Source organism: Acomys russatus, unplaced genomic scaffold, assembly GCF_903995435.1.
Source record: "Acomys russatus unplaced genomic scaffold, mAcoRus1.1, whole genome shotgun sequence".
Taxonomy (NCBI): domain Eukaryota; kingdom Metazoa; phylum Chordata; class Mammalia; order Rodentia; family Muridae; genus Acomys; species Acomys russatus.
This window is the reverse complement of record NW_026131737.1, coordinates 10,471-82,559: the sequence shown is the minus strand read 5'-3', so window position 1 is coordinate 82,559 and position 72,089 is coordinate 10,471.

Here is a 72,089-nt window from a genome sequence, read left to right as displayed (position 1 = left end):
CTAACTAACACAACCTATAGATAATCGACTACTACTAACTACCTAACCCATATCAAGCTGTCCTTCAGTCCAGATTGTCAAGGCCAGACCTAAACCCACACTCTAGTACCCATCATGCTGGTCGAACCTCGACCCCATTCACTTCAGCAGACTGTCTCAGACTAGAAACTAACCCATAGTCAAGCTCAGGTCAGGCTGTCTGTCTCCCAGCTGAGCTGTCCAGAGTCAGTCAGCTGGTCTCTAGTCTCCTCAGTCCAGGCTGTCTCCTCTGTCTCCCCTGCCTGTCCTCCCGCATAGAACCTTATTCTTTTGAGAAAATTGGTGCTTGACAGTCAGTCTTCCATAGTATGAGGAATGGAGGGTTTGCAGCACAGGAACTAAGAAAGACAGTGTGTGGGATGGATGAAAAGAGATGGGAGGATATGTCATAGAGACGCTAGAGAAGATGTAATACATATACGTAATATACTGTTATACTGTATATAAATACTACTGTGGCTGGTGGACTGGGAAACTAGTGGTATAGCGTACTAACGGTTTGGGGCCTAAGGGCAGCCACAGAAACCACTTGGCATCGTTTGCATGTGGAGAAAAATGTTTTGGCCGGGCTGACAAATAAGAGCTTTAGATTGTTGGAAGTTTGTGTAAGGTTTGTGTGTGGGGCAGAACCAAGTGTTGTGTTTTCAGAGGTAGAAATAAGGTGTCAATTCACGATCACCCATGTGACAAGTCACAACAACAAACAAACCCAGTACAGGAGGCAGATTTGAGATGGGGGGGGGTCCACGGAGCTGGAAGTGTATCCCAATTAGTAGGTAAGGTTAGGGAGCTTACCTAACCCGACAACCCAGCAAGACATGTAACCGGAAGAGGGCGTGTACTTAGTACGAGCTTAGCTTTGCTAAGTTTTATTGGGTTGGAAGGAAATCCATATGTCAAATGTTCTTTTCTTCTCTGTGGGGTCGAATGAATATATGTGGTTGTCCATGTACTTGGTCAATCCCTTCCCTATCGGCATCCCTTCCCACCCTATGCGGTTCCCTTCCCCCTTCTGTTACAGTTGGGAGTCGTCAGTGGTATGAGCCATCAAAAGTCAAAAGCCTACAAATCAGGAGAAGTCCTGATTTAATTATATAATATATGTATATGGCCATCACGGTTGTCCCCTGCTTGTGGTCTCTATAAGTCTCTATATCTGAAATCTACCTGTGGAAGCTTCCTCCACCTTTACCATATCCAGCTGAACAGGAAGAGGGGGGGGTGTGTGATTTAGTCACTCACTTCGCTGCTAAGGGGAGTGAGGAGTCCTATAGGTGTATTGACAGATTTTTCACTCAGGAAGAAGGGCTGAATTCAATGAGGAACATGAAATTCAGATGCCGCCGGCGATGTGATGTCCTCAATAGTGCACTTCTACTTCTTGATTATCATTTCTTTATACTTTAAAATCTAGCACTTCTTTATCAGGCAAGTAAAGTACAGCCAGAGGCACTCTTTGCATATCTGTCAAGCTATCTGTCACTGGTCAGCCGACCTCCCTTTGCCTTTTTGCCCTACTATCCTGGAAGCTTTTCTGACCCTACTAATCCTCCTTTTCAGGTTGCCACTAGGACTGTCCTCAACTCGAACGCTCTCTGGGGGTGCTAACCCCCCCCCACCCCCCCCCCCTCACGCTGGTGCTGGGTGGATGCGGACTTGACTTCTCGACCCCTCCACGGCTTGGTCATGGTGATGATGCAGATGCTGACTTCTGCCCTTATGCCCTGTTAGCTTGGTGCTGCCCTGCCTCCCCCTCTGGGTGATGCAAGCCTCTGACTGTGCCCCACTCTGGGTAATGCAAAATGCTGACTACTGCCTCCGGGCTGACGTTGACTAATGCTGCCTTCCAGTGCCTCCCTCCAACTCTGGGTGATGCAGATGCTGACGTACTGAAGATACTTGCCCTCGCCCGGCCCTCACCTGGGATGCAGATGTCCATGCATGATGCTGTTTTTTTGGGCGTCACATTTAAAGTGTTAAATCCGAGTAGCCTTTGACGTATACGCCCTAAATGTTTAGGTGCTGTAAAACGAAAAACTCTGGCAATGTGCGCATCAGAATTTCACTGGGTGCATTCCCCAGGCAGGGATATTCCTGGGAAATTAATGGAATTCCTCTAGTTTTGAAATAAAACTATTTAATGCATGACGCGAGTTCGTGTTTCCTACAACCAAGAGGTATAAACTGACTTCCCCCACTAGCCAGTTTAGAATCACTTTGGGCGGCCTTTGGAAAGCAATTTAAGAGCAACTAGACTCAATAAAATTTAATATTGGTTCTATGGATGCACAATGTAAATTGGGGTGGTTAATTATTGCTAGTCAAGCACTGGCATCTCAATTAAAAAGTAAGCGTCATATGGATGAAGTAACAAGAAAACAGCCATCTTTCTATAAACAAATCCTCATTCTGTTTTATCTTGAAGCCAGCCTTTTGGTAAATTAAAGTCATAACTGCATGTTCTCAGATAAATGTGAGCTCTGACAAGATGGATGGAGAGTCTCCCAAAGTGATCTCCACTGGGCTATTCCAGCAAACAATTGATAACGCTGGAGATGAGCTATGTTGGTTGAGCGCCCTTAATACAGAATTATTGAATCTTGGAAATTCCTTTCTTATCGCATTGACACCAAAATAAAAGATGATCAACGCACCCTCAGGAGATGTGCTAAGAATCAGTGAATCTTTTAGAACCATGACGCCTGAAGATGGAAAGACCGGGGATAAGAGGTCGCAAGGGTAGGATCCAGGTCTTTCCTCCAGTCCTTTCCCCCATTCGCTCATCCCTTTCTCCACGCTCCAAGATGAGGTTGTCCTCTGCTCAATGATTAAAAACAAGATATTGCTTTCTAGATAGACAGTGTCTAAAATTCTTTGTTCGACTTGAGAAGTCAAAAATCTTAATCGGACTCAAGCTAAAACAAACCTAATGAGTTCCCCTTAACTGACAGAGCCGTGCTATGCTGTTGGGACCAGAAATAGAAAAAACGAATACTTGGAGCCCTTCCCTCACTTCGGGGCTCTGGTTTCTTTCCCTTTCCCAGTAGACGTTGTCCGGGGAAACTGAGTCCATACACTATCCTGGTCCATTCCTCTCAAAATGTATCGAGCTGCTGCTCTAGTAATCTGGTCCACGAGCCGCTTTGGGTTTCGCGTTTCATAGTCATGGAAATTGGGAATTTTTCCAAAAAGCCAAGGTAACTCTCTCCCCCCAAATCTAATGAGAGAGAAAGCAGAGGAAGAAAACGAGGCGACAGGACAGACGAACCAACAAACACAACACAAACACCAACACAAAACACGCACAACAAAACAAAAATGGTGTTGGAGAGAGAAAGAGAAAGAGAGAGAGAGAGAGAGAGAGAGAGAGAGAGAGAGAGAGAGAGAGAGAGAAATATCTTCATACAGAAAACAGGCTTGTTCCCCGACCCCCAAACATTTTGCATTTGCAGGAACTAACTCATCCTTAGAAACTGCCATTAATTCCTCCTGGGGATAGTGTTCCCAAGACCCAATCATCTCCCTTAAGGGTTCCACTGCCACATCATTACACTGTGAGTTAAGGGTGGAGACAAGCCACATTCAGCCCACATATCTTAGGGATACTCTTCTTTGAGGTATTTCAGTGACATTGAATCAGGTGTCTTGATGTCTAATTTATTCCCAGCCTATTGCCAAGACACTCTACTGGCCTGAACCTACACAAAAAGCTGGGAAAACACATTGTAGCTAAGGCACCAGATAGTGAAGAGGACTTCTAATTTTTTTTTTTTTTTTTTTTAGGCTTAATCAATATATACCAGAACTAACATGGAGGATCTTCCATCTATAGCTAGACACATTATCATTGTCCCCTTGGCCTCCTGCTTGACCGAAGCATCTAACAGCCAGTTCACACTTAACACTCCCAAGGCCTGGCTCTTTATGTGAGTCAGTTATACAAATGGAGTCGGGGATGTCACTCACTCTCCAAATTTGCCCCTCCCCCTTCACCATCTCATTAGTTCATTTACTTTATGGTGGCTATAGTAGTGCCCAGTTGTTTTTCTTCGTTTAATCAGTTCATTGTTATCATGTGACAGGGACCTCCTCTTGTGTCTTCTACCTCTACATACCTTGAGCCCCACAGAGACTTTGTTCTTTGTAAGTATTTATTGATTTATTTGTTACCTAGTGCATAATGAATAAACAGATACATTGGCACAGGGATGCTTATGAAAGCAGATGAAGCAGATTGAATTAAAACTCCCATTCTTTACTTTCCCCTCTCTGTATTCTTTGCTGTGTGACTTGAAGTCTTGTGACCTGCTTTGCAGAAGTGAAGAGGGTGTGGTTGGCTGAAGCAGGGCCCTCAGAAACTTCATGTTTTCCACTGCCTCCTTTTACCCCCATGTGGTGCGATCCTTCCTCCTGCGCAGACTCAGGAAAAGAACAGTATCTTTAAGAACAGAGTGACTGGCAGTCCACTAGTCTAGAAGGTGTGGGTCCTCTGGCCAGTGGGTGGGCTGGATACTGCACAGAGATGCTAATGAGAGGTATCAGTGACTGGTAGCCAGGTGAGCTGTTAGAGTGAGGGTCATCGTGCAGGTGGTTCTATGGCCCTGACTTTTGAAGACTCGAATTTTCCAGGTTCAGCAGGGAGGGCAAACAATTAGGATGACGTGAGGGCGAATAGAGAAAGACCTAGCTGCCGTTCTTTATCCCTCTCCTCCTATGTCTGGCCTTCACACAGTGAAAGTCTCAGCGTGAATGACTACAGTGGCTCCCAGCCTCCTATGCCTGTGACCGAGGGAGAACAAGTCACGCCTCACTGTTTGCTTTTGTTGTCTCCATTTCCGCCATTTATGAGAGGAAGAAAAGTTAATTCGACGGCATTTATTCATCTTCTATAATGAACTTGTGAAGAATGGCATGGATGGCTTCCCGCAGGCTCCCAGAACATCATTTTCTAAATGTGCTTTTTTTTTTTTTTAATCACCTAAAATGTTTATCTGCCCTGAGGTTTCAAGACAGAAGACTCAGTGTTCCAAGCACGATGCAGAACCCATAATAAATTTACTATTAATTGGAGCTGCAAGAAAGTCAATTACAGAAAAATACCCAATCTTTTTATCAACCTACTCATATTTCTTGTTATCCGGCGTGCAACGTTTGTTTTTCCAACACAAATAGTGCTAGCACTTATGCATTTAATTTACTTGTCTTGGAATCTCCTTTTGGTTTGCTTCTTTAATGCAGTTAAGAAACATTTCCGGCTTCTATTTAAATGGTGGCATTAAAAATTTTTTTAGAACATTATAATTTGACTATGTTGCTATGACGATAGTGAGGCTTTCGCAATGAATATCCGGCTTTCCGAGTTCAGAGTTAAGAGTGTAGGAAGTCACCCAGTGATAGAGAGATCTCGGCAGGGTCCAGCATGGGGGCGACTCCTCCTCTCTTAGAGAGTGATGCTTGTTCTGGGTGATGCAGTTATAATGCCCCCAAATCAGGGCTCAGCATGGAAAGGGAAAGGCCTCCAATGAGATGATGTGTCCCGGAGATGTCACCTAAACTATTGTAAGGCCTAGGCTTAGTTCTCATTGGCTCGTGCTAGATCACATGATCACCACTGAGCTAATCAGAACCGACCTTGCTTGGTTCTAGACCTTAGTTTTTTTGGTTTTAGGTTTTGTTTTGATGGGCCTCACTTGCATTATACAGAAGGAAAAGAAGTTCTCCAAAGAGAAGTTGCCATCATCACCAGAAGTGGATAGAGAAAACGGCTGTAAACCCCACCCCACCTCATTTTTTTTCTGACTATAGAAAACAAAAACAAACCCGACGAAACAATACGTGTATCACTACTTGGAGAATTATGGCCCTCTACAACAGACTACATTTTTGGTTATACAATAATTATCCGTGTAATGATATGAATGTTTGTGTTTACTCAAAGTTCCGGCGTTGGAACCCTGTCTCCAAGTTGATGGCGTTAGGAATTTAGACAGCTGGGAGATGATGAGGTCCCACAGATAGAACCTTCCTGAATGAAAGGTATCCTCCTATTAAAGTACCCGAGGGCTACCCTCATCTCTTTTACTGATTGCGTACTTTACCGATTGCATTCATGGACAGGGAGCTGTATATGGTCCACAAATGGAGAGTGAATCTGCCTTGAACATGGTAGCCCTCACAACTGTGAGAAACGGGTTTCCCTTGTACATAAGGCAGCCGGTCTCATGCTATTTTGTGAGAGCGCCTGCATGGATTTAAACATTTCATCATGGTCTGTTAGATTTAGATCTTTGCTTTGTTCCCATCATGGCAGAGTGTGCTTCCTGTCCCTTGACCTTAAGTTGGAGAATGTCATTTACTTTGGCCTCCTGGACATGGGAGGGTGGTAGGTTAGTGTATAAGCTTGAAATGTGCCGCTGTGTGTGGGTTGCCCTGTGACTTTTGCTTACTTCCATGAGAAGAATGTCCTGTGGGCATTTGCTGGCCACAAGTCTGTGACACACACCTGAATATGAATTGTCACCTGGGCCTGGATCATAAGTTCAGATCATCTGAGCCCAGGTGCGCAGATGAGAAGTGAAGTTTGTTGCTGAGGGTTAGTGAGTTTTTTTTTTTTTTTTTTTTTTTTAATGTGTGTGTGTGTGTGTGTGTGTGTGACCTCTCACTCCAATGTCCCTCTGGAAAAGTTGGCAATGGATATGTACCTGATAGTCTGTTAGCTCCATTTATAAGAAAGCTATCCATCTTTTCTCTGTAGTCTGTCTGGACACCATCTGTGAAGTGAATAAAAATGATTTCTAATTTGCTTGAGTAATTTCTCACCATAATCCCCCCCAAATTAGATTTTATTCCTATTGTCGCTCTTTTTTTATAAACTTTCTCCCAAACTCTAAGAGTTTGTAATTTGTGTCCCCAAGTGTATAGCACTGAACAGGATGCTATAAATACTCCACCACTCTGAGCATGCGCGATAAGAATTACAGCCCTGTTATTATGACTACACTTAGCATCTACAAATTTGCCCTCTAATGGAGATTTACTGGGGGTTTCAGCTTCTCTGTGACAGAACAATATTAATGTCTTCACAAGGACAAGCGAGTTAATCCAATCTTTCTATATGCTGAGAGATGCTAACGCTCTCAGTTTGGGCAGCTGGCTTTTTACATACAGTAGCCTCTGTTACATGCAAGGTCTGGGAGGAGGGGTGATATTTGTATGTGTGTGGGTTTTTCGTTGTTGTTGTTGTTGTTTTTGTTTTGGTATTACACAGGACTTGAGATTGAAGAGAAAAACTCCCACAGACATAGGCTTCTATTTATCCTGAGCTGCAGGCATTCAAAGAAGGCATAAAAAAGGGGCCAAGGTCTGGTCCCTACAGGAGCATCCGTGGTGTTTTCCATGGCGGCTTCTTTAAGAGGTGCATAGCTGCAGAGGGAACTCGGTGACTCAGTCCACAATGGTTTGATTCATATGATTCATACAAATCATGTAATCAGTCCAAGAGACATTTACTCGAAGTATGCTAAGCGGAGTGAGGCTTAGACAGTTGGGGTTCTGGCTTGGTAGGGTTAACGTCCTACTGAAGTGCTCCTAGGCTGCTCAAGTTATTCTGCAAAGGCGGAAATGTAGCCCAGGAAAGTTCCAGATGAATTAGAAGGGGACTTGGCCTCAGCAGGTGCCTAGAGAAACATCCACTAATAAGAGGCGATGCATGGGAGTTCTGGGCAACAGGTAATGGGGCAACTCTGTGCTTTAGAACAAAAACTTGTGCCTACAGGTCTTGGTTGCGGTGGAGTGAACCACACTCCAGAATCTGAGAGGACTGTGGCAGTGGTAGGAAAAGGTAATGGACGGGCATTCTTAGGTGTGCCTGGTGAGATTGGTAGAGCCCATATGTTCAAGACAACCAATGGTGTTTATGTTCCTTCTAACGGCAGTAAGAAGCCATTGCATAGGGCTGAGAAGGGCTGGGGTGCCTGAAGGACCTGCTACTTGAATGTTCTCATCTATTATGTGGAGAGATGGAGTGGGAGCATAAGGCACCCCATCCCTCAGACTGAAGGAATGCCAGTGTGGTATTTCCACTCTCTCTTCCTTTCTCTCTAGCTGGGGGTTAGTTATTTATCCCCCTGTTGAAAGGTACTTGCCTCTGTAAAGGTGTTGAAAAGCTGGATTCCCTAGGGATTGTTGGCACATGCCTGTAACCCTGGCACTGAGGCAGATCACAAATTCCGCCATGGGATGATGCAGTAGGAAAATCCCTCCAGTGCCTCGATTTCCCTCCTCCCTGCCTCCTGAGCTGACATGGATGGGGACATCTTTAATTCCAAGAGAGTAGAATCTCCCATTTGTGGCCTGTGCTGGTTCTCCCTTTTGGTAGTTTTTTTTTTCTGTTTGTGGATTTTTCTGAGGTCAACTCTAGCGGGGTTAGGACCCATGAGAGCAATGATGCCGTGGGTTGTGAAAGTGTTTCTATTCATATTGATCTGTGATCTGTAAACTGGATACCTCTGGATGGTATTAGTAAGAGTTTGAGAAAGGTACGAGAGAGACAAGCCCTCTTCCCAACCTAAGGGTAGGAATGGCATACCTAAGGAGAGAAGCCACGCAAATCACGACTGGCTGTGCTGCTGCTAAAGGCGCATTTGGATAATATGGCTCAGACACATGAACACCAGAGCAAAAGGCTTCCTGTTGCCACACATGAAAACTAGAGCTATCCATTTCTGATGATGTGATACACTGCTAAAAAGCACACACGTTTGTGTTGGCTAGAGTTTTTTACTGCGGAGCCAAGTGAAGGCTGAGATCACAGAGACCCTTCTCCTGACAGGAAGAGATGAGGAAGTGGGACTGTGGCTGAAGACCATGAGGGCAGAATGCAGAGTGTTTCTTGAAGAGAATGGGATTTGAATGACCCTTGGGTGACAGACTGCTTAGTCAAAGACTAGCGATTGCTTACTGTGCTGTAGGCTCTGCTACTGGGGATGGCTTTGACTTGACAGAGGAAGATGATGGAATTCAATGATAAGGTTCCGTGTTGAATAACAACACGGAAACATTCCTGATGCAGAAAGCAGCACTAATTACTTAATAGGCTTGTTGGTACTCCACTGATGTCACCACAGTCACCACTCATGCTAAGGACGTCTTGCTGGTCATATCCTTCTGGGAATGTGGCAGTTGAGCCAGAGACTAGGACAGAGAATGAGTGCTGGCCCCTCAACATCTGCAGGACCAGTACTCAGGCAGGGATAGACAGGAGCTAGTTCATACTCTGGCTTCTTTACTGATGACGTGAGCCAACTGGGAACTCAGTTTTTCCATGTGGAGCTCGAGTGCAGTTGTCCATGTGAAAGCAAGATACCTTGCTTGTCTATGGGTAGTTCCTCAGAGCGCTTCTCAAATGGAAGAGGTTCATACCTTATCTGCATCTCAAGATCTTCCCCTGGTAAGATGGCTCTCCACATTTTCACTATTTGGAGAACAACACAGAAGCCAATTACCTACAAACATAACTAAACATTAAACAAAATCATATTCCCAAGCACTTATTCATGAGAGTAATCTGCTATCAAATATTGTTGAGCATTGCATCCGGTCAGTGTGGGACATTGTGACAAACACTTACAACCTCACATGCCGCACGCTGGAAGTACCCGTGGGATATGATTTCACCAGGAATATGATTCACAACACCACATTGACTGCAATAGGCTTGTTTTTTTTTTTTTTTTTTTAGGACGGGTTTGTCTTTCTTCTATTATAGTCATCCTAATATGTTTATAACATGTTGCAATGTTGACTCAGCTGCTGCCAAATGCCAAATGCCTTCCACTCACCATCACGGGTGCTTACCTGAAGCCCAAAGGGCAACGCTTGTCCAGTCATAGCAAGTGTGTCATGCTGGTGTTGACAGCCCTTGCTGTTCTCAGGTCAGGACTTGGGCAATCACTTGGACAGTTTAGTAAGCGATCACTCTGCTTTTGAAGAAGAGGTCAAGGTTGCTACCTCACCTCAGTGCCCCTTTGGATGGTGGTCCAGTCTCTGTTTCTACATTGTCGTTTTTCACATGGGCGTCCACATGTGTGCAGCAATACTCCCCTCGTAGGTACATTCCTCTTTCTATGAATATGCTTAATATTTCAAAATAATACATTTCAGCAGGAAATCATTCTACCTATATATAATGCACCTTTAATCACGTGGACTTCTTCATATTTTATTTGGTTCTCCCTCTCTCCTTCCATTTTCATGACTTACATGTATATGAATATGTATCCAAAACTTTTTGGACTGTGTGTATGAGATGACTCATGAGCTGTTTGCTTTCTTAATGGTGGCCGCTCTCATTCAGATGAAGTAGATTTGAAGAGGACCCCATCCCAAAGCCATAAGTAATGCTGTGCTGCTTGTTTTCATGCCCTCTCCACATCTCTGGCTACAGGTAACATTTTCATGTAATTACAGTACACATTTCCTATTCTAGACACTTCTACCTTTACTTTTATGAGTATTTTTTCCTCTCTATATTTTCTCAATGCTTTTTAAGTGTCAGGGGTAGAATCCTGCATCTGGAAGGGACGTAAACTATGCTGAAACCCTACCAGGCACCCAGAGAAAACCTCCTTTTAACCTCATGTATTCTCGAGAGAATCTTTTTCCCTTTCATGAGAATGTGCCTGGATATTGTCTCAAGCAGGGGCAGGCCCCAGGGGAGCAGGCACACAGTCCTGGCCGGTCGTCATTTATCCACTCATGTATTTTCTCCTGGCGTAGCCACTAGGTATCTACCTATCTCACTAGACGGTGGCTATGCTGCCTTCTGTAGAGGCAGTGGAGGCTCAGGGTATGCAAGGATCAGGAACCAGAGAACCAACAAGAAACCGCTAGAACGGATGGTGAGAGATGGTTCACACCTGCCCAGATGAGCAGTGAGGAATGTGAGGTGTCGAGAATGGATGTTGTTTGAAGGCAAGAACCAGAAAGATGGACAGAAGTCCACAGCAGGTCATAAAGAGGTGACCGCGAGGCATGAACAGTAAAGCCTAAAGGCATCAGTAGCAAAGACAGACCCTGAGAAAGTCAACAAAGAAAGCACAGGTCCCTATTGAGCATGGCTCCTAGAAAGGTAGCCACACACCCCAAACGGGTTGCATCTGTCTGCTGCCAGAGCCTTTGGGAAGGACCACCAACTTGAGCCAGGCTGCCTGGGTTTGACTTTCAGGTGGGTGCTAAGTGACTTCAGGCAAGTTACTTAATGTCTAGATTTATAAGACAGTGATGACGTAAGAGAGCTTCGTTCATGGAGATACAGAGACATATACAAGAGTCTATGCTTGAAAAATGCTTAGACCAGTGCCTGACCCTAGATCACTGCTATGTAAGAGTTATTAGAGCAAGTTAATAGAGATGGCAGAAACATTTCTTGACAAGGCTTAATTCTTTCAGAATCCACAGGCATCAATATTTTTAGAGGCTTACAAAGACAAACACACTAGCTGCTCTTTTCTTTTAATTGTCATCATGTGGCTTCATTGGTGGCTTCTTTCACCACCTAGGCAACCGCAGTTTCCACCCACCTTCTTCCAACAGCTGGTGCCTTCCCTTCATGCTTTGCTGCTGGACAAGCCAGACTACAGCGCCTTTGGGTGCTGGCTCAAGCCCTTCACCCTCACATATATTGGACTTCCCTCTTTGCCTGTCCCGTGTTTTCATGCATCATTGAATGACACTTCCGAGTTCCCCTGAAATGTCCAGCGTCTATGCAGGTTCCACACTGGGGCAGTACCACTGTGAGCCCCTCCCAATCACAAAACCATCTTTCAAACCTGCCTGTAATGCTCTGGTGTGCTCATGCGGCCTTTCCCCAGCTGGGGATTTGTGAGGGGATTTGTACCACCTTGCCAGCAGGTCACCTTGCATTTTCTGTTGGCACCCAGCATGTTGAGCAGCAACTGGGGATGTGTTTTTGCAAGTCTCCTGAGCTTTTCCTCAGATGCCAAGCATTTGGGGTGCTTTAAATAAGGCTATCCACCCCTTGATTCTCCAATTCCAGCTGAAGAGGTGCCAAGAACAGTTCTTTGAAAGGGGATCTTTATCCCTTCTAGGACCCTGAAGGTTGGAATCAACTGATGCCACTACTGCTGTCTTCTCTTCCTCCTCCTCCTCTTCTTCCTGGTATATTTAAAAATCATCATCATCAACAACAACAACAACCTGAAGAAACGGTATAAGACATTTTCAAATTTACAAAATGGCATGTCAAACAAACATGACTCTTCCCAAAGCAACACGTGCATGAGGTGAGTGCACAGAGAAGCAGACATGGCAGTGCTGGTGTGTGCCTGTGTTCAAATATGACACCAACACTTTGCATTTGAAGAGCAGAAGGAAGATGTGGCTCCTTACTGAATGCTTCTGTGCCCCCACCACAGCCAGACTGTTCTGTCTGGGTACTCCTCAGAAGGAATACTGCCCTCTTCCCCTCCCTATGATGCTAGACCTCACTCTGTTTCCTTCGCCCACCTCCTTGAGGTGCATAGTGCCCCACCCATAATTTTTCTTTTATTTTCTTTCTTTCTTTTTTTAATTCCTCCAAGAGAAATTGCAAATGAAAGCAGAATATTCTTTGTAGATTTGGAATAAGCCTAAAAACCAAAGCCTTGTTTCTCCTTTACTCTTTACCCATCTCAAACACCTCCCACCCACCTACCTGCTTGCTTTTGCTCTCACATTTGCTCCCCCAACCACACACAGGCTTGCACACTGACACCTACCTCCAGCTCTCTGTCTGTGCTATCCCCTTCCCTCTACGCATCTGCCCAGACTTATTTCATAAAAACGTCAGCTGTTAAGTTCACATTATTTAAAGGTCTTTGGGTTTTAGTTCCCTGAGTGCAACCTAAGCTGGATCCTCAAAGGCCTGACAAGAAGCCCAGGCTATATAAAACATGACCCACGGAGGCACTAAATAAATAACCTGGTTGTGGGCTCACAGGCCTCTATTTATCACCGAGGCAATGATAAGGATCTGATTTAGAGTGAACCCTGCTGAGGGTCGAATGAGCACAAGCTGTAATATGATCTGCAGGGGAGGGCTGATAAGCTTAAACAATGAGAAGAAACCCTGTCAGATAAATAAAACAAACTGTTTGTCCATTAAATAGTGCTGTCAGTAAGAGAACCGGGAAGCCAAGCACAGCTAAATCCAATTCCTTTATGGCTTCACAAAGCCAGAAACATTCCGAACCAAGCCCGGGAGTAAGTTCCCTCAGAAAGGACTGGGGGCTGGGAATCTGATTATTGAAGTCTCTGGCGGGGGGGGGGGGGGGGGGGGGGGGGCAGATTTTTTGATCCAGGGCATGCCCTGTGCCCTCTGCTGTCTCTGTGGTGTTCTACTCTGTGCAACGGCTTCTCATTTTGCTGGTCTGGCCCACCCTGCTGGCCTGTTGATATGGATCCCTGAGGTGACCTGAGGTGGCAAAGGAATTCTGAAGAAATGGCGGGGTGCTCAGAAATGCTAGCATCTCATCAGCAGGCTGGTCACAGAAGGGCTTGCCAAGGGTAGACCCGGAGGTAGAGGAGCTCTTGTGAAAAGACAGACTGGCACTCATCCCTGTCCCGTCGATCATGACGCCTCCAGGTCCAGTCCACTGCTGTTAAGTCTGAGTGTGTTCAAAGATCAGGGCAGGCATTGGAACATGAAATTCCAAGAGGACACACAGAAATGTGAGATTTCTGTCACGTTCGATGCTGCCGTAGAGTGTTGTTGAATTCCATGTGTGGTTAGTTGAAATCTGTGTGGCTCTGTTGTAGCTTACAGTCCACAGCCTTCCAACTAGTGAAAGCAAAGGGCAGAGGATGTTTTCCCGGTCGTCACCATGAAACTGCTCTTCATAACATGTAGAACTTAGGGATACAAAGGACACAGTGACAACTGTGTCCATCCGCAGGCTCTCAGGCATACCTACCCATACCTGTTTCTCCCTTACAACTTTCCAATCTAATCCATGTAGCGTGTTACTGCACATGACACAGATCACCCCATGACAGAGAATCTCTGTGATTAGTGACCTCCCATGGTTCCTGAGACGTTCACCACTGCACAGAAAACTCTCATCTCTCTCTGTGGTAGTGTTTCTTACTAGTTGGATAGGGTCTGAGTGTCAGTAGTTCTCATGAGGCTTGAGGGACCCAAAACAATGACCGCATCAAGCCAGTCCTCTGATCCTTCCTACCTGTGCAAACCAAAGTCTAGTCTGTGTTCTTGAAGAAAACCAATGATGCAAGTGGTCAACACGACCGAGCCAAGCTTTGTGTTGGGGGGGAATCTCCAGAACATGTCAAACTGGCCAAGAGGAACAGACTGTTGTGGAGGTCTGTGGCTGGTTCTCAGCACAGGCTCAGAGCTACCAGTGATGCTCGCTGAGCAGGGACATCCCAGGACCATTTCCCGGCAGGCTTATGGGCGAATGACCTAGGGACATTTATTCCTGTATGCGGCATCCCTGGGGAGTCTTAACTGTGTTCTACTTGCTGACTCATTGAAAGTCTTAGTTTTTCTTTCCATTCATAATCAGAACCCTCAGAATTGCTTGCTTGCCAGACTCATAAAAACATTTGCCAGTTGTGGCTCCGCAGAGACCCTCTAGAAGACAGACTTGGTTTGGATATGGGGTTGAATTCTGATGTGCTCATTGTGAATGTGGAAGTGGAGAAAGCATTGTTCTCTTTGCAATGACCTGGAGACGTAGGTCTTATTCAACCTGACATTCAAAGATGGAACATGACCATAATTTTAGATTCAGGACAAGTTTAGGTCTCTTCACAGAGCCTGTCACCATAGATGTCTGCTGCAGACTGATGGTTATTGTTTGTCCAAGTCACTCACTGTGAGGGAGAGGAGGAAGAATTTATTTCTATTGAATTATTTCTTGTATTTGATATGTATTATTGAATTATTATGCCAACTACCCTAAGTCAAGCCAGAATCAGGTTCAATATTTCCTTGGCTTTGAGATGGTTCTTGGTAGAACTTGGTAGCTTTAGGGCACACTATTCATTTACTGAAGACCCTATATAACACTGATCAAGGATTAATTTTAGATTGAAAGGCAGCTTCCAGGGATTGAGGGAGGAGTAGATGGAGGCTCAAAACAAATGTTAAATGGGTTGACAATACAGAAACCTGAAATGTTTTTCCTAATAAATTTTTTAGATTAGAATGTTGTATATACAACCTTTAGTTGTGGCATAAATGGAATATTGGCTTAAGAGTTTATAGGTGGTGAGTCTGGACTTGGAGGCATCTGTCTGTAATCTTATCATGTGGGATATGATTGTTGGGGCCCACAAGTTCAAGAGCAGACAGATAAATATAGCAAGTCCAGATCTGAAAACAACAACAACAACACATACACAGGCATTTCTATGTGGAGAACCATTTCTTAATATTTAAGAGATTCCTAAAGTGACTACAATTATAATTATTAATAAAAGAAATTAAAATATATAATGTAAGATGGCTAAGAAAAATATTTAAAAAGAGGTATATCAGGATCCAATAGAAGTGGAAATCCCAGAAATGTAAATGACTTCAGGTCTGATCAAATCCAGAGACTGGAAGGATAACACCAGGAATCCTTCCACCTTTGCTTCACCTTCTGTGCTGACTTTATTTCTGATGAAGTTTCCATTTCCCATGTCGTAACTCCCAACCTACATCCTACCAGCTGGACAACACTCGCCTTCACCAATCACATTTTAAAAATTGGCTTATTTTGGGACATGAGCACTCTCTACCCTCCATCCATCATTACATAGCATGCTGACTAGCTGTCCTGCATTCAGCAGCATGGACAGGGAGTAGGGACATGGTGGTCTCCAAACGCGGAGGAGACCAGGATTGTTAAAGACAAAGGGGAAACTGATCCTGGTCAGGAATAAACTATGGATATCTTCTACAAATAGAGACAAGATGGATGTAGGGGAGAAAATCAAGACTGTTTTCTTTTCTCTGTCACATATTAACACTCATTAAACTAGGAAGTCAAAACACTGAAATGGGCACTCACTGGGAAGGGGATTGCAGACAAGACCCCTCTCTACTTGTGAGAATTCTCACTTGGTATTGTTTTTGGGAAGGCTGCTTAAGTTTTTGTTTTTCTTTAAGAACCTACAGTAACCAAGTCTGGCTAATAAAGTGTTTGTCTAGTACATTATAGAAGTCCTAGGAGACCATTGAATCAATTAGAATGATTTGTAATTAGCACACCAACCTAATGACAGGGTGTCTCTAAATTGCTTGAAAATAATTTGGTCTTTTAAGGGACTTGCAGTGCCCCTCTTGTGAGCTCATTTATATTAGTGATAGGCTTATTAGCTTGTGTAAAAATTCAAGATGATAAATTTCATTCAGATTCTGCATGAAATATCCCAAATTCTGAATTAAATGGTTTTGAATAACAGATAAGTTATTTTATTAGATAGACAACATCCCATCCACAAAGAAAATTACTGACAAAAATCCTCTTAAATGGAATAACACAGAAAGAATTTTTGAAAATTCTAATTTACAAGAAAAAAATAATGTTAGATTCTAAGCCCTGTCAAATGGAGAAGCCAGAAAAAAATAGATCTGCCACTGAGGTGCCATTGTCATAACCATAGAGATTGCACAAGTCACACAGTGGTGTAAAATACTTCTTTACTTTTGTCTGCCTTGGTTCTAGTTTGCATTCTATTGATGTGATGAAGACAATGACCTAAAGCAACTTTAGGAGGAAAAAGTTTATTTCGGCCACACTCTCAGGTAACAGGCAGAAACTGAAACAAGAGACCATGGGAAAATGTTCCTTACTGACATGTTCCCTATGTTTCCTTTCTAACATGTTTTCTTATGGAACTCCAGGACCATATGCTAGGGCCAACCCTGGCCATATTAAACTAAGCCCTCTCATATCAACCATCAACCAAGAAAATGCCCTGAAGACTTACCTATATCCAATCTTACAGAGATTTTTTTTCTCAATTGAGGTTCTGTTTTCTGTGATGACCCTAGCTTGTGTCAAGTTAATAAAAAGAAATAACCAGAACAATTGACCTCTTGTTAAACACACACACACACACACACACACACACACACACACACACACAGCATATATACATCACTATTAAACCATAACCTTTCCTTTCTTAATTATCCCCAATAACATGTTAATATCAATATCACAATATAAAACACATCCCAACCTTTGAAAGGCCCAAAGTCTTCAAAAGTTCAGTCTTTTTAAAATATCCAAAGTCTCTCTAAAAATATCCATTCTCTTAACTGTGGGTTCCTGTAAAATAAAACAAAGCTACATATTTATTTCAAGACGGAAGAATGAAGGCACAATAACAATCAAATAAAAGCAAACTCAAAGTCCAACTGTGCAAAATATTTAGTGTCAGACATCTGGGAGTCACTGAACATACTCTGGTTCCAAAGATCTTGGGAAGCTCTGCTTCTCTGCTCTGCCATCAGCTATTTTCATAGGCCCAGGCTACCTGCATTCTATGGCTGCTGCTGTCATTGGTGGTTGTCCCATGGCACTGGAACTTCTAATATCCTAGATCTCCATAGCAACAGGGCTGCGCTTTCACCACTAACCTCTCCTAGAGATTGCACCACCACAATGAACTGGGCCCTCTCCTGTCAACTATTAATCAAGAAAATGCCCCACAAGTTTTTCTACAGGCGAAGTTTTTGGAGACAATTCCTCAATTGAGGTACCCTCTTCTAAGATGACCTTCACTTGAGTTGAGTTGAAAAAAAAAAAACTAACCAGCAGAGTCCAGAAGCTTTTAAGGCAGCTGGTCACTGGTTGATCTTTTTCAAAGGTTTGAAGACTAGATCCAGAGGCCAGATGACCATCATTTCACACATCCAGAGCCCAGCATAAAAGGAGAGTGTCTCTGAGGGTCGTGGCTTCTGACAAAACCCAGAGCAGAAATGATCTCCTTCTTTGTTATAGCTGTGGAATTTCATGGAAGTGACTTGAACTTCCTCTTTTTAATACTTTTTTTTTTCAGGAAAATTGATATGATCTAACGGACATGTCATGGGAAAACAGATTTTATACAACTACATATGTGGTGGACATTAAGTAGCCTAACATACCCTTTTTAATCATATTCTGTATGACTCATATTAAAGGCACCAAGTTGATCCTAGTCTAGAGCAGAGAGTGAGTAGAGGAGGGTTTCAGTAAAAATAATGTATATATATATATATATATGTGTGTGTGTGTATATGTATAAATACATATATATGTATATATAATATATAGTGTATATTCAAATTCTGTATCCAACACTTGCCAGAACATCAGTTTTCTTTCTTTCATACTTTCATATACTTTCCTCCATAGACGTTGGTTGATGCCATTCTCTGTGGAGACTAATTACTAACACCAATGGGAATTCGGTAGAGATTGAATTCATAGAGCAATCACATTCTTAAGCCTACTAAGTGAACTAATTTTCAGCCCCATGGAACAATAAAACCTGTGATATTTCACCACATCCATGCAACCAAAAACAAAAATTTTAAAAAGATAAGTTTTCTAGTTCAAAACCATGGATAAAAGACAGAAAACATGTATTGTGCTTTCCACAGGGTTTTCCCTCACGACACGGCATAGCTCAATATGAAGATTGAGCGCATCTGCTGCTACAGCCACTTGTGTGGTAGTCTTTTAACGAACTATGATGTTCCTGGGTCTGGTAGCTCACACCTTTGATCCCAGTTTCTCTGAGGGCAGAGGCAAGAAGATCTCTGTGAGTTCCAGGCCATCCTGGAAGAAGACCCTGACTCAAACAAAACCAAATGCAAAAGTCTCCTCCTTAACAACAAAACCATGACAGAGATTAAAATATGAAGCACAACTTGACTCAGATCTGGCCTGACCTCATAACCGAAGACAAAATTGTGGGTAAGTTGTTCAGTCTTTCTCAGCTCTGATTTCTCATACATGTTAAGTGACTATGAGATGGGGGGGAGGGTCTGACTCACAAGACAGTTGTAAAATTATCAGGTGATAATTTGTCTGTCAAGACACTCATATAACACCTGGACTGGACTCACTGCTTACCGTAATCAACAGAGTAAGAGAAGCTTGCGTTACATTGTACATAGATATAGTTCTTTGACTTACAGAGTCTCATTTCATGCTTAGAAAAGCATAGAAGCATTACTGACTGCTGTTGCTGCCATCTGTGTTATACCCACTTATAAACTAAGAAGGGGCTCAGAGGTTTTCTGAGGTCACCAGGCAGGTAAACAATGTTGGTTGGTCCTCGCAGCTGATTTTTGAAGTGACCCTTTGGCCCGAAGAGAGTGCTTCACCCTAGACCTTTGTACAAGGGACTCAGCAGTGACCTGGACAGCTCGGAGATGTTCTGAGATGGCATATACATATTGGTAGGGAATGAGGAGGATAAGTTAAAAAAATTGTCTGCATGTTAAGTTGAAGAACCTCGCCACAGGAGAGGCCTATGCTGTTATTGGGAGAATCTTAGTCCCTTTGTTTCAGTTTCAATCAAAACAAAGATATGTGGGTGTTTTAGTCACTCCTCCAAACATCTTTCCTTCTTGCTGTGGTGTCTCTTAACCATAGGCAGGTTGACATATTTTCTTTAAAACACTGTTGAGGAGGAAGAGGAGGAGGAAGAAGAAGAAGAGGAAGAGGAGGAGGAGGAGGAAGAGGAGGTGGATGTTTCTTTTGCAGCATGTTTCTCTCCCCCCAAAAGGATGAAGAGACAGTCAAACATTGTAAGACCTTGGTGCAGCCTGTGTAGACCTTCTGGGTCTAAGATGTACCTAGAAATGCACATTTTAGTATGAAATGCACACATTTTAAAAACACGGGCTCCAATGAGAGATATGAACCATCTATTACCTGGATGAGGTCTGGAGACTGTGACTACAGTCTCAGCTGTCACGAGAGGTGAGATGCCTCTCAGGGGGAAGAAAAGAGCTCTGTGAGCAAGAAAACTGGATCCCCAACCTGTCAGGGAAATAGGAAGGGGTGGAGTTCTGTTGCTTATTAGGGATGTGCCCAGCAAAAGGCATGGTGGAGGTGGGGATGCTGCAATCAACCCTAACGCTTACCAAAGACGTGGCGTACTGAAGGAAATCGTCAGGAAACTGTATTGTTGTAGTGACTCAAACAAGTACTTCTTATTCCCACTGGCGACTCATCGCCATTGGAGCCCAGTGCCAGCACGCTTCTGTTGACTATGTCAGATTGAATATACTGCTGCTCTGTTCAACTCTCATTAACTCTCCTTTCTAACTCTTTACCTCTAGTATTTTTATTTTACACCTAAATGGCCAATATTCAGCTGTCACCGAATGAAAATCAGGAACATGATACATAAAAAAAAAAAAAAAAAAGGAACTTTTCAGCATATGAAACCTGGCAAGCATTAAGGTTGAGATACCCAGTGTCATTTTCTTTTATATCTATCTAAGGAAACACTTCCCCCTTTCATATTGGTGACATATATTTTGAGAAATGCAGCCCTTGGGTTGTTTTTCTGCACTCCTCAAAGACATCGTGAATTGAATAAAACTAGTCTGATGGCAAACTGCCATGGGATTTAAACAGTGCGGGTGAAAAGATAGCGGTATTCCCTCCCCCTGCCCTCAGTCATTTCAAGTCTCCAAAGCCATCCTGTAAGATGGTGGGATTGGTTGGTGGCAACTGTCCCTGAGTGTGTGTCCTCACACTTCTAAATGCCCACATAAAATTGTTAGAGCAGTGGCCATCAGAGCATCAAGGCTGTCATATTGCCTCCATGACTTTAAGCAGAAAAAGATCGAGATAAGTGAAGAAATTACATGTCTTTTATTGATCCTAAGAAAGCTTTGGTTTTATTGTAATATGTAATGCCCCATATAGAGAGGGTGTGTTTAGAGGGATTCTCTGCTAACTGTATTAGCTAGCCTTTGTCCTTCGCCCTTTCTTTGTCAATGCCATCAATTTCAATGCCATCAAATCTCTCATTTCCTGCTCCTACTTTATACTCTGGGAATAGAGAACGGAGACCTCCCTTAGAGAGGTTAACTGTGCAAACTCCAGTGCTCTGTGTACACAGAAACTCCACTGCCATTACAATATATGTATTGGTGTGCTACTGGGCCATGCTTGTGTCTGTCTGATGGGCATGCTGCATTTTTCTGATGAGTCAGGCCTCACATCTGGTCCCTTCTGCAATGCTGCAACTTTCGCATCTTTTTTTTTTTTTTTTTTTTTTTTGAGACAGCGAATAAATAATTTCTTTTACATTAGATAAAAAGTTGGTCTTGCTCTTTGGAAGCAAAAGACTTCTAGGTAATTCCATGTTTTCACTATAAACTGTACAGGGGTAGATTTGAGCCAGATTTATGCCCTTGAGAAAGTTTTATTTTTGCATGATTTAAACAAAAAAAATGTGCTCTCACAGTATTCGTCAGCCTAATTTATATGAAACTGGGGGGAGGGGTTGCCACCTGGAGGTTTGGATCTGCTCTGTGAGATGTGTCTGGTATGTGAATAAAGGACCAAACGAGGGGGAATAGGAGGAAGAGGAGGAGGAGGTGGCAGAGGAGCATGAGGGAGCCCACTTGAAAGGGAGACAGTTATCCCAGGCAACTGAATGGGGCATGCCCAACCAGCTGGGACGGCAGCTTCTACACTGTGCCTTTGGTATTGCTCTTGTGTACAAGGAGAAAGGCACCTCCTCCCCAGGCCATGCTTGCTGCTGCTATCAGTTCCCGGAGACCTGTATGCATTCCAAGGGACCATTCTTTCACTCAAGACAGGCTTCTGTTGCTCAATTCCCAGGCTGCCAGCATTTTGATTCCAGACCCTTCCAAAGCCCACCGGCATGTGAGAAGGAGGTGGGAGAGAGCAGCCCTTCCTGCTGTCTTCCTTGGGGCGGGGGAATGTCTGCAGACCCATCCAGTCTCTGGCAGGCTGGGATCACTCATGCTCACCTGAACAAACTGTGGGCAATGGGCTTCGGTTTCGCCTTGTTTGAGCAGTCAACGTCCTTATCTAAGACCCTTGCCATTTGCAATGGCCTACACTCAGGTGCTTTCACAGCATGAAGGCTGGTTGTCCAAGTTCTGTACGTTTCGGAGCTGGCGCTGCCTCTATGAAAGTTTGCTAAGTATACCTGAGTGGCAGTTTCATTTTCTAGTCTGGCACTGTGCCTCTGGGAGTATGACACAGCAATGAACAAGGCAAGTGTGTTCTTAGCTTCTAAGGAGTTCACGGTCTGAAGAGAAAGAGCTGTCGGTTCGGTCCAGTCACCACAGTGATATACACGGTCTTCACAGAGTGCCGTCTTTCTCAGCACTGGGTGGTGCTGGTGGCTGAAGGGCTTCATAAAGAGGGGCTACTGGATTTGAGACTTGAAGTATGAACCCAGAAACCTGAGATGTCAGTCTTTGGATACAGGGGATGCCAGTGCCATGTAGCTCATGAGGGGTTTCTTTTGACTTGACCAAGAACACTCTGCATACCAGCAGCCATGGTCATAGCAAGACCTTCCATGCATTCAAGGAGCATGCTTCAGTGCATAGTTCTGAGTCAGAGGGTCTGGGCCTGATTTCACAGTCTCCCCACTACACGGCTCATCTGTCAGGCTCTTTTTTCTTTCCACACCTGTGGCATGCATATCAGAATAGCTGTTTCTGTACAGGGATACATCGAGACATAGCTCAGATCAGCACGTAATGTGTTTGTGCAAAATGAGTGTTAGTTATTGCAACAATTTATTCTTATTTTGTCTTTGGAAGCAAGTCTATAGATTGTAAAGAGAAAAAGAGATTTTTCTCCAGTATCCACCCACAAATCTTTTATTATAAACAAATGAAGAAAGAGCTATAAAGGTTGTTCAATCATGCATGAAGGAATCTATTCAAAATATTTATTTATTAACTTCTCACTATGGTAGAAGGTATTATTTGAAATGAAAATGAACTGTGAAATAGGGTCCCTGCCCTCAAGTTCAGATAACCTGTGTGAGGAGCACCAGAGTTTCAGAGAATCAGGTGTGAGGGCTGGGGCCACAAGGGGGTGGCGTTGTGGAGTGTCAACTATTTTACTTTCTTGTTTCCTAAGTGGGGGAAACTGATCCTGGCCTGAAAAACGTGTGAACCGAAACTAGAACCCAGTCATGGCTGTGCTTCCTTCGCGCATAATGAATGACCAGCCAGCATACCAAGGGTTAACAGTGTGATCTACCGGCTAGCCTGGGATTGACAGTGCAATCCATGTCCATCCCCTCCAACTCACCTTGACAGCTATCAAAGACCCTTGCAGAGGCCTGGAGAAAACTTTTCACTCTGGTCCTTCCAGAAAGAACAGAAAGGGCTCCCATCTCCCAGTATCCGCTGAATGTTTTGTTTGTTTTCTGAGACAGGACCTCTCTGTGTATCCTGGGCTGCCCTCAAACTATCCATCTTCCATCCTTTGCTACCCGAATGCACAGATTGTAGATAGGCACTGCCATCCTCTGATTTTAAAAATGTCTAAACAGTTTTTATTTCTATTTTTGCGTATGTGTATGCCACACATATGTGGGTACCCTTGGAGGCCAGAAGAGGGCGCTGGATTTCTTGGAGTAGAAGTTACAGGAGGTTGTGAGCTGCCGGACATGAGTGGTAGGAGTTGAAATCCATTGGGACACTAGAGCACTGTTCATCTTGGAGAGCAGCAAATGGTGTTGAGCACCGAGCCATCTCTCCAACCCTATCCTCTGAAATTTTATGAGTTCATCTGCGCCAGGAATGACGCAAGGCCCAGGCAAGTGGATGCTCCTTAATGGATGGAGGTCTTACTTTATGGACATCCCAAAGTGCTTCCTACCTCCTCCTAGCTCAGGTATCCTGTCCCTGTTGTCAGCCCTTCCCCCCACCTTTTCAGAATGTGGTAGGTCTCTGGGCTTAATTATCTGAAGTGGTACTTGCCATATGGTTAGAAAGCATGCTTTACTCTCTTAAAGGGGGCATGGCCGAGAGACAAAGCACTCTCAAGGGATCTGGGCGAAACCCACACGCTGAAGAAACTTTAGAAACACCCACCGGGCTCCTCCCCAGCCAGACTTCACTTAGGTGATGGATTTGGGGGGGGGGCTGCTTCTGTCTTTATTGGGGACCAAACTAAGACTTTCTGTGTGTGGCAAGCAGCGTGTCATTTGCGATGTGTCCACATGTCAATATCCAGAGGCTGAACAGAAAGGGAGTCATGCTGGACCAAAGTGGGCAGGGGCCCATGCACCAGGCCTCTCTGGAGGACCCTCCTGGGGCTCTCCCCATCCCCCACCACTGGGCCAGAGTCTGGGGTCCTTCTGAAGTGTCAAGGAGCTGTCTTCAGAGCCTGCAAAGTTAAGCTTGGCTCCCTGTGTTGTTTTTGGGCAATTACCCTGAAAGTCCTTCCTGTAATTAACCCCAGCTTCACGGACATTGCTATTTGAACATCGTCCGCCCCCCCCCCCCGTCCTAAACCCGCCTCTCTGCCATTATTTTCTGGGAAGATGAGGCCCAGAAGGAGCTGCCTTAACTCAGTTTGCAACCAGCTTTGGTCTCCCAGAGATATGTGTGGTTCTTCTTAGGGATATTGCAAACCGGACACTCCTGCACACCCCACCCCCGCCTTCAACTTTTCTTCTTTCTTTCTTTCTTTTTTTTTAAGAAAAAAAAAAAAAACATTTTCTTCCTTTGCCCTTTTATATTTCTTCCTCTCCCTCCCATATTCTTTCATGTATTCAGAATTGTAATAGAAACAGCATCAAAGCCCAGAGCCCAGGCGAATCCTCCTCCCCTATCCTAAGTGTGCCCTTCTCCTGTCTGATCATTGACTCATAACCACAGAGATTTCCAGGCCTGGGCTGGGGAGGGGAAGGCTGAATAAGCAGAGGACCACGGTCTGCAGCCCCTAGGAGGAAAAAAATAAAGTGGAGGATTTGTTAAACAGGACCCCTCCCTCCCCCTTTGGAGATAATTGTTCAGAATAGGCTGAACTGACCCGGGTTGTTAGGAGGGGGATGAGTGTGGGGGGGTGGTGGTGAGGGAGGAGGGAGGGAAGCAAGCCTGCCACCCTCATCTAGCCACTGATGACTTCAATGAAGTGAGACTCATCTGGTCCGGCTCCAGACTCCCAAGGCCAGGCAGTGTTCTACCCCTACCCACACCACCAAGACCTCTGGGCGTTATGTAATTCCTCTGCCACAGGACACACACACATTAGTTGCCTACTAAGCATTGGGCTTTGAGTGGGCAGGTGACAGCTAACGGCTCCAACACCGGGGAAGTTAATGTGCCTGTCTTTGAAGACAGGCTGTGGGCCAAAGATAGCTTGGCACTTGCCCACCACCCAGACCCCCTCCCCTCGGGCCTCCATTGTGGATGAATGGGGACCACATCTGTTTCTTTTCTTACTGAGAAGTAAGAAGCTAAGACCCTAAAATGGGGACAGGCCAGCGCATACCTGGGTGGTCTCTAAATCAGAAAATGTGCCCCTCTGTCTCTGTCTCTCTGTCTGTCTTTGTGTCTCTGTGTCTGTCTCTCTGTCTTTGTCTGTCTGTCTGTCTGTCTGTCTGTCTGTTGTCTGTTTCCCAGAGTTCCTCATCTGGGCCTGTGTGATCAACACTTTTCATTGTTCTCTGCCCCTGCCCGTGCAGCTGTGGCATCGGGTGGGGAAAGCTCTGGATTAGTATATTGTTCCATTCTCCTTTTGGGTGCAGGCATATCGCTGCTCACCTTGCTTCCAGCACTGGAGCCCTCCCCAGACCAACCAAGCATACTCTAGGGCTCTAACTTGCGTAGACTGAGGCTCCGGGTCAGGCGAGAAAGAGGCTATCATTTCATTGTCAGCATCAGTGTAAACTTTAAAGTTAAGCTGTTCATACGGTGGGTTGGGATCACCCTTTGCCCTAAGCCCAGTGTCTCGAATCAGACTGTGTGGCTTGAGTCTCTATTTCATAGCTGCATGGTTGCTATGTGCTATATGCGATGAATTCTTTCTCGGTTGTCTCATCTGTAAAATGGGGATGATGTAAACTCTCCCTAGCCAGGTTACTGTGAGTCAGTCCCCAAGGCTGGCTGTTAGATCTGCTTAGGTGACAGCCTGTGATTGTCTCTCTCTGCCTTCTTGCCCCACATGGGACCTCCCTCAGTGAACTCTTTTGTCTTACTGAGCAGCCTTGCAACCCCTGGTGATTCCACTCAGCCCTCTCCTTAAAAGATATAGATAGCTTCCACTGCTCTCCTAGAGCCTAGAAGCTCCAGAAAAAGAGAAGTGTACCCAAACTGGGCTTGGAGACAAATTTATACTAAAATGTATTTGCTGATTATCTGAAATTGAGAGTCAGTTAGGCACCCAGTATTTTTATTTGCCGAACCTACACTCTAACTTGGGTATTTCCTTCTATGGTGACTACGTGGCTGCCATGCCATTGTAGCCCTGGAGTGGAAGAAGACAGCTGGTCTCCCAGAGCTGGCTCTGCTTGTGGGAAGAGATGCTCTGAAGCTCAGAGCTGGTGGAAGAGACGGGCGGTTTCAGCAAAAGCCAAGAAGCCTCGGTTCTCATAAAGGTTTTGAAGGAGCCATTTGCAGCATAACTGTCCATGACCAGAATGGACTAAGCCTTCTGGGAAGCTCTGTGGGTTTCTAAGACTTCAGTGTATATGGGTCGTAGAGATGGAGAGGCAGGAAAAGGAAGATAGAGACAGAGAGGGAGACTGAGGCAGGAAAGTGGCAACAGCGGGAGCCATCAGGATAGGGAAGTCTGTGGAGGCTGCACTGGGGTGTAAAGTGCGAGTGGCCAGCCTCTGTGCCTTTCACTTGCGTGTAAGCACAGTGTTTAGCTGGATGGCCAGACGGTTTGGTGTAATTTACTAAAGCACTCCGTGTTCCCTTTGCTTTGTTAACTTTCAAACTACCAAAACTTCTAATTCCTCTGTGCGCAGAAGAGATACCACGGGGCCGGATCAAATTCAGGCCTGTGGTTGTGTTTCAGAACTTACCAAAGGAATCATATAGGGAGGCTGTCGAGGCTTTTGTGGTTGTAGTTGAGAGTCAGCTGGCAAGAATTAATTATTATCACTGCTTATGTACGTCAGTGAGTTCAGGGCAAAAATCTGCTGTCTTATGGAGGCTCACAAAGGGTGGCTCACTTTACAGAAGATGCTTCCAATTGAGCCAGATTGTCATCTGCTGGTTGTGACACCACAGAAGTTAGATCAAATGAGAAAACTGGTGTGTGTGTGTGTGTGTGTGTGTGTGTGTGTGTGTGTGTGTGTGTGTGTGTGTTTCTGTTTCTTCTTCTTTTTCTTTTCTAGAAAAAGTGTTTCGTCGCTGGCCACTACAGTGGTGTGATTCAGATCCTAGTATTTACAGAAGCAAACCAGTAGATGTACCAGCATACTAATGTGGCAGACAGTCTGAAGAGCACACAGGGGGCAGGCATCACCTCAGGAGATGGTTGAAGTGCCCAGAGAGTCTGGTGGGGGGTGTGGGGGGTGTGGGGGGGGTGGGAGGATGGGTGGATGCAGGCTTGAATAGTGGAGTGCCCAGTCTGCTTACCTGTAAGGGAAATCTGTGTGGGTATTTTTGTTTCCCAAATATTCTCTTCTGTCTCGTTTACAGGAACAGCGGGCAAATATATGGAAATACATCTGCCACTTGTTACAGAACTAAATCCTTATCTGAGCGCCCACAGTAAATAAGTAACAGCATAAATAAACAAATAAGTGAGGTCATTATTTCTTCCCGAGGTCTCCAGAGAAGACAGCTAGGCAACAGTTCACTAACAGTAAAATTCCAGTCTGTGTTTAGAGCTGTCGGGGGAGACTCCCGCCTCGCTGAGCCTGATTTGTCTTCCAACCCCTCGGCTTGTGAACTGCGTGGCTTCCCTTTAAAGAACAAGAAATGAGGTACAGGCTGCACTTTGTACACGGCAGGAAGTCAGTGACCAACAGATTAAAGGAGCTGGAACTTCAGGGTAAAGAGCAGAATGGAAGCCACTTTTTTTTTTCTTCACAGAAACGGCCCTAACACAGGCGGCAACAAAGGGCCAACAAGAACAGTTTGCATTGTCTTCTCCCCGTTAGCTGGTTTGACAACCAACCTTTCTAGGAAGCATAAGGAACCATTTGTCATGACCCTATCTTCTTTGCTTCAACCTAACTTTTCTAGGAGTTTGGTTTCTAGGCATGGCAAGGGATCACCTGCTCTGTGCGATGCTTATTCATGCACGTCATTTTACCTTCCATCTTCTCTCTTCCTTTTCTTTTCTTTTTTTCATTTTAAGCACCAGAAGATGGGGGTCTTCCTCTGTCAACAATTCTTGGTACCTGCTGGCTCACCCTTCTCTCTCTCTCTGACCCAAGGCCCATCCTTTTTCTTCTCAAATCCTATTTAATTTTTTGCATTTCCTGATTTTTATCTTGGGAAAACAAAAGCCAGCTGCAGTCACTAAGGAAACAGCTGAGGGTGCTGGCAGGTAGAGAGAAGCCTTGCAGGTTTTCAGCCCAGACCCTGAGAACGAAAACAATGTGTCAGATTGCAAGGGTTTGTACACTTCCCAGATTCTGTCTTCTACACACACACACACACACACACACACACACACATGCACGCACACACACACACATGCACACACACACACACACGCACGCACACACACACGCACGCACACACACACGCACACGCACACACACACGCACACACACACACACACACACACACGCAGGAATGTTTGCACACACGTCCCCCTTTGTGCCTCTTCCCGGGCATCGTTCTCACTCTCTACAGCTGTGCTTCTAATCAGTAGAAGATGCATCTTGCTTGCAATCCACACTCCTTCTCTCTGCATTCTTAACCTTCTATCTTATGCATGGATCACTGGTTAGCTTAGAAATGCGCGGACACAAAGGAGGAGCTGCCATGTGAGGTTTGACGGCCATAATGGCTGTTTATAAGCCTAATCCATCACGTTTAGTGGACACCTCCATTTTTGTCCCTCTGAAAAGGTATAAATAATAAAATGGGATAGCTCCGGCTCGGAGGTGCCTTGGTAAATATTTTAACTATTTACAAGCTCACACCACCAACAATAGAAGCATCTGTACACTGCAGATCCCCCCACCGCCTCCCTACACCCCCTGCCCACCCCCTATCATTCTAGGAGCCCCAGATGGTCCCTACTATTCAGCCAACAATAACATTGCTCTATGGTGGAGTTTTCGCTACTTGGGTTACATTTCTTTTTGCCATATCTCATTGTGATATTCCCAACTTGTCCCCACTCAGTCCCTACAGCCCCCAGCAACCCTTCCAAAGGAAATAGCTCTAAATAGCTTTTCCACAAGCAAGCAAAAAAGGAGGCCTGGGAGCAACATGGCAAAGGCAGGGTTTCAAAGCGCAACTCAGAGACAAGTCTCACCAGTTATAAACCGGCCTCCTCAAAGTTGAAATATTGACAGGACCCACTCATTCTGTGGTCCAGCTCAAGGTGAGCATTGGGCAAGTACCCTGCGAAGTTACCAACATGCTGAGCCAACTCATTATTGGTGTGAATCTGCTCCCGGATTGAGGCACAGAATGGATGGGGATGCAAGGGGCAGGGGGTTGCCTGTCAATTCTTTGGAACTTACCACGTCTGACCATGGGGTTGAGGTGGGGACGGGACTGGAGGTGGAGGCACAGGGCAGCTTTTTAACCCTTTCACTCCTTCTTGCTCCGTGCATGAACAAAGCAAGGAGAATCTGCTGCAAACCACAGAAATCTTAAGTTGTATCCAAGCTTCCGATGATGATAACATTATAGTCATGCAGAGATGCAAAGAGAGAGATAGAGAGGCAGGCAGCTGGCATGCTTTAGCATCCTGTTCTGGAGTCAGGGAGACCCACTTTGGGGCACTCCACCAGCTCACACTGGTTTTATTCTATAATGTGGGCAGGGAGAAAGTGCAGCAATTACTGGATGGGGTGGATCTGAAGAAGGAGCTGTGTGCCTTATAAAGGCTGTGATGATGAGTGCTGACAAACCAACCTATCCTGAAGACATCAACTCTGAGGTTGGAGAAATGGCTCAGTGGTTAGAGGCACTGACTGCACTTCCAGAGGATCCAGGTTCAAATCCCAGCACCCACATGGCAGTTCACAACTGTCTGTAACTCCAAGATGTGACACTCTCACATAGACATACATGCTGGCAAAACAGCAATGCACATAAAATAAAGGTAAATAACCTAATATATATATATATATGTGTGTGTGTGTGTGTGTGTGTGTGTGTGTGTGTGTGTGTGTGTGTGTGTGTGTGTGTGTGTGTGTGTGTATTTATATATATATATAATCAAATCTTTTGAAAGTAGCACTGGAGTTTGAAGTTTCCTCCAAGGGGTGAAGAAAAAACAAAACAGAGATATAAACACACACACACACACACACACACACACACACACACACACACACACACACACACACACACACACACACACACACACACACACCAAACCACAGGACCACACTCCTGAACCTGAAATGGCCATTGCCCCTCCAGAGTCCCCATTTCAGTATGGAGCTCCCTGCTTTCCAAATTTGGTCAATAAAATTAACAGCCACCCTTTGAGTGGAACATCACACCTGCAAATGAGCTCATGCTGGCGGGGCTGATTGTCCTGAGGAATGTGAGGGTTACATTTCACAGCTCCTCTCCACGGAATGAATGAAGAGCTCATAAAGAAACTCCTCTCTCCTCTTGTTCTGTGGCCCCCAACATGGGGTGTGTGCTGCAAAGAAAAATATTTATCCTGTTTGTGTGGTGCCGGGTTCCTGAATGGCCCACCAATAAAACAACACCATAAAGGGCATTTCACAGCTGAGCTTGCAATTTAATAAACAGATGCAAACAGGAGGCTTTGGAGGTCAACAATTAAAAAATAAAGCAGGCTAAAGTTCTGTAAAGTCCAGGGCCAGGGGCCTGCAGCTGTGGTAAGGGAGGGTGAGGGGTGGGAAACAGCATCTCCAGGCACAGGGCTGAGTTTAGGGAGCCTTATGTGGCCTGTGAGATAGGTCCTACAACTCCACTTCCAGGAGGAGAGGGAACCTGTGAAAGCTGGTAGACTATCAGGAATGAGACAGGAAATCCTGCTGTGTTGGCTTCTCTCTCTTTCTGAGTCAAAGGCAAATGATCAGAGACAGTGAATAATCAAACTGCAACCCCCATTCAGTTGGCTTTGAAATCGGCTTTTTATTTAAAATTTGAAAGTCTATGTATACGTCTGAGTGTGTGTCTGAGTGTGTGAGTGTGTATGTATAAGTGTGTATATGTCTGAGTGTGTGTGTGTTTAGTGTGTGAGTGTGTATGTGTTAAGTGTGTATATGTCTGAGTGTGTGTGTGTTTAGTGTGTGAGTGTGTATGTATAAGTGTGTATATGTCTGAGTGTGTGTGTGTTTAGTGTGTGAGTGTGTATGTGTTAAGTGTGTATATGTCTGAGTGTGTGTGTGTTTAGTGTGTGAGTGTGTATGTGTTAAGTGTGTATATGTCTGAGGTGTGGTGTTAGTGTGAGTGTGTATGTTAGTGTGTGAGTGTGTATGTGTTAAGTGTGTATATGGTATATATGTATGAGTGTATGTGTATCTGAGTGTATGAGTGTGTGTGTGTGTGTGTGTGTGTGTGTGTTTTATGATGCAAAATGACAAAAGGAAACCAGAAAAGCTGAGCAGGCTCACCGTTCTCTGTCTGTTCTGACTTGACCCCCATGCCTCTCTAGCCACTGTTCTCTCGAAGCGTGTCCACCTGCATGGGTGCAGCTATGAGTGCCATTCCTCCTATGCTACCCCAGGCTCTGTCCTCTCCTGGTCTCAGTTTGCTCTTCTGTGAAATGGGTGAACAGCAGTGCCTAGCTGCTGGCTGCTGTGCTGGGGGAACACTCTGGGTGACTGTTGTCCTTGGCAGTGCTTGAGACAGTGCTTGCTAATACCCAGGATTCTAGATGTTGGCTCTTTTTAGAGTTAGCTGGGTCCTTTAAAGGTTCTTGTTTTGGTGACTCTGGGGCATTCCACTGCGGCAGGCAGCCCTTATGGGTGTGTGTAGGAACCTGCCTACGGTTGAAGGCCTGAGGCCAGCTTGGCCATTCTCAGGAACACTGTGCAAGGGTCTCCCACTGGCCTGGTATTTACCAATTAATGTAGACCTGTTGTCCTGCTGAGCCCGGGGTCAGCTTGTCTCTGCTTCCACAGGATTGGGATTAAAGGTGTGTACTGTCAAGCCTGACTTTTAAAGGTGAGTGCAGGGGTGGAACCCCTTGAGCTTGCAAAATGAGTCCTTTGTCAACGGAACCCCCCTACCTCCCCATGCCCTCCCTCTCCGCCCCCACCCTGCAGCCTTTGCTATATGCTTTAGTTGCTTGCTTTGGTTAGCTTCTGTTTTATATTTGGAATTTTTAGTTCCGAAAACTCTCATTGGTTCACCTGGCATTTCGCAGTCAGTGTTGTTTCCATTCCTTTTTTCCAGGCTGGTGGAATCAGCTCAAAACATCCAGGAATTGTGAGGGATATCTTTTTCTGGATCACTCAGGAGTCCAGAGAGCTCACCCTGGTGGCCTTTCATATGTGTTTAACCTATAGACATGCTTTGTTCACCCTGGAGACCTTAAAGACGCTTGAAGCCAATATGAAAAAGAATAGCATCCACACTGACCCTGCCAGAACCAAACCAAAACAAACAAACAAACAAAAACAAAACAAACAACAAAACAAAACAAAAAACAAAAACAAAACCCAAACCAATAATTTCATATTAATGGGCTCTGCTAGGACTCTATGAATAGGTGGTAACACGGGGCCTGGATGACTCCTGCAGCGCAAACGAGAATATATCTGAGAGACAGTTGTCTGTTCTGAGAGGCTCATGACCCCCTTATCCTCTGCTTTCCCCACTCCTGGGACCACCTGCCATTCGCAGTAGCCCCCCCATGACACTGCTTTTCTAACGTCCAGTTAACCAAAATGGGGCCATAAAAGACGCTGAAAGGGAGTTTTCATTTATTTATTTTTTTTCGCCACGGAGGCTCTAATGAAAGCATTTCTTCAGTGCAGAACACAGCACACCACACCTCACCGGTCAGTTTTTAGCTTCAAGCCTCCAAGGACTCCCGTTGTGAGGAGGACACAGTCCACATCTCTTAGCGTGGCCTTTGATCGTTTGAGGTCTCATCTAAATGTCCTTCCCTGGGTATCTGTGAAGGCTAAGAATTTAGAAACTGGGTGCAAACTGGATCTCTCAAGCCTCACTGTTCACTTCACATCTCCTAATTTTGGTTCGTGCTTCTCGCACTTCCTAAAAATCAGTCTCTCCCCCTCCCTCCTTCTCCCTCCTTCCTTCCCCCTCCTCTCTCTGAGATGGCATCTCGCTGTACTAACCACAGGGCGGTCCTGAACACATAGGCTCTAGTGATCGTGCCTCAGCCTCAGAGTGGCTGCGATAATGGGTTGGCTTCGGTACTCTTAGATGCCATTTATCTGCCGCTGCTCTTCATTACTGTCGCCTATGTGCTGAAGATGCACCAGTGTGTCTCCGCACGCAGCGCCTTCTCCGCATCCGCTACTGTGTGTTAGCTGCCTTTGGCATTACTACGTTTATGTGTTTTCATTTCAAAACATAATTCCTTCTGCTCTGACATATGGCCCTGTCCAAAACAACAGCTAGTGATTTTTGGAGTATTTAAACCATGACAGGCACATTGCCAGCTCTTCTGTTTGTGGTTCATTCACTCTCCCAGCGGCCCCCTGACTCAGAACAATGGTTCCCAATTTACAGATGGGGCTGTGATCAGAGAGGCTGGAGGTCATAAGGCTGGAATCGGTATCCTGACATTTTGGCTTCAGACGTCAGCTGTCTGAAGACTATGCAAACTGTGTCTGTAGCAGACGATCAGCTAGGATGTGGCTACCTTTCCTTCCTTTCCCCAGTTGGCCTAACCACAGTGTCTATTCACTCTGCAAATGTCTTGCCCCAAGACTGGCATAATTTTGGGGTACCTAGAGTGTGGAGTGTCAGGCAGAAGAAATGGAACATTCAGAAGGAGACAAAAGTTCTGCTGCAGGTACGGGGCTGCAGCTGGTTGAGGCAAAGTTTCCCAGACTGGAGGTGTGGGCTTGAGCCGAACTTTGAAGGAAATGTTGGTGTTAGTATGTGAGGAAGGAATGTCAGATGGGAGTCCAGGCAGAGGGAAGGAGCACGTGACAGTTGGAGCCTGAAACAGCCTAGCGCATTTGGAAGCTGAAGTTGGCTCTGGCTGGATCACAGCATTAGAGAAAGTTAGCAGAGGAAACTTGCAGGGTAGGCTGGCCCAGGAGTGCAGAGTGGGAAGATGAGATGCTTAGTTGAAACTTGCAGAGTTTAAATACTATAGGTACCAAGGTACCTCCTCAACTTCTTTCTATCATTTCAAGGCTTCTTGGTTTTGTTTCTTGGCTTCAGTGGTGGTCATGGTCAAGATTATATTTTCTCTTTCTCATCTCTAGGGTCAAGGACAGTCCATCTTGACTTCTACCCTTCCTCTTCCTTCCAAAGTATTCACAGAGAGATTTCCGTTATTATGGGACCAGTTTAAGGGCTGGGCCCCGAAAAGTCGTCTTTTGGGTTCTCCAGGTCACCCACTACCTGAACCTTAGTAGAAATTCTTTAAGAGAATGTGAGGAGCCCAGACTGTGCCAGGCATATACCAGACCCCAAAGTACTGAGGGACCAAATCCTTTCCCTGAAGATCCCGCTGCCATGTTAAGAAACCATGAGCAACACGTTCAATTTGAAAGTACCTCTTGCTCCTCTAGAAGGTTCTAATAGGTTTTCACAGCAGAAAGCTCTTCATCCATTTTCCTACACTTGACCTCATCTGTTTCGTAGGTGTATCCTAGACAGTGGCTAAGAATGACTGGAGTGCCCCAGAGCCTGAATTTGATACTTATTAGCCTTTCAGGCATCTTTTAAGTTTTGCTACAGTAACAAAGAACCAGGGGATTTCAGCAATCCAATGAAAGTTTATTTCTTACTACTATTTTCTGTCCCTCTAGGGGTAGGAGGTCCTGTTTGTATGTTAGGATTTGTGATAGAAAAATAACTTCTCCCACATTGTTTTAATAGACCGATATTTGCTCTTCACCTTAGGTATGGCTTGCTTTATCAATGGGGTCACGGGAAATGGGATTTGTAGAAGTTTGAAAACTGTGTATTCAGTTGTAGGCCTTTGAGCATCCTCTCTCTGCCTTATGACAGACATGTACACGCTAGCTCCCAAGCCTTCCTGTGTGCTACATCAGCTTCTGTGCTCTGTGCCACTGAGACTCTGTGGTTGTGAGTTATGCAGTTAACAATCAAGAGCTAGAGAGATGCCGGTCAAAAGCCACACACAAGGGCTGGAGAGATAGTTCAGTGGTTAAGAACGCTTGCTGCTCTTCTAGAGGACCGGAGTTTGATTGCCATCCCCCATGTCTGGAGGCTCACAGCCACCTAAAACTGCCACTGCAGGGGATCTGACACCCTCTTCTGGCCTCCATGGGTATGTAAATACGTGTACATTTTCTCTCTCTGTCACTGTTTCTATCTCTCTGTCTCTCTGTCTCTGTCTCTGTCTGTCTGTCTGTCTGTCTGTCTCTCCCCCACGCCTCTCTCTCTCTCTCTCTCTAACACATACATTAATAAAAATAAAATAAATATTTTAGAAATACATCAAGAGCAGAAAAAAGCCCACCCAAATAAACTTTTCTGTATCTTTCCACTACAACTGAGAAGTTGTGCATAGCTCTAGAATATTCTCTTGGGGGAAGAAAGGCAAGGAGTTTAATGTCTAGAGATAATTCTAGAAGCACCCTTTGACAGTTCACTAAGCAGCACTGTGTACTGGGCCTTGCAGTTGGTGTGAGGGAGGGGTCACACTGGTGGGTTAAAGCTCTTCAGTCCACCAGTCTCCTCTGCCTGGTACCGTTTGGACAATGGCGATGCCTAGAGGGGACCCGTGTGCAGACGGTGCATGTTTTGGTTCCTGTCTAGACCATTCGACCCCGAACTGAAATAGCTGAGCTGACCAAGGAGCTGAATACAGAGCTGAAGCAGGCGGGAGGCAAGCCTGGGAAGGGAAGGGGGACAGAATGCTTAAAAATAGTGGGAAACGCGTTGCCCAAGGGCTCAGAGATAAACAAAGCAGTTTCAGTGTCTAGTCCCACCGCTAAGGTCATGAGACTTGGGGAAGTTGGTTGTTTTGGGGTCAAAGGTGCCTAGTGGGGAGGTGCTAGGGGGAGTGGGTGGGAGGCAGTTGGTTGTTTCTGGGGTAGGAAAAGGTGTTCACTTTCCAGCCAAAGTAAGAGATGAACAGTTACTCTGAGGAGGTCACAGATTCTATCAATCAGTACTCCCAGCTGCAAAGGACAGAACGCTCAGCTCTGTTAGGGTGCTGTGGCCTTGGCCGTTCTTTATCTAGTTCAGGCCAAGATGGGTGGTGGTGTGTGTAGCTCCTTCTGTCATCTCTCCTGGGACTTCTCCCCATTCTGCCTCCCACCAGCTCTTCTCAGGTGCCCAGGCATGCTGCCCTTGTGAGAGAATGAGTGTGAACGTTAGCATGGTGGGCTTGTATGTTCACTTCTGGGAGCAAAGTTTACTTTATTATAAGCGGCTGTTTTGAAAATGTCAGCTTTGCAGCTCAGGACTGTTTTTTTTTTTCTTTTCTTTTCTTCTTTACTGACCTCTTATAATCTTAATAGCTAATATTCTTTTGATTGTTTTCTGTGTGCCATACACGACTCAAAGCTCTTCCTGCATATTGGCTCATTTAACCCTTAAGACAAACCAATGGGCAGCACAGTTATGGCTCTCATTTACAGTTAAGCAACGAGGCACAGGCAGCTCCCTTAGCTTGCCTGAGAAAGAGCTGGGATTCAAACCCGGAAGACCAGCTCCAAAACCTGTGCTGCTGCTTAACCACCACATTAGCGAGGACACTGTAACGTCTGTAAGTGTGCTATTTGTTTACCCACTATGTTGCTGCACTTTGTGTATTTTCTCCAACTGGAAAAAAAAAAAAAGCTGTAACATGTAATCAGTGTCAACTTTTACATGCGGCTCAGTGAGCGTCAACAGTGGTCTCAAACCACAAAGCCAGTGACACCAGAGTGCACTTTGGTTTTGAGCACAGACCTGGGAAACAGGTGAGCACCCAGTGGAGAACGGGATAGAGGCTGGACATGGATGAAAAAGAAATGGAATAATGTTGGGCCTTTAAGATATCAAATCGAGAATAATATGCTTTAAGCAATGCTCCGTGCAAAAAGAAAAATTCACCGCACGATGACACACATACACACCCTGGGCCCTCCAATTCATTTAAGTCACATGCGACAGGATGTGTCTGACAGAAAGATATCTGATAGACACTGAAACCGTTCCTAGTTTTCAACAGCAGCAAAGAGCCCAGCCCCCAACCCTCCATCGTCATGCAACACTTTGTCTTGGGGCTCAACTAATCCTAGTCCAAAGCAGCCGTGGGGCGGAGGAAGAGGCAAAGACTCTCGACAGAGAGAAAGAGGCATTAAAGGAAGGCCCCCTGGGGAAGGACACACTCGGGAGGCCCCACAGATCATATTTTGCTCTCTGGATGGGAGGTCTGGGGAAGGCTTTCAGGGCTTCAGTCTCTACAAGTTTTGCCTGAATGCGTTGTGTAGTCACGTCTGGAAGTGAGTAAGAAGAAAGGGTGAAGGAAAGAGGAGAGATGGGATGGATGAAGATTTTAGCTTGATAGTCTTACATCGGAATTAGCCAATTCCTGGTGAGCTTCTATGTCAAGATATATAATATATGATTTATATTATATATTAATCTATATTTCTCAAATATATATATATTATAACACTAGTTACCTAGTATAAAATACATATCAAGACATGTTCACTGCCTTCTGGCACACATTGCCTACAAGCCTTGAGGCCTCTGAGGTAGTCAGAGTGTCTTTTACATGAACACGGCCATCACTGACTGGAAACCCCCAGATGCCTTCATGATAGAAGCTGTTCAGCAGAGATCAAGACAGAATTAGAAGACTGAGACGTTCGGTCCCAACTTCCTGGGGCAGAAGGGCCGAGTTGATCTCAATGGCCAACAGTGTAATGAATCATGGCCCCTTTAGTGGAACCTAAAGTAAAAACAAAAAGACGGTTCTGGTGAGCTTCCTGGTAGCAGAACTCAGAGGAGATTTGAGGGCAGTGCCCAAGAAAGGGCATGGACAATCACCCCTTCCCACTGCTGCGCCCTGTGCCTCTCTGCTAATGGGATGCTGTTCGGTACCCAAGAGGCATAGGTTGGTTATCCCTGCCCACAACACCTGCTAGCAGAAGCATCTCAGAATGGCTGCCTTTGCTCATAGACTGAAATAGTTCCTAGTACACAATGACGTATTTGAGGGATGGGATCCCAGTCCAAACATGAAATGCATCTATGTTTCATGTATGTCTTATGTTCCTAGTCTGACGATGTAATCTTGCACATTCCTGGTGTGCCTGTGCTTTGGCTGCAGCCATCACATGAGGGCCATTACGTAGGTCTCCACTCATGCTGTCACGTTAACCCTCGGAAATTTTCAGTGCGCACAGCACTTCAGATTTCAGACCTTGATACAGAATGATAGAAGAATGGGATGCAGCCAATTGAAGTCACACTTGAGACTTTGAGCTTCCTCTGGGCTGGAACGATGTGGCACCTCACTCTCCTCCTGTGACTCTACCTGAGCACATTCATAGCTTCGGCAAAGCTGTGACATTCTGAAAGTGGGTGTACAGAACCTATTGTCAGCTTATAATGGCAAGCTGGGGTGCACGTCTGTTGCCAGTCTGCATGCAACTGAATGCATATGGCAGACTGCCATCAGTCTACACTTACGTGTTGCTTACCCATGAGCTCTGGGGGAACGTGCTGTTAGATGATTCACTGCTGCGTGAGTACCGCAAAGTGTTCTTACACAAACTATTTCATTAAGTGAGATTATGGAACACCGTCTTACATGGGGCCATGTGCCTTGAGTGTGTGCAAGCTATATATACTTACACATAGGGTGGTCTGTGTATTCCCGATGGTTTTTCTTTTTCTCTTGAGAACCCCTACTAGTGTAGAATTGTGCATAGTGGCTAATGTGGAAAATGTCCTTTTACGATTGCAGTTGCATGCTACCACAAGCCAACAACCTAGGAAAGCAGCCCATGGCCAACCAACACCTCGGCCTTCAGATGGAGCATGACTCAGTGTGCACTGTGACCGGCGCTGGCACTTCTGATACCCAGAACTGTGAGACACCAGCCCCTGTTGTACTGTGTCAGTTGGTGTGCTGCGCTTCATCTCAGCAACCCCAGGACGCTGAAATAAACGCCGGGGTGTGACTATATGTAATGTAATAATGCCTGACTGTATAAGAGAGTACAATAATACTGTTAATAGAGATGGAAGCTTGGCACCTGGGCGTTGCAGAGGGCGTTGCATGAGGCCAGGTCTGCAGGACCCAGGGGAGGCTTCCCGGGCCTTGGGAGGCACTGAGTCGGGGAGCAGTTCTGAGCTTTAGCTATTCTTTCACCTGCAGCCTTTTACTCCTTGGCCGTTTTCTCTCCCCCGTACATAGTCTGCGCGTGTATCCTGAGGCTTCTCTCAAGCAGTAATCTTGACCATGTTCTTTGAAGTGCTAGAGTCAGCTGGGAGTAGTTGGTTGAGAACATGGGGTCTGGGCTGGAGAGATGGCGGCTCAGCTATGAAAGGCTAGGTTCATAACCAAAAACATAAAAGGGTCTCAGGTATTTGGTCTTAATGCAGACCTGCGCTTTCCCTGGGCTAGGGCTTTCCCTCCCTTGACACTCTGAAGAGTCAAGCTGGCTGGACCCAGGCACCTCCAGCAGCTGCTGAAGCTTCCAGTCGATTATTTCCACTCATGTGAGCCTGCTCTTGTTTTGGATGCAGTTGCAGCATGTCAGCCAGTGCTCGGTCAGTGCTCACCATGGGCGGAACAGCGAGCTTGGGACACTTTATAAAGACTGCCTTTCTGCAGATCACTCAATCCAAATATGACACCTGCTTTGGGAATGAGAAAATACTGACTCTGTAAGCTTTTCTGGATTGAAAGTTTTTCTCTGCTAAGATGCATAGATAGCTAGGACTGGCATCCAGGGTACCCTGGGGCAGAGTCAGCACTCACTGTTATCTTCCTGTGTCTGTCTGTCTGTCTGACTCCCTCCCTCCTTCTCTCCCTCCCCCCCACCCCTTCTCTCTCTTGCTGGCGCACGCGCGCGCGCGCGCACACACGCACACACACACACACACACACACACACACACACACACACACGTCTAAAGACAATGATTCAACCTTATGTTTTCCCTAGTAAGCTATGGAGACCAGTTCCTTACAGGGTCCTGCTATTAGGGCACAGATGAAAGACATTTTCTATCTATCACCTTTAGATCTGACCCTTGCAGGCTGGAGAGGAATGCCCCCTACCCCTCAGGCTTCCTGTGTTGTTTTTCGTTCCTTTTGTTTCTCACCAGAGAAACCCAGCCCTCTCATGCTGGGTTCGTATTTCAGCATGCTCCTTAGCATTACAGTTTTGGGGGGATCCCCATCACGACTGGCTTACAGATGGTGAAAGTACAAGATTCCAAGCTTTCCAATTCTGGCTGGGTGTGCCTGACACCCAGAGCAGACATTGCTCTTTGCTGCTTCCCTTTCTTCCCTCTGAGAGGCCTGATGCGCCAGGACACCCAGGCCCAGGGAGGTGGTGTGCTAGGTGTGAACATTTGGCTTTTAAATCTTGGCACTAATTTGGCCCACCCAGGCAGTCCTTTGTTAGGGAACTGTGTGTATTGGGGCATTTCGACGCATCCTTACTATGTACCCTCTAAATGCCATCAGCATCAAGTGGCACTGGGACGATCTCTGGAGAGTCAGTCTCACGCCGCCTGACCTAAGCACTCATCTGAGGTGCTTGATACTGCATCCTTCCTCTTTGCCCGTGCAGTTGCTTTTTAAGATTCCACGGCAGCTCCAGTTAATCATATGACCCTCCTCTTGTTAGATCAATCTGCTGAGGACAGGGAGAAAAGATCTCTGTCATGTACAAAAGGGGACTTTTCTCCTCTACAAGAAAGAAGCAGGAGCTGCTTGGATCTGTTAGAGCCGTAGGGTGAAATTCAGAGACAGGGCAGATAGGGTCACTTATGGTATTATACAGAAACCTCACCAACCTAGAACCAGCAACCGCGCTTGTCGTGGGTTCTGCAATATGACAAAGTTTACTGGAGCAATGTGGAGGGCTCATATCATTTGAGATCAAGACCTGGTATGAAGTTTTGGCTATGTTATTAAGAGTGTGAAAAAAAAATCACAAATTATAAAAACGGAATAGAACCTCAAAATGGTCTCACAAGCAAGAGCTGCCTGCTTTTTCCTCTCTCCTCTCTTCCTTCTCTCTCGCTCTCCCTTCTCCCTCTTTTTTTTTTTTTTTTTTTTACTTTCTGTCCTTTCAAGTGGTAGTATTGCCATGGTAACCAGGTTCAGGTGATCCACTTATGTCAGACAGTTGAGTATATGGGCCTACTGTAGTAAGTTATGCACCACTGTGACCTGCTTAAGTTGACTGAATTCTGAGACAAAGGCAATTCAATGGGGGAACCGATGGTCTTTTCAGAAATTTAATGATCATATGCAAAATAATCATAATTACTATAATGATGATAATGATCAACTTGAACTCTACCTCACGTCTCATACAAAAATGAACTTAAAATGGAGCATTATAGGTATTTCAGACCTGCAGTAACATGGGCAGCACATAGATGCAACTAAAATACATTTTGCTAAGAGAAAGATGCAAGACCCTAAGACTGCATACTGTTTAATCCCATGTAATGATGGCACAATAGAAACTGAAAACAGGAGGCCAAGGAGATGGTTCTGTTAGTAAGCTTGGTTTGTGAGCATGAAGAGCTGAGTTGGGGTCCCGGAAGCATGCAGAAGGCGAGGTGCAATGGCACACTTCTGTATTTCCAGTGCTGAGAGGCAGAGAAAGGAGGACCCAGTAATCTCCAGGCTCAGTGAGAGACTTTCCCAGAAAATAAGTTGAGAGTGACTCAAGAGATCACCCAAAGTCGACTTTTAGCCTCCACATGCATGTACAACATGAGCACATGTACTCACAGCCATGTACGTGTGCGCGCACACACACATGAAGCAAATCTTTGCGTGTAAAAGAGAAAAGGTGTATTTTGATATAGATGTGGGTATGTATGCAAAGACTTCCATTTCCTTTGAAGGCATGAAAACAATAACATCCCAGCATCAACGAGCACTTTGAATACCAGAAAGTCACACTGTGATAGAGGAACCATGGCTCCTTATAGAAGTGACTTATTGTAGCCAAACTGAGGTGGAGGAAATGGAGGATGAGTTTGGAGCCTGTTGTGGTATTAAGAGTGAGGAGGTAACAGGAGAAAACATTTTACTGATCTATCACACAGCATGCTGTCTGTAGCTTCTAACAAGGCTGACTACATTTCAACTTTGCACACACACACACACACACACACAAGTTGGGAAGGCAGTAAGCGTGTTAGTTAACTTGATTTGATCACTTCACAATATACGTGTGTATATCACAAACATCCCTTAAAATGTATCATTTTATTGTCAGTTCAAACAATCTGTAAAGGGAATTCTTTTACTATAAAGGAATAAGTGTGCATTAATAAGGAATAAGTGTGCATTAAGAAGACACAGCATCTATTTGAGAACATCCTCAAGGACCTAGACACTGGGGAAAACTTGAGGAATAAACTAAATGATGCTAGGCTAGTGAACGCCCAGGTCAGTACTGACTGTGAAACACCCAAGGAATAGCAACTAGAAGGAAGAATGACTGCTCTTTATGGAAGAATTCCAATGACCCGAGAAAAGAAAGTCACCACCAGTACACCACAGGTTATCTCAGACAAGATCCATAGGTGACAAAGCCTTAAGAAAAAAAAAAAATCAGATATTTGCATAGTTTTCTCAAATAAACACTGCTTCACTGCAAAGAGAAAAATGATTGGGGCTGGGGAGATGGCTCAGTGGTTAGAGCACTGGCTGCTCTTCCAGAGGACCTGGGTTAGATGCCCAGCGCCCACAGGGTGGCTCTCGACTATCTGTAACTCCAGTTCCAAGGACTCCAACATCTTCTTTTGGCCTCCATGGGCACCAGGAATACACATGTTCCGTGGATATACATGCAAACAAAACAGACACAGAAAATAAAAACAAATAGATTTTTTTTTAAATGACAGAGAAATGATAACTTTGCAGTGAAGGAAGCTTGCAGTTCCCCCTTCCTGTGTGGCCAAGGCTAACACCACTGTTGAGGAAACCTCATTTTGTTCCTGCTAACACTGAGCCTTTTACCTTTGTGCCATGTTTACCAACAAATCACAGAAAAAGACCATACAGTCGCAAACTGAGGACCAGATGTTTCCAGATTCTTAAAGGGCAGAAGTGTTCTTGAGAGCATCTTTCACCAATAGTCACAGACTCCCTTCTCTGCGTGAAAGAGAGGTCTTCTTGTGTGACTCACTTATTTTTAAGTCAACACTTACCAGTATTAAAAAAAAAATTAATGTATTCTGGGAGGGAACTGACAGACAGTAGGATACATAGTGCAAGCCAATCTATAGTTTCCAAAGAGTTTAGGGAAGCTGCCAAAATTAAAGTTGGCAGAAAACAGTTCACTAAATCTCCAAAGAAGAAAAAAAAAGAAGTTATATTACAAATTCTATAACTATTTCTAGAGTGGTAGGTAAGGCATGCTTAATACTGACGAACAAAGTTTTAGCTTGTATTGGAAAAACAGTTTCTAATATAAAATTACTGACGACTGGAAGTTATCCGCAAAATTTTATACCTAAGTACTTGCAGATGTAATTTATTTTTCTGACAGCACGCCTGTGTAATGAAAGTTGCTTTTAATAAAACACGAATGCAGTGGGGTTTTGCCAATTAGGTTCAGAGGAGCTGTAATCAGTCTGATTCCAGATGATACGTTGCTCCTTCAGTCCGGCACTGACCCACAGAGGGCTTCAGGATTGCAAAGTGTTTGTGAAAGATGAACTCCCCAGGCAACCCAGGTCCCCCCAGGACCCCCAGCCCAAAAAGGACCACACGGGTGGGGACAGAGTGCCATATGCTTGTTCAGGGTTGAACAACCAAGCAAGCTTGCTCTCTGTTTTATTTCACTCTGGAAAACATGGACAGACACACACGTGACATCATCCATTGATGAGCTCTTCTCTATTGATCAGCCAGGTGATAAATTCTGGTTCCTAACAAGGTATTTTTCTTCTTGGTGCTTTTAAGAATTCAAAGGTTACATAGAAGAAATCTTCTTCTTGAAATTTTAATAATCTGACACATACACACGGACACACACACACATGGACACACCCACATATACATACATATACTCAGGGACACACACATGAATACACATATATATACACACATACACACATATACACAGGGACACACACACACATATATACATGTACACAGGAACACACACATACATACACATATATACACACATACACACATGGACATACACATATACACACATACATGCACACACACAGAGACATACACACACGTATCAGTTTCCTGGTGGAGCATTTGAGTATACTTGTATATTCAGCAACTTTGTTTTGAGTTCCTATTATTTGCAAAATGGAACACAGTGATGGAAAAATTATTAAACTAACTTTGAAGAGTTTTTACATTTAAATTTTTATTTCTTTGTTTATTTGTATATTATCACTTGCTCTGTTTTTCACGCTTGAAATCAGCAATAAACTGGGCATGGTGACCCATTCTTGTAACCACAGCACTCTACATGCTGGCTGAGGCAGAAGGCTCACTTAGTTCAAGGCCAGAATGGACTACATATAAAGAGAAATGTTCTCAAAACCTCAAAATGACTAAGTAAATAAACAAACAGTTAATCAGGACAATCTCTCTGTCACCTAACCCACTGAAGGCATGGGACTGGTTTTAAGGGAAACACTTTGGAACTCAGCTTTGGACAGCACGTTCCCCAAATGCCCTGCAGCCAGGCAGAGACCTCTTGTCTTAAAAACCCCACAAGCCACTTCTGAGGTTTCAAACTCGTCTTATAGCATTCCTGCTAGGACAAGGAAACTGAGGCACGTGCTGTGCCCTCTTCGTTGTGACCACTTCTCAGCTCACATTGAGACTGGCCAGAGACCACAGCTGATTAACTCTAGGCTCTGCCCATGACCTCACTGATTTATCCACAAAGAAATAAAAAAGTAAAGAACCTACAAGCCATTCTACATGGATGAATGGTGCAGGCCAAATGTTCATGATGACTGAAGAGATCCGTCTCCACTGCTGGGCTTCTGTGCATTTTCTCAAGTCATCCCTTCTAGGCTCCAGCTTGGCCTTGAGAGAGAAGGGGTAACAGCTGGCGCTCCCAGACAGGAACTGAAACAGGCCCGCTGGCAATTCAGGCATTCCCAGCCCAGTTTCTACTTTTCTGTATGCAGGCTACTTCCAGGTTCTGGCCCTAAAATGGAAGGCAGGGTGTGAAGCAGCCATACAAAGCTATTTTTGGTCTGGGCTGGCTTGAGAGGTCTCGTCTCACACCTAACTCCTCCTGTAATGCCAAAGTATTCTGAAGCAGAAAAAAAGACTGCGTGTTGTTCTAGCTCTGGGTTTGATAGTCAGAAACCTTCTACAGATAACGAGAGCAAGGAATGGGACCAGCTGGTCCCTGGCTAAGCAAGAGAGGGTAAGAAACAAAGTGTCCTTCAGCCTGCACGGTGGAGGCATCATGGGCCCTCCTGGAGTTAGAATTAAATACTAAATATCCAGTGGCCTTTGAGGGACAAGCAATGCAGAAACACAAGACACTGGGGGGAATATTTATGGGGACATAAGCAGCACAGAGCTGAACCCACAGGAAAGCTTCTGTCAGTTGTGGTGTGTCTTCTAAGATAAGTTTTGATTTTTTTAAAAAACTACTGCACTGAGAGGCCTTACACGTATTCGTTATTGACTGTTTTGGTACCCGCTTAAATTTTGCATCTGAGGCAACAACCCAGCTTTTATCTACTTCTGTTCTTGCAGAATACCCACCTGCCACCATCCCAACGTGCCCTAAGAGCTTGAGGAGACACTCATGGAACCCAGGTGGTGTCACTCAAAAAGGGTTTTGCCTTCATTGTTTCCAAAGCCAGCCGGTGCTCTCATTGCGTACTTGGCATTATTTCCTGTTTGTATTGGGAGAACCTATGCAACTGAGTCTCTCTGTGTCATGGTGAGCACCAGCCACCTGAAACCCTGCTAAATGGTCGATTCAAATTGAGAAAGTGATAGGGTTTGACAGTGGCTCGAGTGTGTCCCCTAAGGACCACATCCCCGTGTGGTTCCTAACTTGCCAAGGCTGGAGGCAGTGGAAAGCTTTAGGAGGTGAGGGTGGGTGGAAGGTTATGCTATCCTCAGAGAGAACTGAGTTTCACAAGTGGGTTATCATAAAAGACCCAGGCCAGAGCAGCCCTTTTCTGTCCTCTGACTTCTGCCTTGCCTCTAGTCACTTCTCCCGCACACAATCCCACCATGATGACACCATGTGCTATCATGCAAAGTGGCCAGAGGGGCAGTCCCTGGGACTTTCTCCAAGCTGTGTAGACTTTCAGTTTTTAAAACCATGAATTAAATGAATCTTCTATTTATGCCACTCAGCCTCAGGTGTTTTGTTATAGTAACAGAAAATGGACAAAGAGCAAGGCCAGAGTGGAAACTTCAGTTTATATTTCTGACAAGTCCCCAGGGGGATGTTACCACTGCTGTCTTTCAAGACACCTTCTAAATAGCAAGAGTCTACAGACTGGTAGCCATGCTCAACTTTTTATATGTCCTTAAAAAGAATCCAGAACATCTGGTAATCTTGGACCAGTACCCTCATACATTAACAAGGGGCTAGAGATGGAACACTATGGAAGCAGTCCACTGGTAGAGCGTTTGCCCAGCATGCTCAAAGCCATGTGTTCATCCCTGGCACCACATAATAAAGAAAATGCTAGGATATAATACAAGCTGCCCCTTGGGTCTTTCATCTTCCTGGAAACCCCTAATCTCTCCATACACACACACACACACACACACACACACACACACACCACAACATGCAGACACCTAGATTTTCTTCTTCAGTTGTCTCTGACCTGGACCATGTGGCCTGTGAATCTGCAACTTCAGTGTCCTGTTTAGTCAGTCAATACCATTGATTGGTATTCACCGATATCAGAGACTTAGCACACCTTTCTCTATTGACTCTGCTACTCTCACACGCTTGATCTGTGTGCTTTCCTGGTATCATTACCAACTTACAACCCATCAAAAGGCTGTGTTTAAACTTAGCCTTTGGGCAAGAAGAAATAGCAGTAGATGAATCCTGTAAAGGGCTCGAGACCCTAATGACTCCTGGCTTTGGAAGCTACTGGACATTTCTCGTGTTAGTTAAACTGAGAACTCAAGAATGAATAAAAAACACCATCTTCTAGTTTGTGTTTAACTTTGGCCCAACCCATGGCACCATTTGGAACAGAAAGCAGGAGTTTGTTCCTTTGGGCTTGCAGGCTGAATATGAAGTTGTACTCAGGCTTTTATGATTTGAGTAGTGATTACATGGAACTGATGGTTCAGACACAGACATTTCATCTACTCCGGTATTTATTTTTTCACAGTTATTGCTGTTGTTTCAATCAATAGCCGTATCCAGTTGCTTCTTAGGCCTTGCCTGTCCTGTCCCTAATATTCCCGTCCACATCCTGTTCTCCAGTCAGCCATGGCTCATACATCAACCCTCACATAGATTACCGGACAGAGGTTTTAGTACTTTCTTGGAATCAACTACTATCTATCTACAGGTGATCTTGTACCTTCCTGTGGAAGTGAAAAAGCAAAAATGAACTAAATTCTTCTCATCTTAGATCTCTTCAATGGGTATCTACCACTCCTCCACAAACAAAACCTGAAACCTTTGACTGGTATGCAAGGAAGCCCCAACCTTATCTGGCCATCATGATCCCCCTCTCCGACACCACACAAATACCATGAGCCCTATACGCCTAGGAATTTTCCACAGTTTATCAAACTTCTGCTTTGTGCCTGTTAGTTCACAGGAATGTTAGTCACTCCATAAGGTAGTCCCAAATAACTTTGTTTATATACAGTTGGGTGCTATGATTTACATATGTGTGTTGGAAGCTTGACCCTTAGTGTAGTAATGGTAAGAGGGGGCTTAGTGGAACCTTTAAGAGGCAGGGCTTAGTAGGAGGTCATTAGGTCACTGGTAGAATGCCCTTGGGAAGCATAAGGTGGTTCCTATGGGACCATGCATCTGTTTTAAAAGAAGGAAGAACCCTAGCCACTCCCCAGGTACTCTGCCTCTGCCTTGTGGTATGACATCCCCCTCACGTGTGTTGTTGTGATGGTGCCATTGGACACGAGTTCTCCAGATTGATTTTATATTGCTGACATGCACTTGGAACATCTAGAACCTATTAGCTAGAAAAGCATCACTTAGTAAAAAAAAAAAAAAAAAAAAAAAGTCACAGATATTGCATTACCGTAGAAGAAAATGGACATACACAGTGGGCTTTAAGGTTTACAGTTAGATTACATGGCCAAAATCACCTAGGAAATTCTTTGACTCACCCATCATGTAGCAAATATTGCTTAGGATGTGGACAAAACTAGTAGGATCTACATGTTGAGCAGTTGGTTATTTGTTAAAACAGTTAACTTTTAATTTGTGTTGAGACTCAATTTCCCAATCTATAGAATGAAGAAATTTAGATATGCATGAAAAGTTTCACTCTGATGTAACATTCCAGACTAAGAACACAAATACAAGCACCACTGATGTTGCTGTTTCTGGGAACTGTGCAAGATTCACCAAATAGCCAACTGCAGCAGAGGGAAGAAGTTTTGATTTAGGAGGACTAGAAGGACCATAGTCAGACAAGCATGAGGGGTCTGTTCTCCCATCCTTGTCAGCCACGAGGCAGAGAAAGATGAGTAGGAGCAGAAGCTCTACAGACGCCTTGAAGCCTGGAGTGACCAGCAAGCAAAATAGCAGTCCAGCAAGATGGCGGAGCTCAGTGTGAGAGAATATGGTGCCTCTCCATTCTTCCTATGGGCTCTAGAAAAGTGGATCCAAACCAGTAGATGATTGGAATTTCTGAGGAAAATAGCACCGAAGTATGGTTCAGGTCTGAACTCAGAAGACTACAGGGTCTGAGTAGTGATACAGGAAAAGTCCTTTTTAAAACATGGCTTCTAGGAGAAGTGCAAGAAAGAAAAGAAACGGTGGGGGCCCATTCCAGCTTAGCGACGGTCTCACTCTCAGACATCCTTCCCATGTTTTTGGAAAGTGCTTCTGGGGCAAAGCGAGGCAGAGACAACAGGTCGGAAGCTCTCGCTTTCTTGCATCCTGATGAATCTATTTTCCAGGGTAGCAAGTTTCAATTCCCTCCAGACTGTGTCCCAGGGGCTCTTTCTGTTTATGAGAAGCTGTGGTGCCAAAAGGAAACTCATTTTTGACTCCTTTTCATCCCCCAGAACGGTTACAACAGTTTCCATTTGAGATTGTGTGGGTTATTTTTTTTTTTTTTTCCTTTTCTTTTTATGCAGTATGCAACTCATGGCTAGGCTACTTATCTGCTTGGCTTCTGCCTGTTTTCAGATGTAACTCTGTGGTTTGTAGTGGGGTTTCCTGATTGTGAACATCCTTCTAACTTCGACCCCTGGGAGAAGTTATCTAATCAGCATGTCCAGGATGCTTATCTTCCATTTTACACAGTGAGAGAGACAAAGAAATACCCAGGATAGTCTATTCCTCATACATTTATTACTCTGGCAAATTCAATCATCTGTAGCCATAAGCAGACAAATCATAATCATAACATTTTATAGCTGAGTGGAAACTTCCAGATCATCTTGTGCAGCAATCACTTTACAGAGGCCCCTAAAATTGGGTAGATTTGGGGCTTTGTCCTCGGGACCGTATCCTGCTAGAAGCAGGACCTCCCTCTTTGCATTCTTGGTCTGCAGCTGTTTCTTCTGGTAGACCACAAACAACTAAGAGTGTGCCACCTTGATCTTGCTTTCAATCCAGAGACCCTTGAACCTTAACTTCCAAATGTGATGGGGAATACTGCACAATGAAAGAGGCCAGGGGGCATGATATACCTGCGTGGTCCACCCATTCTGCTGGGCAGACTTTACACAGGTGCGGTTCACTTTAATCCCCCCTTCATTCCAAGCTGTTGCTGTCATCTTTTCTCTTTAAAAAATATTCTAGTTTTTTCTTTTCATACCCACTCCACGATTTTAAAAAATGAATATAAAGAACTATTTTTTTTCTTTAACAAATGATCTTTGAACTTTGGACTAGAAAGGAACTTAGTTTTTTGTTTTGTTTTGTTTTGTTTTTGTTTTGTTTGCTTTTTATGTTTTTTTTTTTTTTTTTTTTTTTTGAACAGTGCTGAAACTTAATGACTATTAGGAATACACTTTGTGTTTTGAGACAGCCACAAGCCTATGGTGACAAATAGTAAGAGCCTATGGCTTAAGAGTGATATAGTTGGGTATCAAGTTGTCAAGAGATGAATTTGTGATGATTAATATTATCAACTTGACCCCTCTAGAATCCTTAGAAGACAAACTTCTAGACATGTTTGTTGAGGTGCGGAGGCATAAACTCAATGTAGGGACCACTGGGGCCCTAGAGAGAAATAAAAGGAGAAGGCAAACTGAGCCCGGCATTCATGACTTTGCATGTCATGTGACCATGGCCTCAGTCTCCTGTTTTGCCTTCCATATCATGGTGGGCTAAACCTTTGGATGTGAGACAAAGTAGATACTCCCTTCAGTTGTCTCTTGTCAGCTATTTGTTCACAGCAACAAGGGAAGTTGTTAATACCATCCTGCTCCTGAGGAGGGATGGACATCTGAGCTGCCAACACTTCCATCACCGGCCCAAGAGTGTGAACAAGAGAACAGAAGTAGGAGCACACCAAGATTAAGACAGTAAGAAAACAGGAAGAATTAGGGTGAGTTCCTGGCCTGTGATCACTGGAGAGGGGGCATGGATTAGATGGTTGGAGGTTGGGTTATTGTCTTCACATACACACGACTGCGGCAGCAGGCAGTGAGGGACACGGATGGATGTAGCTTGCCTCAAGGTGATCAATATTCAGATTCCTGGCATGGCAGAAGATGGCTATGGGATGCCACTGGATGAGATATAGATAAGCGTGTAATCTAGACTGACGTGGAATCTGCTCTTTCAGCCAAGAAGATGGAGAACTGATTAGAGACCTGGAAGATTTGCATATGAACCTCTTCAACTCTATCTGGTTTCTGGAGGAGGTGACTACAGACCTCCAATGCCCTACCAAACAGCCAAGCTAGGGTGGAGTGTGCCTGTCATCACCAAAGTGTCATGGCCCAGAGAAGGCCAAGGCAGCTGCTCTGTCAAAAGTTCTGGGACTAGCCACCACACATCAGAAGGTGGCCAGACTTGAGGGTGACCCACTATCCAAGTCAGCGTGCCGCCAGGAAACAAGTTGCACATTCCTACCTCCATCTACACAACCCTGCAAGTGTGCAGCTTAGCCACTGGAGAGCCTGGCAAGGCAGGTGCGAACTGCCAGACAGTGCTTATCTGTCCAGAAAGCAAGTCAACGTTGGAGTGTTAAAATGAAAGCCACAAACAGGTATGGCTAAGGAGACAGGTGGGGCTCTCTTAAAGGCAGCGACTCCCTCTTGTGCCTTTTTAAAAAAATATATGCCATTTTTTATCTGAAGTTGAAAAGTTACAGGTTTAGAAGATGGGGACCACTTGGCCTTCTGTTTCGACCTGTTGAAGATACACTGGTTGCAGATGCCCTTTGTAAAACTCCTGAGTAGACTTTCTACCCGCAGCCACCTTTTGCAAGCAGTCCCTTCGTTTCCTAATGAAGTTGTTTTTTTTTTTGTTTGTTTTTTGTTTTTTTTTTAAAGAATGTTCATTATAAAATAGGGAATGGCTTGAATTATCTCTCTGCAGGGATTTCCATTAATTTGGGATATTCACCACAATTAGCTACATCTACAGGTCAAGACTCATGTGGATAGCCTGGGGCGATCTCAACCCAACCTCAAAAAAAGCGCCTTTAATCAAATTCCTAGTGAATATGTTTATTCTTTATACATTTAGTTGAATAAGTAAAAATCAAAATATTGATAAGGAGTTGCCTGAAAAGAGCTAGGGATGATATTGCAAATAAACATAGATCGTTGAGAACATTAATCTGTTGGATTTATTAGAGGATCTTCCTGTGCGGCCTAGACTAGCTTCAGATTTGTGATTCTCCTGCCTCAGGCAGGAGGGGTTACAGGTGTGCAGCACTATACCCCATATATATAGTCAGAGTTTATTAAGATACTTCAGGAAGGAGCATTTCTAGCACGTGCACATGCATGCGTGCTTGCGTGCGTGTGTCCTAAGTAGACACGATGATGCTTTGGTTTCTTGCGGTCACACAAACACACGAAGCTGGCTGTCATCGGGCGCGTGCGAGCGTGTGTTAAGTGACATGATGATGCTTCCAGTCTTCTGTGGCCCCACAAACACACGAACCTGGCTGTCATCGGGTTACCCTGGGTGTGAAAAATGCAAACACAGGTCAGAACCTCAGCTTTGACCAGCTTGCCAGGCCAGGAAACAAGCGAATGTTCCCACTCCCTTCCCTGACAGCAGGAAAGCTAACTCTGCATCAGTTGTCACTGAACTGGAATTGCTGGTGTCCAGTTACTGGAGTCTTTTCCTTTTAGTGCTCCAGGGCAAAGAGCAGCATTAATGACGCCTGCACCGGAAGGCAGGTTAAGAGGGTTGACACGAGCTGCGGCGGTGGTGCAGTTTAACACTGACTTGTGTCCTCTGACACAATGTGAAGATACAGTTGATGCTTTGTGGCTTCAAGGAAAACTGAAATTTAGATGTCCGTAGGCGGGAGGAGTGGAGTTGATGAAACACTTGTAGAAAAAGAAATGAAATACATCTTTGGGCTTTTTTTTTTTTTTTTTTTTGAACTCGATAACAGCCGGTGCCTTAAAAAATGTGTTAATTACAGAGGTTTCAAAGCAAAACCGTAGCTTGCAGAGGGCAAGTGTGGTTTTACTCAGCGGATGAACAATACCTTAGAGGAAGTGCGCAGGAGCTGGAAGGAAAGGACATTTATGGAATGGAGTGACGGTGCTGGGGAAGTTACACTCTAACATGTGCAATCAGAAGTGTCCTGGGAACCCCACGAGGGAATGCGAGAGAATGTTCTCCTGTCATCTGCTCTGTTATTAAGATTTCCTCATGGGAGCTAAAGCACAGACTCCAAAAAACTAGAAACACCTTTTGCTGAGAAGCTTGCTAGACATGAAGGTCTTTGCATCTTGTTCTTGCCTGCCCAAAGCTCAAGTGGTTTGTGGTAGTATGGGAGCCAGGATCACTTTCCTGTGGACTTATGGAAATATGATACCTAAAAGTGGGTCTGGGGGAACTGCACTCTTTTCTTATTTCTTACATTTATTGATTGATTGATTGATTAAATTTCAAATCAGCATTGCTGAATGGCTAAATGAGGTGGCACACAGAGGCTGTTTAATCCAGTTCCTAGTGTACAGAAAAGGTTTGGCGAGAGCTGGCAGTCCACATATTATTTAAAAAAAAAAAAAAAAAAAAAAAAAAGAGACAGAGGCAAAGGGGGAGGAGTCCTAAAAAAAAAAAAAAAAAAAAAAAAAGAGACAAAAATGTCCTTGCCACATTTTTGCATGGAAAGGTCTGAAAGAAGTCTTGAGTCCTTTTCATCAAAGTGATATTGTCAGACAACCCAACCCATCCCTTTCTTTTGCCTACCGGGGCCCAGAGAAGGGAGTGTTGTGTAGAAAACGTAGATGACATCACGCAAGGAAGAGGAATAGGTCCCAAAGCCTGAAACCCAGGAAGTTTTCTTCTCCCTCCCCCCCTCGCCAACTCCCCCCGCCCCTCCCCCGCCATTTGAGTGTGGGCGTATGTGGTTTTCGGAATGCTTAATGCACAGAGTCAGAGAGCTGCAAAGTTGAATCCAGGTCATGCTAGCAAGTTACTGGAGCCAGAGTTACTGGAGTCTTCAGAGGGAGCATTGTTCTAAAAGGTCCTTTGTGTGTGTGCCTGAATTGTAGGTGATGAATGAGCTCTGGGCTGTGTGGGGCTGTTTGCAGCCATCCAGGTGTGATTTGGGTGGGTCATACATGTGACAGAAGGAGTTGTTCCCAGCAGAGACTTGTCTGACTCTCAAGCGTCAGTCCTGGCCTTCAGCTTGTACATCCACTTAGCAGGTAGAGTTATCTCTCCCTAAGAGGCTCTTGAGACAATGGGCATGTCTTAGAGAAAATTAAATTTCTCCCCATTTTTTTTTTTTTTTATCAATGTGCTGGCTGTGAGTAGGACCAGCCAAGGAATTGAGGAGATGAAACAGAAATATTCATAAGTAATGTGGAGAGAGAGTTTTCAAACAGAAGGTGTCTCTGGGGAACAAAATCAAGTCCTACTAGACATCCGATGCGCTCACCAAGAGGGAAAATGACCAGAAAAAGAGAAGTACTGGAAATGTCCCACATCACCCAGTTTGAGAGACTTAGCTGAAGGAAGTCTTGTCTCACGAGAGCCTCTACTGGGCATGAGCTCCTTCATTCAGCAAGTTGGTGTTCGACATAGTGTTTTCAAGCCAATTATAGTTTCCACAAATAGCATAGATTCCATATTTAGGGCAATTGGGCATAAGAGAATGAACAACCCAGGCTAGCTCAGAAGTGTCTTAGCAACTACTAAAGGGCATGGCTTAGGTAACAGCGAAGTTGCCCACCAGAGGTCTACATGTACAAGATATTCATACATGGGCCCCTGAGAGCTAACCCAATAGTTCAACAACCTCAGCGCTTCCACAGACTTCTCTGGCATCCCCTCAAACTTCCTGTTGTGGTTCCAAGATGGTTGCAAAGGCTCCAGGCATCGAGATAACCTTCCAGTGGGCTTGGGAGGACAGGCAGACCCAAAAGGATTTGTATCTCACAACTCTCTATTCTTTTTCCTTGGAAGAAAAGCTTTGTTGGGAAGGCAGCTTCTTACACTACTTCTAACTTCATGGAAAGCTACAAAACAGAATTTTTCCATAACCAAAAAGTAGACTAGAAATAGAACATATATATCTAATTCTGGACCCTATCTCTCTCTCCAAATCAGGGCCTGTTGCCAAACACAAGAAGACAGTCACTGGGGTGGGGAGCAGGCAGTTTGCGATAGTCAGCCTTTCCAGAACTTGCTGCCAGCCTGGCCTCTGACGAAGACATCAGGCCACTGAGGGTCATAAAATTGGAGTGGCTTTAGACAGAGACTGAACATAACAGCCCCGCAGATTAACTGCCCATGATGAGGAGTAATTTCTACCTGATCAAAATGACAAATCTCCTCTAGCAAGAAAAGCAAGATGCTCGCTGCCTCTGTGCTCTCTCTGGGCGACAGTGTTTCAGAGGGTGCGTTGAGTTCAGCCACTCCTTTGCTGTCCTGGTAACGGCCACCCTAGAAACTAAACTAATACACGTCTCCCGACATATTCAGCAAGCTGTTCTCTGAAGAACACTTTGCCAAAGCCTCCAGGGTGTGTGTGTGTGTGGTGGGATGGATTTAGTGTTGAGGGAAAAGATTGGCCACTTAGTTATTGTGTGAATTGGGGGGAATTTCTGCTGGTTTTGGGGACCAGGTTCCAGAGTGAGTGCTCCAGTGACAATATTGTGAACTTTCCCGTGTTAGGACAGTGGAGTAAGGATTAGACGTTGCAGAGCATAAATAAAGGCATAGAAACTACTCAGAGAATACTTTCTGTTCTAAGTGTGTGTGTGTGTATGTGTGTATGTGTGTGTATATGTGTATGTGTGTGTGTGTGTGTGTACGCGCACGCACATGTGTGTGCGCATGTGCACGCGAGCGTGTGCAGAGGTTCTCTACCTGGTGCTTTTGCCCTCTGTGCCTGAGACTGTAGAGGCCACAGGTCAACCTGAGATGCCATGACTCGGAGCCAACCACCTTGTTTATGGAGACAAGCTGTTCTCCACCTCCCCCAGATGGCAATACAAGCACATGATACCATGCACAGCCTTTTATGTGTGTTCTGTGGATTGAATTGAGGTCCTCAAGCCCTTAGTTAACTGAATTGTCTCCTCAGCTCCTGTTTTAATATTTTAATCAAAATTTCAAGACAGTCATACTTCTACATGAATATATTTCAAATTAAACCTCTGAACGATAAGCAAGCTCCCGTTAAATGCATTCCTTTATAAGAGTTGCCATGATCATGGTGTCTCTTCATAGCAATAGAAATCCTAACTAAGATAGCCTTATTTTTCATGTTCTTTCACTAGTCTTGTTTAATTTTTTCTTCTGAATGAAAATTAATTTTTTTCTAAAACACTGGCTTTCACTAAAGCTGTATAATTCTGCCTTCCCAAACAGGAGCATATTTTCCCTGCTTAACTTTATGTTTGATCTCTGAGGTTGTCCGATATGGACAGTCCACACAGCATTGCTGTGGTTACTTTTAATTGGCCTCTTGTGCAGTTGGTTTGGAGTTTGGCCATCCGTGCTGGTCAGGGACTGGATGCAGAGTGTGGCATATCCCTTTGAGGACAAGGGTATTTCAAGGTGCATTCTCCATTCCTTCTGGGTTTTGTGGTTACCATAGAAACCATGTGTGCTGAGATGGCACTATCACAAGATGGGCCAGAAGGTCAGCCCAAACTCCAATGAGCTCCCTCCTAACACCGGGCAGGTACACTTGTTTCCTAAACCATTGGGGGTTAAGTTGGCTCAGCTGTCACAGCCTCCTGTGCACGCCTCTCATCCTAGCACACCTGGTCTAACTTGGGCTAACTCCATTTCCAAGCCTCTAATATTCAGACCAACTTAATCCTCTCCACTTCCATTGGAAAAAAACCGTAGACCAATGGACTTGAAACTAGGGGAGTCTTGGGTCAGTGGAATCGCACGAGAGTTTCTCCTACATCCTTTCTTTTTCAGACATAGCTGCTTTACAGGGCTGCCAGTGTAGTCTTCTTTTTCAGACATAGCTGCTTTACAGGGCTGCCAGTGTAGTCCTCTTCCCATTGCTGTAACAGAATACTAGAGACTGGCTGAATTAACCTTCAGTTTCTGAATTTGAAGAGCACATCACTGGTTTTGTCTCAGCCTGCTGGAGGACATGTGCTATGTCATGCCACGGCAGAGAAGAAGAAAAGCGGTGTAGCCATGTGAAGAAGGGACACGTGTGTGACAGAGAACCCAGAGAGACTTTCTAGCAGAGGGTTTTTCAACATCTGCTCCCTGTCCTTAGAGAGAAAGCTTTTGAAAAGATACCTGCTCATGAAGTGGAGCTGCTGTGACCAACTGGCTCATCTCTAATACTGCTACTCTGTGGTCCTTGTCCTCATTTGTCACTCAGAACAGCCCAGGCAGTATCCATTCTTGAGCTAGCTTTGGGCAATGCCACGTGGTGGACACTCCTGGGATTCCATAGTCAAGGACGAGACAGGAAGAGTAGCTGACACTGGGTGAGTTCGGCCTTGCTCCGTGCTTTAGGCTTAACTGACTTGAAGGTGGGATGAGGTGAACTGGTCCAGCTTTAGAACTTAGGCTGCAGCAAGGGTGTCATGTCGTATCGTGGCTTACATTTCAGAAGGAGTTTGGGGTGCTGCCGGGGCTGGCTGTAACAAAGCCCCCTTCCTTTTTCCGCAGCCCTTACATCAATAAACAGAAAAACAGGAATTCAGTAGATGCTGAGTGCTCTCTCACCTGAGCAGTAAATAAAATCCATGGAAGGAAGGCAGCCCTATGCCTCATCAATCTCCCAAAGACGTGTATTTCTAATAAAACCATGTTTATGACTGATCATTAATCAATAGTATTTATACCTGTTTATGCTGTTTTGGGCAATTGTGTTGTAATTATGATGATAATCCAGCCAGAAGCCATTGGTAGTTAGATTTTTATAACCAAGGGATTTTTTTTTTTTTTTTTTTTTGGTAATTTGAATTTTACATGTACTTTTGAAGCAGAGAATTATGCCAGAATAAGATCTTGAAACATTAAAACACGTTACATTAGTATAAAAATCTGTGCAGAAAAACATAATAGCAATTGAAAGATTAAAAAAAAGTCACTGTCATGGAAGAGCTCATTAATGTATTTTGAAATGAACACAGGAATTTAATGGCATTTAATAAGTTGCTATCTAATTGACGATCTTGAAGAGCTTCATTTAAAATGTCAATATTTATAATAAACAGAAATTACATTTTCCTCTAAGTAGACTAAGAAATTGTATATGTTAACTTAAAAATGTGGGTAGAAGCTCCAGTTGTGTAAATCCTCATCAGGGTAAATTAGAGAAAAACATTTGCAAATCAATGCCCTGGAAGTACAGCCCTCCTCACTGCCCCCCTGCACTTCCTTTCTTCCCCTCTTCCTGCTTCCCCTCCTCCCTGTTTCCCCTCCTCCATGCTTCCCTGCTTCCCCTTTCCTGCTTCCCCTTCCCTGCTTCCCCTCTTCCCTGCTTCCCTGCTGCCCTGCTTCTGAATTTTGCCTACTGAGAACCCTTCCCTTCTTACTGCCAGGCCTCTACTCAGCCAGAGTGGACTTTCTCGTCTTATGTTATGAAGCTAAATCTGCTGGTAGTTAGCCTTACAAATCTTTACTGTCAATGCAACTTCCCATGTCTTCCTCCTCCCTTTGTAGCTGCCGTGTGCCACACTTTTTTTCTGCGTTGCCCTGTTCACCCAGCCCCATCCTTACCACCGGGCTTCCTGGTTCCAAACCATACCCAGAATGCCTGCCTAGTGCCCGTGCCCTTGCTGCTTGTCAGCCCTGGCATTCATGGACAGAAGCTGCTGCCATTAGCCCTTCTTGAACTTGTCCTCCCTACTTCTGCTCCCTCACCACGTCAGCTCCTTCATGTATGTAGGCCCCCTATAAAGATGGGAACATCTCTTCCGAGTTGTGTGGTTGGCTCCCCATATAGAAGGTAAATTCCATGAAGGTTAAGCCTTGTTGCCTTTTTGTCCACAGACCTACAATAAAGTGTGTCCTGTACTCAACAGTTAGTATTTGATGGCTTATTGGTTAAACAATCTGCTTTCTTCCAGGGAACCTGAATCCAGTTCCTAGTACCCATGGGGAGACACTGCACAACCATCTGTAACTCTAGCTCCTGGAGTTCTGATGCCTCTGCCCACTCAGGCATCTTCACCTATGCACATGCCCACATGTATACACACACACACACACACACACACACACACACACCTGACGCACCTATTAAAGTATAAAATATACTAAAACATTTGCTAATGAATGACTCATAAGGATTACACTGTACATGATCCTATTATCCCAGCTATTGGGAGGCTGAAGCCGGAGGATTGCTTAAACTATGGTTCTCAGCCTAGGTGACATACAGAACCCAATTCTGAAATGAAAGTTTATTGATATGTCTTTAATATGTAATACTTTCTTTGAAATAGAATATATTACATTATGTTATACTATAATGTTTTATTGCTAAAAAAATCATGTGAAACTTGTCATAAGAAGAAAAAGCTAAGCCATAATATTTAGTGGCTAAAAATAGTGAAATATTTATTTTCATGTATCTACCTAAATGTGGACACAAAGAAAAACATTAGTTATAGCTTTATGACAAAAGATCAGAGTTTTGGGCTTGAGTTCTTCGGGCTTGAGTCTGTTTATCGCTATCAAAGTAGTTCTCATATAGGGAGTTTGCACTTTGAGAAAGATGAAAAAACAAAACAAAACAAACAAACAAAAAACAAAAAAAGGAACCCAAGGACCCTGTGTGGAGATAGCTTAGCAAACCTCCTAATATGCAGAGAATGTTTTGGAAGTTCAAGCATGGATGGCACCCGTGCCCAGAAAGGACATCATGCCTGGCTGTACATGATAGGCTGGACAGTGCCAGTGACAATATCTTCAGTCTCTACAATTGAGGGTCTAAGGTGTGACTCTCACTTTAATGGCCAGTAATGGCCTAGTCCACAAGATGTACCTCTGAAGTCTCTTTGCTACCGTCACACTTTTTCTGGTCTCCATGTCATTCTAGAAGAAACCCAGTGCAACCTAATGTGGGTGGTAAGCTGTGTGTGGTGGTATAGCTAGTGTGGTGTGTGTGTAAGCTAGTGTGGGTGTGTAGCTAGCTAGTGTGGTGTGTGTGTGTGTAAGCTAGTGTGTGTGTGTGTAAGCTAGTGTGTGTGTGTGTAAGCTAGTGTGTGTGTGTGTGTGTGTGTGTGTGTGTGTGTGTGTGTGTGGTGTAGTCTGACTTTGCTCTGCTCAGTACCCCAGCTCAGGCCTCATTCTATGTCTTGGTCTCTGTTTCAGGTCTGCTTATACCAACCCATTCTACTTGACACTCACACATTAAAAGAGATTTAACATTCCTTTGGGGTGATCTTTGGCCAACAGGAAAGGGAAAGTTGAATAAATCCTGTCTTCTGCTAAACTGTAAACAAATAAATCCGCGGAACATCCTAGAAGCTGCTCAAAAGGCCGATGACAACAACAATTCTGATTTGACATCTATCAACTTTGTTTTTCCCATGTGCCATTTTGCCCCAGTCTTTCACCAAGTTTTCTTTTTATTTATTTATTTATTTATTATTAATTATTCAGATTACATCTTAATTGTTATTACCTCACTTGTATCCCCTCCTATTCCTGCTGCCCTCCCTCTGTCACCCTAGTTCCCTCCCCTAGGTCTATGACAGAAGGGGACCTCCTCCCCACCACATGGTCACAGCTATCAAGTCTCATCTTGGTAGCCTGCTTATCCTTTCTCTGAGTGCCACCAGGCCTCCCCACCAAGGGGAAGTGGTCAAATATTGGACACCAGAGTTCATGTCAGAGTCAGTCCTGCTCTCCACACAACTGTGGCGAATGTCCTCACTGAGTTTTCTGAGATCGTATCTATAAGAAATCACTGCACACATCTCAAACTATGTTTCCAGAGGAACTAAGGTAAGACAGAGGCACTTCCTGTGTGTTGACTCGTGGAAGGAACCATGCCTAAATAGGATGATCAGTGCACTGTGAGATGATTAATGCTACCAGGCCCTGGACCTGATTATAATCCTATAGATCATGTATCTGTGTTGCAGGGAAAGACAGGCCTCTTTAAGATTACACTTACCTGGATGAATTCCTAGCTTTTTTCAGCAGAATGCTTACTGCATTCCCCCCCCTCTCCATCCATCTCTCACTGTCCTTCTCCTACATCCATTGCACCCTTACTTTTGGGTAGTGAAGCCACCAGGCTAGTGTTCATGACTATATGGTCATCTTTTTTTTTTTTTTTTACTTAATTTATTCTTGTTACGTCTCAATGGTTATCCCATCCCTTGTATCCTCCTATTCTTCCCTTCCTCTCATTGTCCCCTTATTCCCCTCCCCTATGACTGTTCCTGAGGGGGATTACCTCCCCCTGTATATGCTCATAGGGTATCAAGTCTCTTCTTGGTAACCTGCTGTCCTTACTCTGAGTGCCACCAGGTCTCCCCCTCCAGGGGACATGGTCAAATGTGAGGCACCATAGTATGTGAGAAAGTCATATCCCACTCTCCACTCAACTGTGGAGAATGTTCTGACCATTGGCTAGATTTGGGTAGAGGAAACTGGGACAGAGGGGAGGACATCCTATTGGGACTCTAGATAAGAGAAGCATGGGAGAATAACAAAGTAGAAGGATCCAGAGGGTCCTAGAAACCTACAAGTAGAACATTATGCTAGGCAGATTTGGGCCCAGGGGTCCCGCTCAAACTAAGGCACCAGCCAAGGACAATACAGGCGGTAAACGTTAAACCCCTACCAGATCTATATGGTCATCTTATATGCTGATGGCAATAAGCTGGCTTGGGCTTCCTGGACAATTGAATGGAGGGGATGCTGAGCTTTGTCTAAACTTGGAAGGGGTTCCTCATGCAGAGCAGGTCACTACTCCAATGATCTGGGTGTGGAGGGCACCTACCCTCCATCAGCGAGCCTGTTTATTGTGGTTTTTTTTTTAAAGCTATTGCCTATGTTTATGATGAACACCCTCATTAACAGCAGAGGTTAAGATTATTTTTATCAAATCACATCTTTTAGGCTCACTAAGGACAACCTGGGACCTGTCCCGTCCTAGAATTTTGCTCTCTACCACTATCATTTTGACATCACCCCCAGTTCCATTTTACCATATGAACTAGGGTTTTTTGTGTGTATGTGATTCCTAAAACAGTCTATTGAGCTGAAAGAATTATAGTATTTGGTCCAAATAACCCAGGAAGATGCCACATGCACTTATGTGTTACAAAAACAGAGCCGCCTAGAATAGCGTGCTTAGAAATTAGAGGTGGCAGACATCTAGCGGGTCATTGGCAGCCCTGTACAATTTGGTTAAATGCTTGGTATTTTTACACAGTTCCTTTAGCATTCTCTATTTTACTAACTATTTAAGTCACACCTATTAGGAAACTCAATGAGTATCTACTGTTCAGACAGTGAAAAAGGTCCCTCCCTTCCTGGAGCTCACACCCATCCCCCACTTCCATCTTGGACCCCGGAGAATTTTCTAAAGCCCCAGAGTTATTCTGTATGAGTATCAGTAACAGCAACAACATTAATGTTTACCCTAGACAGTGGCTCAGCGAATGGGTTTATCATCCATCAGAACATTGGAAGCAGTGTACATGCTTAAAAACAAGGGATGGATTGAATTAGCTTCTGTCCATCCCTGACGCATAACTCTGGGCCCTCAATAGAAATGGCGTAGCCGTGAGCTTTACCGGTCCCAAATTATAGCCATGGTAAAGATGCAAAGATGATAAAAGCAGGCATGGAACTGTATGTACTGCACTTAGCACTGGTCCTCACTCACTGTTGAAAGTCTCTCAACCACATCTAATGACACTGTGGAAGAGGACTAAGGCTGGGGAGGGTTTTAATTGGGAAATTTCTATTGGCTAGGTGTTCTAATTTGTCTGTAACATGTATGCCCTGCTTTTATAAATAAAGAAGTGTTCTTTTATTAGGAGACTCCTCCAGCATCGCCTCTTTGAGGCAGGGCATGACTATGTCTCCTCAGAGAAGTCCAGGGTTACACATGGATGCCATGTGCCCAGCTGATCCTCTTCTCCCACCTCTTCCTCTCTCTTTTCTTCTTCTTCTTCTTCTTCTTCTTTCTTCTTCTTCTTCTTCTCTCTTCTTTCTCTCTTCTTTCTTCTTCTTCTTCTCTTCTTCTTCTCTTCTCTCTCTTCTTCTTCTTCTCTTCTTCTTCTTCTTCTCTTTCTTCTCTTCTTCTCTTCTCTCTTCTCTTCTTCCTCTTCAAAAGTCTGGTAAAGAGGCCTTAGCTTCCATTTTATTCATTGAGAGACAGCCACTGAGGTATGATTGCTTTCCTGCTCACCCCATCTTGGGCCAAAGACAACCCCTAAGAGTGTCCAAGTGTTGAGTTGCAAAGGCGTCCGTTGGAGTCTTGCCTGCACTAGTAAAACTACCTTCTAGTTTCGTTAATCCTACCAGGTGTACAGTCTGACTCATGCAAGCCTTGGCAGGCTTCTGCTCATTTGCTCAGGTCAGTTAAATCACGGCCCCGCAAAGTTTCTCACATATTGGTTATGGCTCCTAAGTTCCTGGAATACATAATTCCTTGTCCTGGGGCAAACATGACAGCTTTCCCGTAGATTTGCCCTGAGTGATCTCAGGATCTGTCCGTGTTCACCTAAGCTCTGTTATATATCCCTGCAAACAAGCCACAGAGCCACAGGGCAGTCAGGGCTGTGAACCTGCAAGCTCAGAGTATGTAACTCTTTCCCATCATCCTCACAGGCTTTCAAAACCCAACTTATTATAAGTGTTGTTGAAGGTCACTGAACTAGAAAAACAAACCATGCCACCTTGATGCATTCCTAATTGCAGACAGCAGTATGTGGGGAACAATGGTTTGGGGACCTCGACATTTCTTTTGAACCCCAATCAGGAAGTGGGCTGTTTCTCCTTGGCCATCCTAAGAAAGGATTACTGGCAATCTAGAAACTGCTCTCAGCTTTCTTGGCTATCCTGAACTAATACAAAACCATTTCTCAAGTATCAGTGATTTTAACAAAAGTCAGCAGCTGACATTGCTTGTTAGAAGAAATACCACAGATCCGATGGGAGAAGTAGGACCTGACTGGAGATCACCAGCGAGCTTGTATACTGCCTGCTCCAGACAGAAAGGATGGACAGAAGACAGTGGCTGGAGATGATGGGACTGTTCTCACATTGCTCAGCATCCTACAGATGCAAACCTCCCATTCCTCTCCTTGACAGTATTCACTTTGTTCTCCACAGTGAGCAACTTAGGGGATCAGCAGTGATTGAGTGTGTGTGGTGTGTGTGTGTGTGGTGTGTGCTGTGTTTGTGTGTGTGGCATAATGTGTATGAGTGTGTGTATGTGTGTGTACATGTGGTGTGGTGTGTGCTGTGTTTGTATGTGCATGTGTGATATGTGTGTGTGGTGTGTGTGTGTGTGTGTGTGTGGTGGTGTGTGTGTGTGTGTTTCCCTAAGGATTCTGAGGGTTGAACCTCGGACTTTGAGCATGCTCACCATGTACTCTGACACTGGACTGTAGCCTCAGCCCTTCTGAATTTTTAAAATGTATCAGACAAAGCAAACAATTCATGTTGAACTATTCCTGGTCCTTAGTGAGATGAATTCAAAGGTATTTTTTTTTTAAGTCTTCGATTAAACCTCATTGCTAAGAGAGAATGAGAGAACAAGAGCCAAGAGGAGAGCTCCATCAATTCCTAGTCCTGCTCAGAGGAGACACAGAGAGTCATCAAGTACCTGGCCTGGCCCTGCTGGGCATTGCTGTGAACAGTCATTTGTATTGGCCAGGATGACATCACAAAGCATTTGCTGTTGTCGTTTGAGCTGACTGATCCCAAGAGCCAGGCTTTCTTGGATCCAAATCCAACTTCAAGAAGGAAAATGCCTATACCAAAAGGCAATCAAGCGGGTGGAAATAAAAGTGACTCTGAGGATGGGGCCTGCGTAGACTGCACGTGGACTGTCTTGTCATTGTGCCAAGCCTCCATCTCCACGGAATACACCATCTTTGCCAAATGGCCAAGTACTAGAAAATGCTCTAAAAAAGCATTATATTTTAACAATGTTTGAGCGGCAAAATGGTTTGCGTTTAACAACCATCTGTATAAAGTCTCTTTTTATTTAGGCAAAACCTATTTTAAATTAAATATCATAAGCCCACAAGCCATAGCAAAACAATATTTTGAGCATATGCTCTGAATTAATATGCCAAACATTGCAACCTCTATTTTCTTCACAGAAAAACCACCCCACCCTGATGGGGGTGTGTGTGGTGGTGGTGGTGAGCCCGAGGGTGCGCGAGAGGGGAGGAATTTTCAATAAAGCCATGTGGACAGAATGGTGGCAGGAAAGCAAAGCCTTAGGTTTCTCCAGCACCACCCCCTCATGTTTTATCTCTACACAGATCCGCTTCCATCTCAGGAACTTCCCTAGATCCACTGTTCTCCCTTGCCTAGACCTCTATACCCCACAAGGTCCTAGCAACTCTGGCCGGAGCCTCACTGACATCAGCAGGCTTTTGTCGTTCTCCACACCTATGACGGAGCTCCTTCACGTTGACATGCTCTGAAAACTGGGGCTTCTTCTCTCAGGTGCTGGGCAGAAGTGGAAGTTAGAGACGATAACCTTGTCCCTGCCTCAGGCGAGCACCTTCGCATCCTTCTTCAAGTTCCTCTAGTAGCTGCCTCTGAGGAACATCACAACAGCAGGGATGGCCTGGGAGTCTATACCATAGGGGACAACAAATTCAGTGAACTGTTTTTGTGGGTTGAGGAAGTAAGGAGGGTTCCTTAGGAGTGTCTGGCTGCCTTTCGTCTCAGTAAAGGGGGGATGGAAAGAAAGGTTGGGAAGAGATTCTATGGGCACATCCTAACCTCTGAGTGGGAACATTTGATCCTTTATAAGATCTGGTAATACAGCTTCAGTGGCTGCAGAGTCCAAAGCGCTAAGAGTTACTTCAGGCTGTGGATTGGCTTTTTTTTCTTGGAGACTCAAAAACTCTCTCAGCAGAGTCTTAAGACCCCGTGAAGAGTCTTAGCTTTTCTTCTTCTTGCCTCTTGCTCTTTCACCCGCTGTAATTTCTTTCTCTTGTCACCTCTTCCTATTTTATTGTTTCCTTATCTTTTTGCTCTTCTTTTCTTCTCTCTGTTTTGGGGAGTCGTATATGCCATCTTGGGTACTGTTGTCATTGTTTATAATCAGACTGCTTGTGACCAGAAAATTGTAACAGGTGCTTTCCAATGTACAAGTAAGTACCCTCCTGAAAAGATCAGGGTGCAGACTTGGCCAATCATTAGCACCTCGGTGGATTCTGAGGATGGCATGGCTGTGATTTCCAAGCTGGCGCTCTTTCTCCTTTATCTCCACTACTGCCATTTGGTCTCTGCCCTGGTGAGCTTTCTGCTGATGTGATCAATTACTCTGGCCAAGACTAACAAGGAGGAGGAGAGTGTTTCTTTGGCTTATAGTCTGCAGACTATCATTAAAGGAAAGCAAAGCAGGAGGAGCTTGAAGTAGGAACTGTGGAGGAGGTCTGACTTACTGTTTGTTTGTTTTTTGCTTTCAAGACAGGGATTCCCTATAGCTCAGGCTGTCCTGGCACTCAACTCTGGAGACCAGGCTGACTTTGAGCTCTGCCTGCCTCTGCCTCCTGAGTGAGTGATGGGATTAAAGGCATGCACTATCACAGCCATCTGTGAAATCTGTGCTGATCCAGATGTGCATTTGTCTCTTGCTACTACTAAGAAAGGAATCATCCATTAGGCCTCCCAGCAGATGGTTTCGGAGAGAGTTATAAGGAGCTCCCAGCCAGGGTTGTTTTACCGAGATGATCTCTCACACTGTAGTCAAAGTTTGCTTGGTACTTACTAGATAGCCTAAGTTGGCCTTGAACTCATAGCTCTCCTACCCAGGTCTCCCATAGGCTGGGGTGACAGGCCTGAACCATGACACCAGCATTAAAGAGCAACTCCTAAACCTCAATCTCAGGTCCTTTCCATAAATGAAGAGCAGGGGTGTGTAGAGAGAATCCATTGAAGCAGAGAGTATGTCTCAGGCCTAGGAGACAATTTCTAGTAATTTCCTTCCCTCGCTAGCCTCATCTTGAGCCACAGTCCCCTTCAGTTCTCACACACTCAGACTCAAGCACTATTCTAATTCCTTCACTGGTTCCCGACTACTTACAGAATAAAAGTCTTCAGAACCTCTGTATCTGATTATTTTCCTGCTCTTTGCAAGGGACGACTATGAAGGTTATTTACTTACAAGTAAAAAGAAAACAAGCTCGGCTAATTTTGTGTGAGAATAAACTGGTCGACAGGGCATGAATTAATTCACAAAAATGAGCTGAGAGCCTGGAGAACAGAGCCAAAGAGACTCCGAAGTGCTCAGGAATCAACAGCCTCCAGCCTTGATGGCATAAAATTCTTATTCTATTCATGACTGTCTTTTGGGTAGAGGTCAAAAGGCACGAGAGACCCCTGTTCCATGAGATAGCGTATTGTAGCCTGATGGGAGCCAGATGCTCCACTTTTTTATGGTTTCACTCACATGACTGGAAAGCTGGTATTGGCTACTAACTGGGAGCTCAATTGGAGTTGAGAGCTGGTGGCTGTGAGCTTTGGTTCCTCCTACGGGCACTAAGCATTTTTGAATACGTGGTGAAGCTTCTAGTACAACTTGAGTATCTGTGTTTCACAGGAGTTTGGTTCTAAGAACGGATACCTGCAGAGGACCAGTTGGCGTAAGATTGTGCAATCTAGCTTCTAAAGTCACACACATCATTTCTGTCATAGTCTTAGGTCCCTCAGACTCAAAGCTCAGACAACATCTTGACAGGAGTAAGAGTAAAAGCCGCACTGCAGGAAGCACAGGAAGGGTGGAAGCTATTTCTGTAGCAGCCTCTGGGAAAAACCTTCTGCTGCAGGGTCTTTGAGGAGGCTGCCCAGCAGCTGTAGAACGCCATCACCAGAGAGCTCAGCCTGTGTCCACAGGCACAACTCTGATGGGTGTAACTTGTAATGTGTGACTCTTGTGTCAGCAGATTAGGATACATGACAGCCCTTCAGATCACACATGGGCAATACTTCAAAGGAAGGCATACTTTGATATGTCAAAGGAAGGCATGTCTATGGCACCTGCTTGATGCCCACCTCCAGCCCGTATTCCCAAACTGGGGTATGATGACTACTATTGATTGTCACTCTGAGTGGGTATAGAACCACCAATAAGTCTCTGGACACATATGTGAAAGATTATAAACACTAGGTAAACTGGCATTGAAAGACCTACCCTAAGTGTGGATGACATCATTCCATGGTCTGGGGACCTAAACTGAATATAGTGAAAAAAGTGAACTGAGTGCCAGCATTCGTCTTGTCCTGCTCCAGAGTGCAGGTGGATACAATGTCACCAGCTGCCTCAAAGCTCAGCCACCATATCATTTCTGCCAAGGCAGTCTGTATCCTTGGACTGTGAGTCAACATAAACTTCCTTTGTCACGAGAGTGAGACAAGTAACTAACTGAGAGGAAGGGAAGTAGGCTACCTGGATGAGACCTGATGGTCTGTGGTCATATGGTGGGGGAGGAAGTCCCCTTCTGTCACAGGTCTAGGGGAGAAGAATAGAGTGAATGGGGGAAGGAGGGGGATGGGAAGATACCAGTGAGCGGATAACAATCGGGTTGTAATCTGAATAAATTATTTAAAAAATAAAAATAAAAAGTGAGAAAAAATATGAAAAAAAAAGTAACCATTTTCCCGAATCCCAGCTACTTTGGTATCACAGATATTTCTATACCAGTCACTCCACTGTTCTTCATAGAGTACACTTCAGCTTAAAGTTAAAACCCAATTTTCAATTTAATATTTCTCTGCTTCGCTAGTTCAATACCCAAAGGGGCAAGTATTCTACATTCTTTGGTTTGTAGTTATAACTTTGTCCAGCCCCACCTTTTACTCCAGCTGAAGAAGGATTTCCACGCAGGTCTCGAAGCAATTTCCATGAATTGTCTGTCTGTCTTTGGTGTGTGCTTCAGACAGAGGAAGAAAGGCAGCTGAATTTTGAAAGTGTTTCCTCGATGCCTATGTCAGTTGAATTCTAGCTCTTTGGCCAGTGGGAGACGTTGATCAGAGACTGAGGGCAAGAAGCAGGGCAGAGGGTCTTTCTCCCTCTTCTTCCCTATCTCTGCTGTTAAGGCTCTGGCCCAACAAGAGATGTTGGGTTTGCAGCACAGGTGCTCTGGCCCAGTATCAGCCAATACCCTAACCCATCTGCATGACTTTGGATTCTGACATGGTTATCTCTGGTGGGTTGGAGCCTCCTAAACAGACAAGTTCACCCCCAAGCTCCATACCTCTGTGACCATGAACTCACTTATGGACAGGTCTTTTAGATGTAACTGGTCAAGATGAAGTTACGCTGGGGCAGGGAAGTCTGGTTCTGTACAGCTGCTCTCTGTATAAGAGAAGATGCAGCAGAAAAGGTCATTGGGCAGAGACTGTAGTGATGCTTAGATAAGCCAAAAAACCACCAGGTACTGTTGACTCTACGAAGAAGCCAAGAGAGAGGCAGGGAGTAGCCTTTCCCTTGAATCCTTCAGAAAGGGATGTGTCTGAACACTTTGAATATAAATGCTTAGCCCCTGGGACTGTGGAAACATACGTTTCTGTTGTTTAAACCAGCCAGGTCATAGTAACTTCTCAAGGAATGCAAGAGCTTGGGCGAATCCTCCCCTTTACCTTACTCCTCATTCTGCAGGGCTAATATCAGAAGATGTTTGCTAGAATCCAACCTCCAGGCTGCCACAGTCTGCCCATGCCTTCTTCTCCAACTTTATAGTACCAGTAAAACCCACTCTTCCTGCTGAGCTCTCACCACTTAAAGTGGCCGCACTGGTCTCTCACTTTTCTCATGGGGCCCTGAGTGATGCTCCAATTTACATGATCTTTATAATATGCTTATTGCATTCCAGGCACTGTATTAAGTTTTTACCGCTATTATTGCATTTAATCCTCCATCAATCTTTTGACAGAAGGCCTGCTTACTGCTCTGAAAAGACAGAGGGAGTGAGGAAGGGGGAAGAAGGCGATCCAGGAAGGCCACTTAACTAGCTAGAGACAGATGGGGATTCCAATCCAGGCTGGGCTGACTGAAGAAACCAAGATCTCGACAGTACCCTACTGAGGCTTGCCTGGGCCGGCTCTACAGCTGATCATAAAGGACTGTACACTATGATTCCTTCCCTTTCCTCTGTCCTCCGCATCCTTGCCTTATGCAGAGTCAACGCCCTGCTCCACCAGTCTCTGATGGGGCTTGGGTCTAATCTCACAGTTCTCTTTGAGCCCTTTGCAGCACCACACAGAACACGTTCTTCCAACCAGCCATTTGTCATTTCTGTGAGAGAACAAAAATTGATTCCTTCCTTCAGAGTGGATCTTTCCTTAGAGACGTCATAATATAACATAATACAGGATAATAAGGTGACTGCAGCTCTGTATCTGAATATACTTTAAAATATTTCTATTATATTATTAGGATTAGTATTGTGTGTGTGTGTGCGTGTGTGTGTGTGTGTGTGTGTGTGTGTGTGTGTGTCTGTCTGTCTGTCTGTCTGTGTGATGGCCTTGTGCATGGAGATCAAGGACGACTTTTCGGAAGCAGTTCTTTCCTTCTGCCTTTACATGGTTCCTGAGACAGAACTCAGGGCAGCAGGCTTTTCTCGTCAGGCTGCACTCACCTTTCCCACATGAACCAGCTTTCTAAACTGTATTCAGGCTTCAACAGTTTTCCATATTTGCTTTAGATTGTTTTTTGGTTTTGGTTTTGGTTTGTTTTTGTTGTTGATCATTTGTTTTTGCTTTGGGTTAGGAATGTTCTAGCTGTCAGCACCCTTTCTGCTCACCACCTCCCAAGCTTTGGGGAGTAGAAAAGGACTAGCTCTCCAATCCCCCTTGGTTTGGGAATTTTTAATTGAAATTCTATTAAGCATTCTACCCCTAGGCTAAGTCACTGAAGGGAGGAGGTTGGAGCCAAGTTGGAAAGTGCATGTGCCCTGGTGGCAACACAGGTGTGTGCTGTCTTAGAAAGGATGTTCTGTTGGACAAATGTCTGGTGCTGAATCTGGGCAGTAGTGGAATTTACAGATGTAGGTGGGAATTTTGTCCTTGTTGTTGAGTCAGGGTTTTCCTATGTAGCCTAAACAGGCCTCAGTCCTCTGGCCTGTCTTCCCAGGATTGGAAGTATAGGTTTATGTTGCCATACCTGGCTTTTAAATTCAAGAGAGTCATAGAAATGAGGCAGGAGTATAGACAGTTGGCACAATAGGCGGTATGAGGAAATTTCATACACTTTTGATATCAGAAGTGTGAATTAAAGTGGTCAAGCCCCTCTAGTGTCACAGGAAGCCATTGGGAAACATCCTGGCACTGTGTCGGGGTCCTGAGTATATCAGCCATGCTCACCCCTGAATCACCATTTGATGTTCATTTGAATGAGATTTTAGGTTGAATCTATTGCGACTTCAATTTGACCTATATTTCTCTAATAATTTTGGAGGCAAAGCATCTTTTCCATACCTGTTGATAATTTGAATTTCTGTTTATTTTTAGGCAATAACCATGGCAGCTCATACATATTGATAAACTTATCTTTGTTGGTTGTATGTGTGTTGATTAACC